At 36.8% G+C, this 60,948-nt stretch overlaps 3 protein-coding genes across 4 annotated transcripts; all 3 read right to left on the minus strand.

Annotated features, from left to right (window-relative positions):
* Positions 1-26,748: 26,748 nt before the first annotated feature.
* On the minus strand, positions 26,749-32,493 carry LOC132620462 (uncharacterized). Of its 2 annotated transcripts, XM_060335140.1 has the most exons (8): positions 32,224-32,493; positions 30,825-31,613; positions 30,378-30,567; positions 30,162-30,265; positions 29,954-30,056; positions 29,537-29,835; positions 27,654-27,959; positions 26,749-27,425 (listed from the first exon to the last, which is right to left on the minus strand). In XM_060335140.1, exons 2-8 carry the CDS (start codon positions 31,608-31,610, stop codon positions 27,081-27,083), a joined length of 2,133 nt encoding a protein of 710 aa, XP_060191123.1. In that variant the 5' UTR covers positions 31,611-31,613; positions 32,224-32,493; the 3' UTR covers positions 26,749-27,080. The 2 variants fall into 2 exon arrangements, with proteins under 2 accessions (XP_060191123.1, XP_060191124.1); XM_060335141.1 differs by lacking the exon at positions 32,224-32,493 and having other exon boundaries at positions 30,825-32,200.
* Positions 32,494-34,989: 2,496 nt separating this feature from the next.
* LOC132619484 (GTP-binding protein YPTM2-like) lies at positions 34,990-41,808 on the minus strand. The gene is made up of 2 exons (XM_060334379.1): positions 41,736-41,808; positions 34,990-35,279 (listed from the first exon to the last, which is right to left on the minus strand). The coding sequence occupies exons 1-2, from the start codon at positions 41,806-41,808 to the stop codon at positions 34,990-34,992; spliced, it is 363 nt and encodes a 120-aa protein (XP_060190362.1).
* An 8,424-nt stretch (positions 41,809-50,232) lies between these two features.
* Positions 50,233-51,801, minus strand: LOC132619485 (uncharacterized). The gene has a single exon (XM_060334380.1). The coding sequence runs from the start codon at positions 51,799-51,801 to the stop codon at positions 50,233-50,235; it is 1,569 nt and encodes a 522-aa protein (XP_060190363.1).
* Positions 51,802-60,948: the final 9,147 nt, after the last annotated feature.

Here is a 60,948-nt window from a genome sequence, read left to right on the forward strand (position 1 = left end):
TCATCTGAAACCACGTTGCATTCGGCTTCCTCCTCGGCAATGAATAAATTCTTAAAACTTTCCATGAGGCTGTCTTCAGGTTCTTCCTCTGATGCTTGGGCGACGGATGCTTTAAGAAATGACTGATTTAGGAGAGGAACAGGTTTTGGCAAGGGAATGTCACTTCTTCTTTGAGACTAGCCAGTGCAATCTCTTCAGGAGTGGGCTCGTATCCAAGACCGAAAGTATATTTCTGCCCGGGTAACTGAATCGGTTCTACAATTCCATCCAAGTTCAACCCGAGGCCTCGACCGGGTCGGAAGCCATTCTTCAACATCTCCCATGCCACCATCACAAGCACCTGTGGAAATTTTACATTTTCCGCTTGAGCAGCACACATATTTTCCTTGATATGGAAAACAGATCCATCTAGCCTTTCTACACTTTCAATAACAGGAACTGAGCTTTCAGGATAGATTGAATTGCTGCCTTCTCCATGGATCACCACTTCTTGATAATTCCAAACAAACTTCAGACTTTGATGCAAGGTAGATGGAACCGCACCAGCCATGTGGATCCATGGCCTTCCTATCAGCAGATTGTAACTAGAAGATATATCCATTACTTGGAATTCCACCATGAACTCCACAGGCCCAATTTCCAAGGCTAAATCAATTTCTCCTACAACACCTCTTTGGGCTCCGTCAAAACCTTTGACTCTCACCTGACTGTCGCGAAGTTTCCCGACATCAATCCCTAAGGCTCGTAGAGTAGTGACAGGACATATATTCACAACTGAACTTCCATCAATCAACACCTTGGAAATGAATTTGTCCCTGCATCTGATGGTGATGTTCAGTGCCTTGTTGTGCCCCAAACCTTCAGGTGGCAATTCATCATTATGAAAAGAAACTTTGTGGGCTTCAAGGATTTCTCCCACCATAGCTGAAAGTTTCTCGCTGGAAGTATCGGGGGAAACATAAGCTTCATTCAGTACTTTTGCCAAAGCGTTCCTATGAGCTTCAGAACTCGTCAACAATGCCAATAAAGAAATCTGGGCTGGTGTTTTCTTCAGTTGTTCCACAACAGAGTATTCTTTGGTTGGCATTTTCCTCCAGAATTCTTCGACTTCAGCCTCAGTAACAGTCTTCTTTTGGCCATTTTCTTTGCTTGGTGCCCCTCGTGCTACCTTTTCGGGAGCATAGCACCGCCCAGATCTAGTCATTCCGGCCGCAACAGTTTCCACCACCAATCTTCCTTTTGCTTTGTCCCTTTCATCGGACTGATAATTCCAGGGAACTGCTTTGGTGTTGCGAGGAGGTGCTGGAGCAACTAAGGTTGTGATCCTAGGCCTTGGAGTGAGCACTTCAAATGGGGCCCTTATTTGAACCGTGATTACTGGAGCAACAAAAGCTGATGATTCAACCTTCTCCTCTTTCCTAACCGGCACAATAGTCCCTTCCAAATCGCAATCTTCGTCAATGGTAATCATATGAACATTAGCATCCCCATGATTGGGCAGCGGATTGTTGTTTATATTTAGGGGAGCTTCTTTAAGCTGTATGACCCCTTCCTTGATCAATGCTTCGATTTTGTCCTTGAGAGCAAGTCAATTTTCGTATCATGTCCAGTGACTCCTGAGTGATACGCACAACGTTTAGTCCCATCATACCATCTAGGAAGGGGATTAGGAACTCTTCCCTGAATCGGTTGGAGTATCCCTGCAGTTCTCAGCCTTTCATACAGTTGGGCTAAGGGTTCGGCTAACGGTATGTAAGTCTTGGTTGGCTTTCTTTCGACATTTGGGCGCGGTCTGGGTGCGTTTTGTGGACGGTTTGGTGATTGGTATTAGGGTTGTGGTGAGTAGGTTGGCCGGTATTGTGATGGGCTTTGATGGACAGGTGCTCGAGGTGAGTGATACGCTGGTTGGGTATGGTAAATAGGAGGGGAAATGGGTGGAGATTGGTAATAAGGCTGAGGGGCTTGGGTGTATTGGTTGTAGTATGAAGGCTGGGATGAAGGGTATTGGTGAGTTAACATTTGGTTCGGTCTTCGTTCTTGGATGGCCATGACCGGGGACACTCCGTCCATCTTCTTCTTAGATGAATCTGCTTGAATTGCCTTACTTGTGGCCTACAAGGCCGCAAGATTTGTCACTCTTCCTGTTTTGATTCCTTCTTCAATGAAATCTCCCATTCTGATGACTTCGGAAAACTTTTGTCCGATAACGCTTAACATTCTCTCATAGTATGTGGGATCTTTTAAAAACTGTACAAAAAGCGTTGTCATCTCACTCTCTGCCATTGGGGGCTGGACTTTCGCGGCTTCTGCTCTCCAGCGCATAGCGTACTCTCGGAAAGTTTCTGTTGATTTTCTTTCCAGCTTCATCAAGTAAAATCTATCTGGGACAGTCTCAGTGTTAAACCTAAACCTGTCCATGAAATCCTGGGCCATTTCTCCCCAACTGTGCCATTTTTGCGGGTCTTGGCATGTATACCAATCCAGCGCTTCTCCCGTCATACTCCTTATGAATAGTTTCATCCGAATGGCCTGATCTTTTCCCACCCCGACAAGCTTATCGCAGTACGATCTCAAATGAGCCCGAGGATTTCCCTTCCCATCAAACATGTCAAACTTCGGTACTTTATATCCAGCAGGTAACTCGATGTCAGGATGAATGCATAGATCTTCATACTCAAGTCCTTCACATCCTTTGTTGGTTTGGATATTTTAACTGCTTCTCTCAGACTGCGAAGCTCTTTTGCTACATTCTCGTCCGCTCTTGCCCTGCCTTCCCTTTCTGTCTCTTCATAAGGGTCAACCTCCGGATGCTGCAAGGCCTGCAACTGGGTAGTGAAAGGTTGAGTCTCTGCGACATATACCGGTGGCACATACTGCGTGTTATGGCTAGTGTGCCAGTGGTATGTGTTGAGCTGCTTGGTAGTTTTGGGTATGTGGGTTAGTTTGGGTAACTGCAGGTTGAGGGATGTAGGGAGTAGTGAAAGGTTGCGAATTGGTTTGTTCGAAGTTAATTTGCTGGGGGTTGTCTTGTTGCGGGTCAGTTGGTTGCGGGGTGGTTTGTTGCTGGATGGTTTGTTGCGGGATGGTTTGTTGCGAGTGGATCGGGGGTGGAATGGTTTGTTGTGGATTCGATTGTTGTGAGATGGTTTGTTGCTGGCTAGTTTGTCGGGCATTGGTAGTATTTGGATGGGCTGTGTAAAGAGAAGGGTTTGAGGGAGAGGGCTGAGGAGCGGGCGAATCGACAGGCGAAAAGGATGGTGGGATTATCGTGTTTGTTCTTTGTTCAGGGTGAGGAGTGTTTAGGGTGATGGACAGGTTGGTGAGATTTCGCAGTCGCTCAATTTCACTTTGCATATTGGCCATTTGCTGCAACAATTGGGCGATGAGTTCATCATTTCCTCCTCCTGAAGCCTCAGGTTCATCTCTTGGAAGGGTGACGAGTCCTAAGCCAGTTTGCTCGGATGCCCCTGAATCATTCATGTCGTTGGGTGCTCGCGCCTTTGATCTTGTGAAGTATGGGTAACCTGCCAGCTTGCGGTCAACGCGAATCAACCGTTGGGGGAATAATAAAAGTAAAATAAAACCTTCTTAAATGAAGAAAACTGCGTTAGTATGGTGCGAATGATTGCTGCTTAAAATAATGTGAACATTAAGCAAACAACGTTGAAAGAAACACATATTTCATAGTGATCAAAACACAAATCACATAATAAAAGGAAATACAGCGCGACCTATTATGCAAAGGACCTCTTTTGTGCCAGAGGTAGGCCTAACGCGGATTTGAAGGATAAAATATGCAATTATATGTCATCCCAATGTACTACTAATTGAAGGCCCCAAAACATACAATGCTTAGAACTTAAAATCCCAATGTAAAAGAAATTATTACAATTACTACTTGACTTTCATAAGCTAATTAAAATGAGGAAGACCCTTCGTAGCTCTTGAGCCTCTTGGTTGCCTGGATTGATCGATCGATCTTTCGGTGATTCTGGGAAAGGTATGACATAGCTAGAACTCCTCCCGTTTTGATGCCTTCTTTGATGCAAGTGTCCCGTAGCTCAGCTAGAAGTGCATCCAATTCTTGCATGCTTTGCTCATAACTAAGTGCCTGCTGCTTCCAATTCTCTGCCTCCCTTTCCTTTTCTTCAAGCTGTGCACGGTGCTTGGTTTCAGAGACAAGGTTTTTATTACGCAGTTGCCGGAGTAAGATATGTGCTTCGGCTTCTCCATCCTTAATTCGTCCTCTCAGGCTAACACCAGGTTCGATTGACCCTTCCAAATTAGCGATCAGCCACTCCGGATAATTATCCTCACATCCAGCTTGGTATCTATTTGGCTCAATTGAATCTACTTTCATGGTTTCCCTCGATTTCCACATGCTTATCATTTCTTTTGCAAAAGGAATTTTTCCTTCCTCGTAGTCGGCTTGGTAACGATCCATGTCTGCCACTAGAGGTATGCTTTGCTTTCTTCCAGATTGCCTTAAAACTCTCAGTGGGGCGTACGGTTGTAAGCCCCGAAGCCCCATCAAGACTAAAAATGGCACGATCTTCGTACGGAACACCAAACCCTCGGATGGAAACCAACTGAACATCCATTAGATTGAATCATCGTTCAAACGGCTAAGAAGTTTTACCCACCCTTTTACGCAATTTGGCTTTTCGAATGTTCTATTAGTCAAAATTGCGCCTGGAACATGCCCCAGAATGTGATTTTCACCCGTTGGCTTTCGAAGCGCTAGACTTCTGTCAACCGTTTGAAGATGTTCCATCAACCAAATCTGTAAAAGCAAGTTGCATCCCTCAAAATGCTTGTAGCCGTGCTTGCAACGTCCTAATGCTCGATAGATATCTGCCACGACCATAGGGACCACTGTGTAGTATTTCCCGTCAATGCCACTAAATAGAGCTTCAGTTACAGTAATGAGTCGGGTGTGAATATCTCTTGTTGTTCCTTTAGGGAATACCATAGTGCCCAAAAAGCATACTGCGGAGGCAAAGCATCGTTTTTGTTCCCAAGAGTCATGCGAGAAGAATTCATCTTTATGATTGGTGAAACTTTGTTGATAGCCGAATCTATGATACAAGTAATCAAACGGTATTGTAGACCCTTGTAAGCATTCTACGCCTTTACTCTTCCTAAATCCGAAACCGTCGACAAATTCTTTCGGTGAAGGCTCTTTTGGAATAATCATGCCACAATTTTGCCATTTTTTCTTCTTATGTAACAAAGCAGCATTTTCTACATAGCCCCCTATTTCTTCTAACAATGGAGTGATTTCATTATTGCCAAACCTAAACACAACCCTTTTCTCGTCCCAAAATACAATTGCTGCCTCGATGATGTCTCTACACGGTTGGATATCCATCAAAGACGGTAAATGCCCCAACGTTCCACGTACTACCCGCTGTCCGTAGTCACCCAATTCGATCCACCATGCTTTTAGTTGAGGAGGAACGCTCAAAACCATGCTAAACCTTGGGTAAATGTTGTGTTGACTCGTGGCTATCTGCGTTCACAAATGGTTAGTTCTACCTAAATAACACACGGTCCACATAACACACATGTGTATCCTTCAAATCAATGCACATAACGTGATGATCGTCGCTTGGGGTCATAGACCCACTCGGACATTTGGACAAGGCTGACTAATGGACTTAATACACCTTGGGTATTAAGCCTCCTAGGTTCGTGCATGTCCTTAAAAAGGGTTTTGGTTTAGCTTTATCTTAGGCTGACTAGGAGTTGGCCTCCTATGACGCAAGGTTCCCCCAAGCGAACAACTTGGGAGTGGAAAGTCCGTGGCTGTCGACTGCACCGCCGATCGACTAAATCCACAAGATCGATCCGACTAAAAGGTGTTTTAGTAGTGCACGACCGCGAACCGCGAAACCGCTTTAAGTGTGTGAATATGTGTGAGTTTTCCAGGAGTGGAAGAAATATGAACGGAATGCCAATTTAATGAAAGCAAAAACATATATATTACATAGCAAGGCAAGTAAGGCATAAAACAATAATAAAGCCATTTAAAGCATATAAGGCAAAGAAAACAAACAAACAAAACACCCAACAAAATATTAATTAACCTAAGTCGTTATGGTTAAGAACCTATGATCCCCAGCAGAGTCGCCAAGCTGTTATACCTCATTTTAATCGGGTTAAATTAGGAGTACAACATATTGGAGATTCTTATATAGCTTTACATTAAGGAGTCGCCACCTAATTGATTTTACGGTGAATTAGGACACCTAATTATTAACTAAGGTAAAGCTAACTAAACCTCCGTTAATAGTCTGCTTAGTCAGTGTGATTCTAGGTAAGGGTTCTATATTATCCTAAAGGGAAGGGGTTAGGCATCCTTTACAATCCGTTAACTATGGTTATCCGGCCAAACTTAGGTTAATTAATTGGGGCTCAATATAGTGTTTAAATTTTAAAAATGACTTACAAGTATTGCTGAGGTTTTAAAGGAAAGTAATGTTAGTTAAGATTTACGGAAAATAAAATAATTTTCACAAAAGAGGACTTTAACCGCTACTTTAAAATAAGTCTTATAAATGTTGCTTAGACTTTAAATGAAAGCAATAATAATGCTATTTAAAATAATACTTGTAGAAAATATAATAGCTCGTATAAAAGAGGGTTTTAAATGCTATCCGAAATAAGCTTAAATGTTGCTAAAACTTTACATGAAAATATAGTAAATGCTATCCAAGATAAGACTTGTATGAAATATGATATTTTGCCCATAAATAATAGCTGTTGAGAAGAGATTTAGCAATTTTGAACTTCGAATAAATTATGTTATATGAATGTAGCAATGTAGAAAAATCTAGGCTTATGAACAGGATCCAAAAGGAAGTAAGTTTTCTTTCTCCTTTTTATTACTTCTTATGGATTATGCTTAGCTAAAAATATGCATGATCAATTCGAACTTGAAGAGTTATCTATAAAATATACTTGAGCTTATACTTGCTTATTAGTGACGTTTTGGAACCTTTAGGATAGAAAAATAAAACACAATTCATTCAATTCAAGATAGGTAATCATGCTATTTTTGAGAATCAATTATTTGGAAAGTAAATATTAATATGTTATAAGTAACTCTAAAAAAAAAAAACGAAACTTATGGAATTAATCGTTAATTTCCTTAAACTATCTACCCGTTACTAAGAACTATCCATACTAATTTCCAATAATTCACCTAAGCTAAGGAAAAACAAAATAAGAAAAAGTGTTAGTCAAATAATATACAAGTTAAAGGCACAAAACAAAGCAGAGGCATAAATAAAATTAAATGGGCTCAGCCCATTTCTAGGACTGCTGCTGTTGGGAATGGGCTCAGCCCATTTTTTAAGGCTGCTGCGAACTGTTCATGCTTATTGGGCTTTGGCCCAGAATTGCACGTTTTCTATTTTTGCTACGGACGGAGGGCTGGACAGAGAGAAGAGTCATGTTGGGCTTTTAGCCCCAACTCCGAATGCGGGAGAAGAACGAGTCCCTCGGACTCGTATGCGATGGCCATGCATAAAATGAAAGGAAGAAGGATTAGTATACAATTGGCGAATAAGGTTAAACATGTGAAAACGTGAACTCAAAACAGCTCGGTATATTATATACGTACTATATATATTTTAAATATACCTTACTGCAGTGACTTCACTTATAAGTATATGGGAAAATATTTCAACCATACAACAAGTAACTGAATATAGCAAAAGAAAAACAATTAAGAAAAAAAAAATTGTGCTGAGGCTAAGACTCTGTGTAACAGCAGCAGCAAACGAAGATTTCAGATTATGACCAAACTTATAAATCACCTAGTATCACACAGGAGACACAATTCCTACATATCATGATGGGGTCGGTATCATGTATACTAATACACTAAAGCAGAAGACAACAAAAGAGTCGTGATTAATGCATATGATTATAAATGGACTGCTACAGCTTAGAGTAACACTCAGAGCAGCTGTACAATGTACCTAGTGGGATACAGCATGGCGAGCATGAATTTACCTGTCAACAGTCAAGTAGGAAAAGAAGGGAAGGGGAGGAAAGGTACACAAGGTTTACCATTGCAAGAGAAGCAGGCTACCCTAAATCAAATAATGAACATGACTGACAGGCAAGCTAAGGCAAAGATGGGGCCTAAGGCCTTAACGCCAATGAAGGAAAACATCTTAAACACTCAAATGAACCTTGAAGACAGATAGCCAGGAATAAGTCAACTTGCAACATTTGAAACTCTCAAAAAACAAGATAAACATGGTGAAAGGGGACACATATTTTAAATAAAAAAATAACCATGCAGGCTTTTGACAAGAATGGATAAAACAAGTATAACAGTATGGCATTCTGATAAAAGCAGGCATAGCATGGTTAATTTTCCATTGAACAATGGTGTTTTAACTAGTGACATAGCAGGCCAAAGAAAAGTAGGATTTTGGGAGTTTCAAGCCACAGAATCATGTAGGCTAATTAAATGAAATGTAAGATTTACTATGCCCAGACAATGCTAACTCAAATACAGGTGCAATGGGAGAGAACAACAGGCTCGGTACCAGGTTCAGGTGATACATATGCCTGGGAACATAGAAGTAATCCAAGCGAAGACACAGAACAGAACTTATAGATTACAAGCTGAGCACCATCATCTGAGTATATGACATATAGAAGCAAATAGACTAATTCACATGATCATGGAGTAACACAGAAATTCATGCTTGTAGGATTAACATTAAATCAACCTCACTTTTCCTCACCAGAGGTCAATGTTCCCACAAAGAAACCCAAAACAAGTAACCATAAAACACCAGATAAGAATAACTTCAAACAAGCAACTGGAGACAAGAGGCTAATATGCGGATGCAAGGGTCAAGCTTAAATGGGATGTGTCACATGAATCTTAAAGCAGAAAATCAAATGAGACTGCCATCCCTTACAATTTTAAAAAGTTGCTTTCAAAATGAACCTCTCGCTAACAGTCGATAGGTAAAACTCATACCCCACACAAAGAACAGTTTAACATAAGATCCAAAGTAATCCCTTTTTTTAAGAACATACGACCATTTCAACAACCTATACTCCCAGAACATGTCATGAACAACACAATCAATACAGAATACGACATTAGAGATAAGACAAACTTGAATGATCAGCCCATTTCCTCTTTAACAGACCATCAAGCAAACCAAACAGTCCATTTCACCACTTATGTCACACTAACAGCCAAGATTATTACCAAACAATCATCACTAATCACTTTGTTCTAACATGATTCATTTCGGACTAAATTCAAAGAAAAACATATCAGGCAAGTACGACACAGAGCATCAACATTAGCAAAACAAATTAACTCTAATCAAAGTTAAAACAAAACAACATCATTTTACAATGTACATGAAATGTTATACTACTGGATCGATAATTAAAACAATTGGCTCATTAGATGGTCATGGAGGGTAATCAGTGGCAACACAGGGGGGTGGGGCAGGGTAGATTAGTTTAGTAGGCTAATGAAGTCAAGGCATTGCAGGGAAGGTACGAAATAGATAGGAAGACATCTAATACATATATGCAGTGAAGCAAAGAAAGGCATACATGTTAACCAGTTACACCCAGATCAGGATACAAATAAGGTTATACCATATGCAGATGAGTAGATGCTCATTAAGAGTGAGTTCAGATGAAGCAAGGTGCAGACAAAGATACAAACATGAAACATTGAAAACTCAGATCCTTTAAACCAGAGACACTATATTGTATAAACTAATTGAAGTGGAATTCAGATCCTTGTTGATCCTATTTGGACTTGATAATGTCATTTAAATCCTATATTTATCATGCTGAAGAATATATGAACCAAAATAGACTCAAACCAACACCAAAACCTAAGAGAATCAACTTATAGCCTAGCATAGAGACATTAATGATATCATATTAGTACAGTTCATACTGACACAAAACCAAACTGCTAAACTAGAAGTTAAACCAAACTAAATAGGAACATCCCAATATTTGCCTTCTGGACCGAGACTAACCTAACTGAACAGGGATATGCCTAGTGTTGTCTAGCTAAACTGAGCTGAATAAACCCAACTGAGACAGCAATCATGAACGAATACACAACACTTGTTGAGCTACCAGGTCGCGATTTATTAACTAAAGAAGTATTGTTCACATACTTAAACAGGCTAAACTACATTATCACGTAAAACATGCTTGGCCACGCAAACAGACCAATGCAAGAGACAAACTTATCCATTAAACTAAATCAAATTAATCATGTGACACAGCCATTAGCCAACACATAAAAATTAAATGATAATACATCAGATTAAACCAAAGCCCATTTCTATTGCGAAAACTAATAACAGGTTGAACCAATAATTAAATTACAAACTAATTTCACACAAATACATATAAATCCACAAAAACACCCTTAAAATCACTGAAAACTAACAATAAGTAGGAGGTTTTACCTTCTTCGGGTGCAGCGAAGTGAGGCGCGGGGTTTCCAATCTACCCTTGAATAACACTAAATCCGAACTTGCGCGCGCTCGGATTCAAACAAATAACAAGGGTAAAACAGAAAAGAATTTAGTGCTTGAGTCGATATTTAGAAAGTTAAAACTAATATTTGAAAGGGAAATTCGTGCGATTAGGGACTGGTATTTTCAGGAGTATTCAAAGCTGAAGAACTGCTTTTCGGGGAGGGTTTTTTCGGGGCTGAAAAAAAACTTGTCCCTTAAACGAAACTAGAAACGATTATTTATAGGGTGAACTAGGGTTTCGTTTGAGAGGAGCGGGGACAGAGGGAAGTGGGGGACAGCGGGGAACAGGGAGAGAACGGCGGTGGTGGGGATGAGATGACGATGAAAGAGGGAAAGAAAAGAGAGAAGGGAAAGAGAAGAGAGGGGAGGGGGCGGCGGCGTATAGAGGAAAATGAACAAGGAACCCTAATGGTTCCTTGTTAAACGAAAGAGCGGGTCGAAATTTGGACTGGGTATGGGCTGATTTGGGCTGGTAAATTAAAATGTGGACTGGTCCGAAAATTGGGTTGATGAATTAAAGTATGGACTGGTTATTAATGGACTGGTTCAAGAAGGCTTGTGGATTAATTGAAACGGATGAGCCCAAAATTTGACTGATGGATTTAAAATATGGGGCTTTATAAATTTGAATAAAAGACCATCCATTAATGATATAACAACGTGTGCTAAAATATTACTTAATTTAAAAATCATAATTATCGGTGCTCAGATTAAAAAAAAATTATACGATATCGTAATAGCCCAGCGATAATATTTTTTAAAAGTCAACAGTAAATAAACGTCATTTACATTAATTATGCGAAGATAAATGCAATGCGTGTGCGTAAGCTGGTAAAAATGCTGAAATGATAAAAAAATGTGAATTATAATAATACTGGTAGCATAATAATAATAATCATAATAATAATAATAATAATAATAATAATAATAATAATAATAATAATAATAATAATAATAATAATAGTAATGATAATGGTGGTGGTAATAACGGTAATAAAATAAAAGATAAGAACAGTAGTGACTACAACAGTATAATGAAACACCAGTGTTAATAATTATAGTAAAGAAATATAAATATAAATAATTACTTCTTAAGTTGCCAAAATATTAGGAGTGTAAATAAATATTTAGAGGAAGGCGGGACAAAATTGGGTGTCAACAGTGGTTAGACCGACCTTACTGTACGAGACGGAGTGTTGTCCAGTCAAGAAATTTCACGTTCAGAAGATGAAAGTCGCGGAAATGCGAATGCTGCGGTGGATGTGTGGGAATACTACGAGGGATAGAATTAGGAATGGAGATATCCGAGACAAGGTGGGAGTGGCATCGGCGGAGGACAAGATGCGGGAAGCGAGGCTGAGATGGTTTGGGCATGTGAAGAGGAGAGACACAGATGCCCCAGTGCGGAGGTGTGAAAGGTTGGCTATGGACGGTTTTAGGAGAGGCAAAAGGAGGCCGAAGAAGTATTGGGGAGAGGTGATTAGACAGGATATGGCACATTTTCAGCTCACCGAGGACATGAACTTAGATAGGAGGTTGTGGAGGACTCAGATTAAGATAGAAGGCTAGGTGGCTAATCCTTTCACCATAGTAGTTGTAGTTTTGCTCATTTGTTTATTGCCATTTGATTTCTGCATTGGATTGCTGCTTATATTTGTTGGGCTGTTGTACTTTGGTTATCTTAGTTATCTATAGTAGTTAATGCTCCTTTCTTTCCAAACTGTTCTACCATGACTTTCTTGCTTTTGTTATTCCTTTCTTTCTTATTGTTGTCAATATGCTTGGTCCTATCTAACCTTTTGTCTTGTTTTTCCTCTCTTGTTCTCCTCTCTTGAGCCTAGGGTCTTTCGAAAACAGCCGCCCTACCTTTCAAGGTGAGGGTTAGGTTTGCGTACACTCTACCCTCCCCAGACCCCATGGTGGGATTATACTGGGCTTCTTGTTGTTGTTGTATTTGTTATTGAACCAATCAGAATTTTAAAATAAATGAACAAACCATTAAACAAATACATATCAATTTTCAAAGAATCATATAATTTACATTAATACTGACTGTTCATGGATACCAAATACACATCTATATAATGTGTAGAAACACCTGATTAGTACAAGTACAAGTTTGTCAAATAAATTATAATAAGCATTAAACTGAAACATATCGTCATTCGTAGACATAGATACTCGTTGATTGATAGCATCTCCTGAAACTTTTTACCGAGTGTAGTGAACATGTATGTTCCATTTCTCCGGCTATTGTAATTCCATCTCCCAAACATCTTTCTAACTTTTTCGAGAAAGTGATATATAAGCAGTTCTCTAGCTGCTAGAAGATGTCGGTTAATGCACTCTGCTATGTTAGAAGTCATTGTCCACCCTCGGTTAACAGATGTAAACAATCTAGCCCACTTGTCTCTACCTGCCGATTCCAAATACTCTGCCACGCGCATATCTACCTTTTGAACCTTTCCCATCAACTTATCGAAATCATCCTGCGTGTATGCCTTTGCCATGGAATAAAAAATAAGACTCAGCACATCATGAATCTTCTTGTATTTTTTACATACATTACCCCACAGATGCCAAATACATGCATAATGTGCAACTTCTGGATAAATTCTACAAACAGCCTTGTTTATACTTTCATGCCTATCTGATACGATACACGTATTCTCTCTAATTCCATATGTTTCTCTGAAACGCTCAAAAAACCACGTCCATGATCTGTCATTCTCAAAATCAATCACACCATATGCTAAGGGAAGTATGTTGCCTGGAGATACAATTAAGAAGAAAAAAATACATTTTGTATTTGTCCAAAACAAATAAAATATATATTGAGGTAATAAATTAATATGTATTTTTTTGACATGCTTGCACCGTCTAATGTGCTTGTCGAGACAAATGTTCCATTGTATGGTGTTTTAAGTGGCTTTCATCAACTACCACAATTGCCGACAATAATCAAAGCCTTTGATAAATGCATATAGTGCTATAAAACATACAGAAATTCATTTTCGTGGGTTTTACGCATTCTGATATGTGACCCCGGGTAAGTCTTATCCAATATGTATGGATATCCAGGTAGTCTTTTATAAGATTCAGCCGGTTCACCCATTAAATCGTTCATCGCCTTTTCTTTGGCCCGCCAAGCAACCATCTACGAAACATTCATTCCAAAATCATTTTTGACATCCTCCGCAATGTCTTTAGGCGTATATTTCCTCTTATGATTTGATATTTTTAGTTTGACAATCCCACTTATCAACCGACTTGTAGCTTGGCATTGGGAATAAACTTTTTCCTTTAATGGACATGTATGTTTGTCTTGAAACTGTCACGCCCCAAAACCCACCCTAGACGTGACCGGCATCCGACGTCATGAACAACATCGGAAGAACCTAAACAACACAATAATAATACTTGAACCCGCCAGGTTCAACATTCACCTCCAACAATTTATAAATTAAATGTAACAAATCATGAATTAAATCAGCGGAAGTCTAATATAAGTAATAGTCATAAACGTGGCAAACGCCCATTAAGTCGTACGAGACTTTGACAATCTACCCACAATTCTGACAACTATCTATGGAGATTCTAAGAGACACAACCATCATCTAACTTCAGGGCGCAGCCCAGAAATCTAGAGTAATAAATGAAACAGGAAGTGCCCCACGAACAAGGATGTGGGCTCACCAAATCAACAGCAGCCAGCAAGTTTTCCTAAGCGTCGAGAGTATCTCGAACCTGCTCTTCTCCGTTACCTAACATACCATCAAAAACAACAATGGTATGCCTGAGTAATTTCGTACTCAGTGAGTGCCTCGGGGACAACAAGTATTATAAAAATAAAATATAATAATAGATAAAGAAATCAGTTCTGAAAAGATAGCATAAAAACAATCATTCCACTTTATGATTCTTAATATCATTTGTTAAACAGTTTACAAAGTCATTAATCAATATAAAAACAGGTATTCAGCATATGTACCACAATAAGAATTATTAACACCCATTTATAAATCCTCTTGTCAAGTTACAACTTCAAATATGCCTTTTTAATCAATTATGATTGTCAACAACAGTTTCATGAGAGAATAAGAATATCACACATGTCAATACAGGCCCAAGAATCAATCATATCGCGCATAGCGCACCACACCGGATTATATAATTCTCGGTGGCTATCCTTCCTCCCGAATAGCTAGGCATAAATCACACCGGACTATGTAGTACGCGATGGCTATCCTTCCTCCCAAATAGCTAGGCATACATCATGCCCCAAGTAGCGAACCCAGCGGTGGCTATCCTTCCCCCCGAATAGCTAGGCTTGAATCACACCCCAGGTCGCGAACCCGGTAGTGGACACTCCACCTCCCGAATGGCTAGGCAATGACACACTAGGATCCATAGTGGATACCCTTCCTCCCGAGTAGCTAGGCCAAACACAACAACAAAATTCATAGCATAGAAGCCGATTCACAATTTGTTTCAAAGTAGTCACACCATCAAATAGCATTAAAGTTCATTATGCCATTACGAAAATCCATAATTTCATAGATAATCTTGAAAACGTTTCCACTTCTTTAAACAAGATTCCTTTGTCATAGTTCCTTTGTAAAATCATCAATATCAAAAATTAACCATCATCACTGATCATCTCTTATAGAAGAAAATGATTCATAATATCACATACATATATAGGGTTTGTTACAATCTAGATTTAATGTGGGCTTGTCCCCTCACGCACATTAACCATTAATCAAAACATGTAATAAATTTCAAGAGTGTAAAACCAATTCATCATATCATTCAACACATGCTTTTATAAAGAATCAATCTTTCAAGAGAGTTTGCAAAAGAGACATATAAATTACCTTTATATTCAAAAAGGATTTTATTTTTAAAGAGACATACAAATCACAATAAGATTTTTAAAAGGGAGACATACCTTAATTTGTTAAACAAGGTTTAACAATTCACTTTTCTAATGAAGAACACCCAAACCCTAGCTTGAATCACTTTGGAAGGAATTATGTTGCCAACCCTAGTTTTTGGTCACAATAATCATGTCAGAAAGGGATTAGGAACTTGAATTCAACCTAGAATCATGGTAACACTTACCTTGTATGGTTATTGAGGCTTGGGACTTGTTCTTATTGACTTTAGGGTAATTTTTCGTGAATGGGGTGCTGGGGAAATAAACCCCAAACCATAAATATAACTTAAAACGCGTAAACCCGAATTTTTGACCCGAATCGCGATTGGTCCGCGATGCTGGACCATCGCGCAATATTCTGCAGCACAATACTCAGATTCGTGCGATCTGCCCGTGATGCGGGACCATCGCACGCGCCCCCACGCGCCTAAAAATGCGACGGGTGTCGGTTCTGTATAGTGTTCGGTAAAATGGGCATAACTTCTTGTACGTAGCTCTGTTTGGGCTGGGCGACCTACCTTTGGAAAGCTATTTCAAAGATATACAACTTGAATCAAGGAAGTTTTTCCAAATTCGCAACACATTTTCATGAAACTCGCCCAGAAGACAGAACTATCAAAACATAGGCGAATTTAAGAGGTCTTAAGAACTTCACTAATTGGTTTGGCTTCAAAACGACCATCTTCCACCCGAATTCATCAAGAATGGTTTCATATAGATAAAATATCATCTTGACACTAGATTTTTTTTTTTTACAAATTCACACCTAGTTCAAGTTTACGGGGTGTTACAGAAACTCCCTAACTCTAAACATTCCTGACTTACCTCTACTTGACGCCCTGAATTTCCAATCACACTCGCCTGATACGCACACAAGTGTGTAGCTACAACAAAAAAAAAAACACATTAATGTAAAATACATCAGTAATGTATTTATTCTTGTATTATTAATACAAAGGATAGATGAGTAATTTTACCATATGTAAATAAGTTAATCAAATGCAACCCGGGCCAAATACATTATTTATGAGTACAAATACATACAAATCAGTTTTGATTCTACTTTATAATAAACATACACATGCTGAGAAATACTTTCACTCGTACAAATTAACAAACATACACTGTCACGATTCAAATACATAACAACACAAAGTTGCAAATACATAAACAAATGCACTTTTAATACCTTATTGCATTGCTCCTTTCTGTCCGATAGTTGAACCTGTTTGTAATTGCATAATTCACCATCACAGCTTTTAATGTATCTTTATCCTTGTATACTTGATTGACGGCAACTACTTTTTGGTTCTTGTCATCAATAAACATACCCTTGTTATTTTCGTACAAATCAGCCATTCTGCAACTTGATGATGCCAAATCACGGGAACCAACTATTTGATTCGTGTATCCGATTTGCAAATAATCACCTTCAACACAACTCTCATCCGATATACATATCTCCATGCTTCTGTCAGTTGTAATGATACATAATAGGTACATTGGTAATGCTTTGTTCTCTTTCTTCAGTTCCACATACACCCTAACACCCATATCATTGTGAATTTCCATTGGAATATAATCACCTTCAACCATGTAGTTTATGCTTATGTTTTTCATTTTCTTGTCCAAATTCAATTGGGTTGCAACTGTTTGTAACAATTCCTCATACGTTGAATACTCCTTGAAAGTCACAGCATTGATTTTGTAATTGACGTATTTATTCTCGTCGTTCCAAATACCGGGGTGTCTAATCAACAATGAAATGTTGGCCATTTTATAAAAAATAAAAAAAAAATCCTTGAATCATTGTCTCAACATAAAACCTGTAACATGTATGCCCTACATAAGATTCACGTTCAAATTTGAACAATTTATACAAATTAGATTTACAGCTCACTAATAATTCAAATACAACATACACATGTTGAATTACACTTCAGAAATACATAGTTTAGCATAAATTGCAACTGATATGAAAAATAGTTCAGAAATACATAGTTTAGATAGTTCAGAAATAGATAGTTTACATAGTTCAGAAATACATAGTTTAGATAGTTCAGTTTACATAGTTCAGAAATACATAGTTTAGATTCAGAAAAATAAAAGATATGAACTGGATCTTTTCTTTGATTCCTAACCATTCATGTACATTAAAATACTTTCAACCGTAATTTTCAAGAGCATTATTCATTCATTGACACGTTTACAATGATATTACATCATTATTTTTGAATATCAGTTATAAAGATAGAAATAAAAAAAAATCAGAAGAATAAAACAATTTTGACATTATGCTCCAAGAAAAGAATTGAAATCACATAAATACAACTTGAATAGACGAAATTTGTGAAATCAAAACGGTGTTTTTGCATGAATTACCTGATGATTGATGTGTTTGTTTTGTTAATATTTTCAGATGTGTTGAAGATTTAATTTGAAATTTGAATTTCTACGTTTTGAATGTTGAAGAATGCATGGAAGAAGAGATATGTGTAAGGAAAGGGAATATTACAGCTGGTTTTGTGGAAAAGAAGGTAAAAAATATATTAATTTCTCATTTAATAACACCACCGTTACAGGCTAAAATGAAGGAACCTGTTCCCCCTTTTTACCGTATGCTCATGTATTTGCTGGCAACAAATACATCCGAAAACATACACAAATCAACTGATTTTTAGCTACGAATGGTAATATTAAAAATGGTAGCTACAAATGGTAGGAGCTACAGTAAGGTAGTCATTTGAGAAATTTTACCTCTTTTTTTTCCCCTTCTTTTGAGATCAAAAAAGGAATTTAGTGTCACTATAGATAATAGAAAATAAAAAAGTTCCTCATAGTGCTAATAGGCCATATGACTACCAAATGGAGTTCCTCTCCTGATTTTCCTATGAAAAGTCTTTTCAAAAAGGGTTATAATGCTTCACATAATACGTACGTAGCAGTAGAGATGTCACGTGATACTGTTTTGCCGAAAAGTATTATCGGAAATATAATAGGCAAACCCAATAATCATTTAGATAATATGAAATAACACTACTTGTAAAGAGTTATGCGTACACCATTATGTAGCCTGACATAATAATGTTAGTAACGTATATTAAGAGAGTTTAAGTTTTGTGCACTATCGGCACAAAAATATTTACGCTGTCAGGTAATTTTGAAAGTAAATACAGTAACTTTCTTAAGTAAGTATGTTTATCTTTTTTTCTTAATGAAATTGTAATTTACAGAAGTGTAATTAAAAATAAGGAAGTGAATCCTACTTGAACTCTGACAAATTATTTCCTTCTCAAAGTTTTCTTTACAATTTTGACCCTTTTTTAATCTCTCAAGGTCATTGTTGAAGTGAATTTTTACCACTTCAATCATTGTGAACTTGTAATAAGTAGTAGTATAATTATTTAAATACATCATATACTCTGAACTTTGAACTTATTCTTGTTTAAAACTAAGTCCTCATTAACAAATTTCGGGTTCGTCTACAAGAATCTAAAGGGCGTTATTGTATCTTTAGGTTTCTCGAATGGAACTTTAGAAATTGTAGTTTATTACTATTTAATATTTTAGTAGAAAGCTTTGAATATATATATATATATATATATATATATATATATATATACCAATTTTCAATAAGTGTAATTGTTAAGTTTGTCACTTTAAATATGATTTCAAATTTTAAAACAAACCAGAGGAGGGTTTGAAGGAGACAAAAAGCTTATGGCAATAGAAAGAGGCAAAGAGAGAGAAGCCCTATCAACTAACCCCCTGTTTGGATGGTGGTTTCCCGTGGTTCATTATTGTATGATTTTTTATGAAATCATGTTTGTTTCTATTGTTCTTAAAATTGTGTGCTATGGCGTTGTAAACCCGTGGTTCATTCCATGGTTATATAACCATGAAAAGTCCCAATTTTTATAACCGCGAATTTGGTGATTTTTCCGTGTTTACATATTTCATTTCTCTATTATACCCCACCCCACGCCGCCCCACCCTCCACCATCCATCCCACACCACCCCTACCCCACTCCACCCCCACCCCTCAACTACCCCATTCCTCTACCACCCATCCCAACCACCACCTACTACCCCTCACCACCGCCCAATCCCACCCCACAACTCACCCCCACCCTACAACCCCCTACCCCCACCCTTATCCTACAACCACCCATCTCACACCACCCACCCCACCCCAACCTCATCCCACAACCACCCACCTCACACCACGCACCCCTCCACTACCCTCGCCAACTACCTACTTATTTTTTAAAGGTTCTATTTTACTATTTACCTGAGTTTTATTAATATATATAATCTAATTTCTAATTAAGAGTTAAGGGTATTTTAGTAAACTTACAAGTTGTTATACAGTACCATACAGTCAAACCAAACAATACAAATGTTATTAAACCACAACAAACGACACAGTCTATCCAAACATGATGTTCATTAATACAGTACAATACAATACAATACAACACCATATTGTACCATATCATACTGTACATTAATGAACCACGGGAAACAACCATCCAAACAGAAGGTAATTGGTAGCGATGAGGACAGTGGATTTGAAGGGAAGGGGAGAGAGAATTAAAAAAATCAGTGTCTAAATTTTAGAAAAAAGTAACTAGGAGAAAGTTGATAACCTGCTATAGCAGGTTAATGTTACCAAAAGCACCAAACTTAAACTCATATTAAAATTATGATGAACTTAGATTGCTTGGTTGAGGACTCGAGGGTATACAAGGTCAAATATGAAGCAGTCTTGCCTATATTAGACCATTATTTCCATTTATATTTATTTATTATGTAATCTTTCTACTTTCCCTCTAATCTAGTAACTTAGCTATATGTAGGTCCTAGATGCAGTCAAATTATGATTCTCTTGATACTATTATAGATCCATTTTTCTGATTTATATCTGGAAAAAAAACTTTATAAGTGCTATTTTGAACATGAATCAAAAAATTGACCCCATATATATAGTGCAATTTTCCGACTAAGGGGTTCGATTAACACCTCTTACACCCCTATAATTCCGCCCTGCTAGCTAGAGACAGAATTACAAATTAAAGGGTTTTAGTTGATGCATGTTTGAGGAAGAAAACTTGCAATTGTTCATCTTCCAAATAACAAGAGTACCAAATTGGTTCGTGATCATCTATACCTGCCATAGGTATATAGTAGAGGGCTCTAATTTGTTTGTTTGTTAACTTTGGATGGTTTTAATTAACTATAAATTGTTTCATACAACATTCAGATTTTCACTTATATTAACAAAATAGGATGAAAACACATTTATCTTATTATCACATTAGCGCGAATTTTGAGCCTCACCAACTAAGATTAAAATTTACAAGAAATGAATCATAGTAGTGTGGCATATTACATGGAGGAGCGGATCCAAGTAACTATTTTAATTAATAGATGCAGATTATATATCACTGCATGGATGCAATATTCTTTTTTGACAATAAAATCGAATTTAGTTTCAACTACATATATAAAAAATTTAAAGATTTCCTCCATGACCACATGTATTTTACGTGTGCACAAGTCTTTGCTAAAATAGCACCATCATCGTCTAGTTTACTCTATGATATTTTCAATCACGTCACCTTTAAATATTATCATGTTCCCCATTCTTTTGGAACTCACTGTTAGAAAAATATTATTTTTTATTTAATATCTCAAAAATAAAAGGACTATTTCTATAACGTTTTTTATTGGCTTTAATATAAAGACTTGATTCTATTTTATTAGCCTTAATTGCAGAATTCATTTGACAGTTTCAAACGGTATTATTATATTCAATTTGTTAATTAATAGTCTTAATGACCAAATATTGTCTTTATGGTTATTTACTACTCTTAATATTTTTGGACGTTGGTATATGATTAATACATTGGATATTGGCATTTGTCCGTTGTATCATTTAGTGGATTCAACCTCTCATTTTATAGTTTTCTGATATATAAAATCCTATGGTGCTTTTCACTATGTGAGAGAGAATATAATTTCTTTGGCTTAACTGTTGAAGGGTGTAGAAAATAAATACATCAAGAAAAGTTCTTCCTCCCATATTTTTGTGTACTGGGTTTTCTTTTGAGATAAATCTTTGTTAGATTCTGACTCCTAGTTTTATACTAGAAAAGCTTGTTGAATCCTGGGGGATACACTCATGCCGGGTGAAATATCCTTAAGGACAGTGTCATTGGCATGCCTCAAGCTACGAAGAATTCTCTACAATTGTTCGTGATCAAGCATTTTCCTCAAGTGTAAAAGAAGTTCCTACAAGTGTTCGTGATGAAGAAAAGTCCCTACATGTGTTCGCGATGAAGTATTTTCCGTAAGATTTCCAACAATATTAAGGATATTTCTCGCTCTATTCTTACGGAAAATCAATAGATAATAACTTAGTACAATCTATCTAAGTTCCAGGTATGTTTCTTCTTATATTTGAATGCTAATCATACATAGGTCTGGGTGGTTGTTAAAGTCTAAGGGGAAGAAGAATATATTTAGTTACGGGTTCACTTTATTCTAAAGGCTTATAGACCTATTCTTTCATGATTTATAATTAATAAAGGGGCTCCATGGTTCACAGTTATTTTCTTCTTCTACTACTAACTATGTTTTCCAAAACGTGAAGTGGTTAGATGGAACTTTATAATTTTCTCATATAGTCAAAACGGTTTTCAAGAAAATTACTGCACTTGTATAATTAAATGGTTTCTCAAGGTATCAAGGAGAATTCTTGAACTTTGTCCTCTATATTAAGCATATGTGCTAACGCAGGTTTTTTACCAATTAAAGAAGGAGTTGATATTCACATAAGAATAGTTGTTTTGGGGATTTAGTATGAACGTATATATATATTTTCAGTGCACTTGTTAATATGTATATACAAATGTTCCTTATAGATTTAGCTTTTAAATTGTTCTATGACTTACCTGAATTTGGTTTCACGTGGAACTCATGAATTGGATCGGTCCAGTGAGTTTTTAAGGTTGTAAGTGAAAATGTTAGAATTAATGTGGATGACTAAGTCTTTATGACCTCGAAAATTTAATCTTTAATGAAAATATGTATTATTTTGTGTGTGGCAAAATAAGCCATCTATGCCCCTAAATGGATGAAGATTCAGAGAAATGATAATCCCGCTAAGCGAAAAGTAAATTTGAGTAAGCGGATGATATAATTATTGTGGTCATTTCTCTAGCGAATCTTGTGGCTAATGTGTGAGATTGGGTGTTAGGCTTTGGTGTTGTTAAGCATATTTGTGCTAACATAATTTTGTGTTCTACACCCAAGTGAAAGAAGAAGAATGATTTATTTATATTGGTGATTCTAGAACTGCTTAAGTTCTTGAAATGAAAAAGTTTCATTTGAATCTAATAAATCTTGTGCTAACCAAAAACAATGTTTTTATAAGCAATGAGTATTGTAACCATGATGTATTTGCCTCTAAAATTTTTCAAGATGAAATTTTAATATTTTGTGTACTTGACTGATCATATGATTTATTTAGATTTGAGCATGTCAGTTGAAAATGCGAGTTTTAAGTTTTTTTTATGTGAAAAAAAAAATCTCCAAAGTTATTATTTTAAATATTATATTAATGGATCTTTGCTATATTAATCATATGTTTGAATATGTTTCTTATATAACCGATCATTTGAATCTTTTTGAAATTCGATTTATTTTCTAACCATAATGATGTATCTTTGAATTCAAAGAGGTGAAAAATATGTACCTGATACTATTACTGACAAGGTCTTTGAAGGCTTTTGTGTTGATATGATTTTTTTAATAGCCTTAATGACTTTCATATAACAGTTACAAAATGTTAATCATTTGACCCATTAAAATCATTAAAGTCAATGGCTATATTGCCGTTACTGGCAATCAGAGGCAGTGTTATAAGCTATAAAATTAGTCTGCAATTATTTGTGTTCTTCATCTATATATACTATATTTAGATTGAAATATTTGAAAGTGTGGGGGTGTCTTGCTAAGATTATGCTAAACGATGCTAAGAAAAGAAAAATAGGTTTTAAGGTTTTTTAATTGCATGTTGATACAGTGTTGCATCACAGATTTTGGAAATGATGATTTCAAAGAAATCTTTGGATGATGATTTTTACTCCTCTATTTTTGACAATATTGGAATTAGTTATTGTGAATTGTTGTTGTACTAGAGAGATAATATGATGCTAAGTGGATCTCAAAATTTACATGTGGTTATGTGTTTATTTTTGGTGGGATGCCATAACATGAAAACCAATTAAATGGAATTTACTATTTTGGAGTTGATTGGTGATGAGGCTAAGTGGTGAAGAGACCTCTTTGTAAGTATTCCTACCGGAATAAAACCAATGTGTTTAAAAATTGGGATTGCCAAGCAGCATTAGCTGTAATGGAAAATAAAATTTTCAATGGCAATAAAATACATTCGTTTGAGACATAGTGTGATAAAGCAGCTGTTGTGAGATGAAATTATTTTCATTAATTATGTGAAGTCAGAAGGTGAACTTGATCAATTCACAGACTATGAGAAACATCGAGGGGAATGAGATTTTTAAGTCAATTTGAGAAGATAACAATCTACGGAGCTAGTGACCAAAGCGGAGTCAATTCATATTAAAAGCAGAAGAGGGAATTCAATGTCATGGTAACCCAACCTATGTGATTGGAGATCCCATGAATTAGGTTCATATGGGTAATAACAAGTCATTACTTGATCAAGTGTGCACTATAAAAGTATATCTCTTCCTATGGTGTGTGAATATAGTGCAATTCTGCAAGGTAAAGTGAGGCTGAGTTATAAACTCTTAATCCATTACCATATCCTTTATAGGTGGTGTATTGTTCTGCAGAGTACACTTGATGGGTGGACCTATATGAGTGTGGAGTGGTATCGCTTCTATGAAATTGTGACGGATTTCTAGAGCACTCATGAATACCAGGACACGCGCATGGCCTCTTAGCGCAAAACCGCGATAACGACAAAGATTGTGCGAGTATAATGTGATAGAATAAGACCCTGACTTACAAAAGAATTCTTGGTTCATAGAAGTTCTAAACTTCACCAATTATTCTGTAAGTTTATACTTATTTTATCTAGGTCTGGTTCATAGTCTACGCGACACCAGATTCGACGCATTATGCTCTTTTGTGAGAACCCAACAAAACTTCTCATTTTATTCTATTTCAAAACTTCTTATTTTTATTTATTTTATTATTTTTGAGATATATGGGGGATTGTTAGAAAAATATTATTTTCTATTTAATATCTCAAAAATAAAAGGACTATTTCTATAACGTTTTTATTGGCTTTAATACAAAGACTTGATTCTGTTTTATTAGCCTTAATTGCATAATTCATTTGACAGTTTCAAACGGTATTATTATATTCAATTTGTTAATTAATAGTCTTAATGGCCAAATATTGTCTTTATGGTTATTTACTACTCTTAATATTTTTGGACGTTGGTATATGATTAATACATTGGATATTGGCATTTGTCCGTTGTATCATTTAGTGGATTCAACCTCTCATTTTATAGTTTTCTGATATATAAAATCCTATGGTGCTTTTCACTATGTGAGAGAGAATATAATTTCTTTGGCTTAACTGTTGAAGGGTGTAGAAAATAGATACATCAAGAAAAGTTCTTCCTCCCATATTTTGTGTGCTGGGTTTTCTTTTGAGATAAATCTTTGTTAGATTCTGGCTCCTAGTTTTATACTAGAAGAGTTTGTTGAATCCTGGGGGATACACCCATGTCGGGTGAAATATCCTTAAGGACAGTGCCATTGGCATGCCTCAAGCTACGAAGAATTCTCTACAATTGTTCGTGATCAAGCATTTTCCTCAAGTGTAAAAGAAGTTCCTACAAGTGTTCGTGATGAAGAAAAGTCCCTACATGTGTTCGCGATGAAGTATTTTCCCTAAGATTTCCAATACTCACTAGCAATATTATTCATAAACATATAATACTTTAAATTATATTTCGTCAGCCATTTCGGCGTTTTCTACGATAATTAGAATCCTGGTAGGCATGCAGACTATTCTCAGGAAAAATACAGAAGAATTTTGCTAACATTGGTCAAAGATTCAGTTGCTAGATTCCACATTTATTGGTAATCCTTTAGAACCACCTAATTATGGAGGCCACTACCTAATCGATCTTAGCTTCTTCATGCAAATATTATATCAATACCACTAGCATCGTTTGTTTTCTTTCTGTGATATGTTTTTGTTTTTACATTAATTTGTTTTTCTAGAATTCATAAGATCACAAATTTCTTGAAACTGATCAATTTCTTCCAAAAGGTAAATGTTAAAAACATAATTAGTTAGATATAAGAAGTTCTACTATTTGAGGATTACTCTATTTAAGTGAGAACCAGCCAGTTTTTCGACTAAAATGATACTGAAATCACAAATTTAGCGATAGACGATTGAAAACGATACATATATAGGCGCAGTGTCGAATTTAAGATTTAATGTTTATGAGTTCCTGCACCAAATTTAAGTTAATGTACAATAATAACATAGTTCAAAAGGGCATTTTTGCTTTGATGTGTTATATTGGCCATACTTTAAAAAAGAGTTTTATTAGGCACTTAATTAATTATAAGAGAACAAACAAAGAAATTAAAATTTAATAAGAATTGGTGGGGGGATTGGGTTGTGACCTCCTTTTTAGCCCAAGTGACATTTGGGATCAGGAATTATGTCGGCGTTTGGACATGAATTAGTTGGTAATAGTAAGAGCATAGTATTCGAAAGTAAGAAAGATTTTTGGAAATTAAAAGTTGCATTTAGATAAAAACATAATTGAAGTTTTGTTGACTTCTAAAAACTATTATTAAAACTTAAAATTTCATATTTCAAGTTGAAATAATGAATTAATTTAATAAACAAACACTAATTTGAATATTTTCCAAACATTTTTTTCAAACATCTATGGACAAATCGGTCCTCACTCCTTTCCCTTGGCCCCTGTAATCGTTAAAAGGATTATTTATTGGGTCGCCCCAATGAAGATGCAAAATAAAAGGGATGTAAACGTAACACTGTGAACGACGAGGGAACGTTAATTTATGAAGCAAAACCGGGAGAGAGATCTAGGAAATTATTAAGGACTTAGCTGCATACAAGTATCATATTGAAATAATCCGGTTGATAATGTAGAAATTCTAATACATGGGTAAATGCATGTCTTATAAACTCCGATCGACGAAAATCTCTCATTTATTCCTCTCTAATCTCTACTGTCTGTTTCCAACAGAAAAGTATCAGGCATCATCAGTAGACATTTTTAAGGTTCCCAATACAGTGATAAACAAAGAAGTTCAGGCCTGTACTCGCAGACCAATACGAAAAAAAAAAAGGAAAGAAAATTGCACAAGGTTCAACTAGTCAAAACTGAAATTGCACAAATTATAGTGGATTAAACATACAAAGCAAACAAAAATCTAGTTACTGAGGATAACAACTCCTACAAACTAGTTCTCAATCTCAATCACAATAGATATCTGTATTCAGATTGCTGAGCAGTCTAAAGTCTCTATCTCCTCCTCCTCCTCTGCTTCCTTCGACTATCATCACTTTCCTTACAACTGGATGATGTGGATTCTGACTCGGATCCGGAAGATTCAGAATCAGATGAACTACCAGACTCATCTGATTCAGAAACAGGCTTCTGTTGTTGCATGATAAGCCTTGGCATGTTCTTGAGGTACTCTCGCAAATTCTCGGTAATTCCACCCAGACCGATAGAGGTGAAGAAGTTGATGGCAAACCTTGTATTCTTGGGATTATCTTTCGGGAAAATAGACTCCAAAGAATCTTGCATAGTGGGGTCGTTGAGACGCTCGTTCAACAAACGGATACCTAGGTGCTCCGACAATTCCTGTGTAAATGAAACATCTAGAATGAATTCAAAGCTAACAGAAGCATAAGACCCCAGAAAAGAACAGGAGAAAAAGAAAATAGATACTCGGAAACAACAAATTCTTTTAATATAGTAGAGAGGGTAAAAAATTAGGCCACAAAGATTAAGCCAGGTTTAACTTATTTGGGGGAAAAAAGAACAAAAAGATAAAGCAAGCTGTACAAATAGAGAACCAATTATATGTACCTGGAATAGGATCTTGATAAAGATACGAGAGGAGGATGTGGTGTCCTCCTCTGTCAGCCGTATATAAGCCAAACAATGCCAAGGCAGAGCATCCGTCCCGAGCAAATGAGCAAAAAACTTGGCCACGTTACGCAGTTTATTAGTTTCAAGCCTGTGGATCATGGAGTACTGCTGCACAAAACATTTTTCAAAGTTTTCCTGATGAATTCTGTTGATCATGCAAAAACGCTGTCCCAGTAGTCCATAGTAGCGAAGATAAGTCCTCTCCTGACTGCAGCACTCCAATAACATTATGCACAACTCCATCTGCAAGGATCCAACCAATATATATCAGTTTTCTTTTCTTTCTTTTCGTAATAGTTTTTTAGCAGAACCGAGCAAAGAGCTATTCATCAATACAAGCATAGACAACATGCCTCGGGACAAACGTAATTACAACACCACAACGATTTTTCACTTTAACCAGAAACTAACTCAGAATACCAGGCTACCAGAATATGTTACTTATTGACAACAAAGAGGTAAAAAATTCAACATTAATATATCAAAACATAATAATTATCCTAGTGTTGACTCTATCAGAAGTCCTAAAATATTACCACTAGTTGTCACAAGGTGGGAAAGCACAGATTTAAAGGAAGAGCAAAGAAATGGAGTCAATCAGGATAATAACTGAAATTTATCGTCGAGAATTTGGTACTAACAACTAGCCTCAAAGCACATAATAATATATTAACCTAACTAATGTGTAGATGTCCAATGGTCTTTTTTTATACACTACTTCAGAAATTAAGACTAAGCAGAAACCACGGAAGTGCTAAAGAACGAGAGAGAATCTGACTGAAACTCATAGCACCCTCCAGTACATGAAGACAACCATCAATATACTGTGAATACTCCCCTTGGATAAAAAGTTGGTGAAAAAGGGTACTCCTGATCTTATGAATGGAATTGTCAACTCCTTCAAATGCTCTTTTTCTTTCGTATAACAGTCCGAGATCAGACACAAAGGTGCAATTTTTCTATTGTGAGATGTTCCACATCAGATCTAATATTAGCTGGAACTACTGCTTGTACACAGGAGTTATTTTCCATCATTAATAGCATTGTGTACCTTATAAAAAAACTAATATTAGCTGGAACATCTGTACGGACAAGTCCCCGAAGCAACCTTGCATTGAAGTAGTAGGCGACTTGTGTTAGAAAGGATAGGCTATTTAATGCTAAATTGTCTCATGCTCTCTAATTAATTACTAAATTATCAATGTTAGAAAGCATTGGCTACATGAATCTCCACCTCCATTGACCACAAGGCAAGCCAATTACATGGTTCCTTACCTCCATTGCCACCTCTATTCCTCAACCATCAGTTTAACAGAACCCCAGAAAAATTGCTTTATTGAGGCATGATTTAATGGCAATGCCCCTAATGCTATCAATGCCACATATGAGGTGAATCAAACTCAACTAAAGCTCAAATTTTGGGTATTTGTTCTCTTTATTTCTATCCAGAAACTACTTTTTTTTCCTAGCCTTTTTTTAAAGTTCAATTAACTTTTTCTGTTTTAACTTGTCCCCATTTTTCTCTTGAGCCAAGGGTCTTTTGGAAACCACCTGCCTACCTCCCAAGGTAGGGGTAATGTCTGCGTACACTCTACCCTCCCCAGACCCCACTTGTGGGATTACACTGGGTATGTTGTCACTTAACCCATTTCACATAATAACAACCAAATCAAAAGCGACATTATAATCTTTCCAAACTCAAAGCACATGAAAATTTATGTACAGATCAATCCATGTGAGCATGCACACAGTTTTGCAAATGACATGTCTCAACAGGAGTATAATAACACAAAAAGAAAGAAAAAGTTTATGATACCAACCTCCTGACCAGGCTCTAGCTTGATTTTCAACAGCTTATGTCCCGCTTCCTCAAAGTCAACACTAGACATAATCGTCAGGTAGATCGTTCTCCGAAGGTTGATTAAGTTTGTCTCTGTCTCGTCCTTTATTTTCATTTGCTCCTCGTCCTCTTCTTCACTATCTTCATCTTCATCATCGTCATCCTCTGATTCTGCATCGGAGTCCCCTTCTTCCTCAGATTCGTCACCAAGTATTGCCTTCCTTAGTTCTTCATACTTCCTTTCGTTTTCTAAGAAATTAAGATCCGGCTTGAAAATATCTGAGCACATAGGGCAAACATAAAAATCAAAATTCCATATAATTACTCCACAAACAAAATAGCCACCAAAAGAAATCCATTACAGAACTACTAATAAAAAATCCATGACAAGCCATACCTAAAGAAATTTCTGGATCTATTGTTTCCGAAAGAGAGACTTCATGGGTTAATTGATCTTCCTGCTCAACAAGGTCGAGCTCTGGACGCACCGCTGGGTAACCCTGTGGAGGGTGCATGTAAGAGATCTAACATTTCTTCTTGCTTTTATAAATAAGGGATCAAAAATTTTCTTCTTACTCGGAAAAACAATTAAAAACCAAACTCACCTGAAACTTTGCTTTTCGCAATGCAAAGAGGCTTTCAATTAAGAATTGAACCCGCTTATCTATTTCTCCTTCATGAAGTATACCCCGGAACCGCTCAAAGATTCCTATTTAAATGCAAAAAGGGTATTAGCATTACAAACACAGCAAAACCTTTTTATGAATTAACTAAAAGATAAGTCGTGAATATTATACAACAATCTTTCAAGGCGTACTCACCATGCAATCCTCTTGGACAGAGGTCTTGAAGCATTGAACCACACTCTGTAACAAAACCAACTGCAACCTCAACACTATCATCAGTAGGTTTCTCCAACAAAACTGTAAGTAGTTCGAGAGCAATAAGCTCGTGAACAATTTGCTGGTTTACAAGGTGAGCAATAAATTTGACAGCTGCTAACAGTTGAGGCTGCAAGAGCGAAATACTAAGGGTAAGACAAATTATGAAAAGATTCTCATTATGAACATGTATTGAAATAATGAGACTAACTGGCATAGTAAACCCCCCTCATACTTTCAAAGGAAGATTTTCAAGTATCTCTCTGACATCCAAACAGACTCTCTGTTCTTGGTCTTCCAAACAGCAATAATTTACAACAACGATACAATATGTTGCACGAATAAAAAGACAGAATAACTGCAATCATGAAAGCTAGAGATACGAACCTTATCATTACGTTTATAAGCTCTTTGCAGCTGCAGTATGATCCTTCTTAGCAACAGATCACCCACTTCTGGAAACTTGGTGTTAACAACAGCTACCAAAGCAGCAAACACATCAGTAAAACCTGGAGAAGCCATTTGGGACTTCATACAGGATCTACAGAACAGACCCCTCCCGCGAATCAAATTCTCCGCAAACAACTCTGGAATAATGTTTTTGAGGTTGGCAGCATTAACTTTATTCACCAGCCCATTAATACTTTTCCTCAGAGCATCCCAAGTCATCCTCTGGTACTCAACACTGCTCTTGTCCTCAACATCCTTCATCATCCTAGCCAATTTGAACGGTGGAATGTAGACACCCCCACTCCTGCCCATCTTAGCTACTAAGTCTGTACTCAAATTACCATCTTGCTTTTGCACCTTGGAATCCTCATTGGCTTTAAAAGCCCCATCCTCTTTTGCATTATCTTTCCTATTTTTCTCCTTTCCGTGCTTATCATCTTCAACTGTTTCTCTCTTTTCTCTTTCTACATCTCTCCTTCTCTCTTTCCTATCCCCTTCTCTACCATCATTATACCGATCAACCCTATCCCTGTATCCATGTTCATCCTTCCTTCTTTTATGCACCTTTTCATCATCATCATCTTCCCGTCGCCTCCTGTCATCGGTCTCACCTTCATTCCTTCGACTCCTGTCTTTTAATTCACCCTCGTATCTTCTCTTCCTCTTTCTCCTATCATCATCAGATTCTTCATCCCCGTACCTTTTCCTCTCTACTTTCTCCATCAGCTTAAAGGAATTATAGATTCAATAAGCACATACAATGTCTAAATAAAGTATCAAAACAAACTACTCGTGAAAAAAAGGAGAGAAGTAGCAGTGATTTGCCGGAGAAAACAAGGACAATAAATTCCCTTGCCTCGAACAAGATCTTCAAAAATCAAACGCGCATAAGGAATTTACTACTTCGACGCGGGGAAGGGAGGTTCTCTTTTGGGGCTAGGGTTCTGAATGATTGAGCGATTTTGGGTATTGAAGTGGTTTGGTCAGCCGGATCGCGTTGGTTTAAGGATTGGGCTGGTGATGTTTTTGTCCGAAAATAAGTTAAGAGAGGGCTAGAAAAGCCTCGCTATTTTGTATTTAAAATGTAACACTTTGGATTTAGTTATGACCAAATATTTATAATATAACCTGATTAAAATCAATCGCAATTGAAACCACTCTTTTGCAAATCAGACTAAATTGAGATGAACTAACTCATCAATTAATTAATTAGGTTTCTTGACTCAACAAAATAAAATAAGTATTTTCAATAGTGGACTAATTATGCTAATATAGCTATAAATGATCTTGATTTTATATTTTTATCAACAATTGAAAGAAAGAAAAACGCTGAAACCTGTTAAGGAGATCTGAGATTTAATTGAAGATTTGATGAAAGCAGCTCTAAGATATTTAACCCTCAGCTCCAGCTCCTTCGAAAAACCAAGTGCATTTGGGAAAAGGACCCCTCTTTGCTATCTCTATCTGATTGTTCGCAGTCCCCAAAATCCCTGTTGTTTTGATCCCATCCCTATTTATTTCTCAAATTCGAGATTCGGCATGAAAAAAATGATCCGACCCGTTTCCAGTCCATGAGCCCTTTTGGTATCCGCTGACCACTTTTGATCCTGTTTTTAAATTTCGTGGCTCTAATTTGAAACTTACTGATAAATGACTATTTTTAAAATATATACTCCCTCTAATCCGAAAAGATTATCTTACTTTTTTTATTTATTTGTTTCGAAAAGATTGACACATTTCTATATTTAGCAATAATTTAGTTTTATGAGATTATTTATAACCACACAAATATCTAAAACTTGTTTTGGATCACGCATTTCAAAAGTCTTCCTTTATTTCTTAAACTCCGTGCCAACTATGTTGTATGGGGCTTAATGTTGACCAGTCAAAGAATATTTCTTTGGCAATAATTTTTTCAAACATCTTCTAAATACTTTTAAATAATTAACTATTGTGCCTTATGATACTTTCTATTTAGTTTCTAAATATGTAAATTTTATTTCTAAAAAATTTATGTCTGAATTCACACCCGAAGATTAATTAGTTTTTCCAAGGGTCGGACTTTTGAGCGTTACTTCCATTATGTTAAAGATATCTTGTAGTACCAACAACTTACAAAGGAAACAGAGGGAGTATTAAATGTGTGAGTTATGAAATAACAAATAAAAGAAAAACCATCAGGTTAAGAATTATAAAATTTGTATGAAAAAATAAAGTTTACGCGGGTGTTTTTATAATTTTTTGTTTGAGATAATATATATATATATATATATATATATATATATATATATATATATATATATATATATATATGCACCGACCATCCAATGGACCATGGACTAAACGGCCACTGCCTGAAAGGACTATGTCCAGGGGACCGCCCCCCCCCCCCCCCCCCCCCCAAGGTACATCTCGCGCCTATGGGCCGTTATAACTATCCTAGAAGACACTCGAAACTGGAAGGATAAACAAACCCACCTGGTGGACTGCCAAGCTACAAGTCCTACGACACAGAAGCGGGATTCTGTAAAAAGCCAAGGTCGTGAGTGGCCAAGAGGGCCCACTTGGAGACTTGGGATCTCCGCAGGATATATATATATATATATATATATATATATATATATATATATATATATATAATTAGACACACAATCAATTAGTGTTATTAGATTGGTCTAGTACTTGAATTTAAATTGATCAAACATATATATGAACCTGAAAAAAATATTAATTTAGTTGTAATGTTATACAATCCCTTGTGCATATGGTAAGTTTGGTCTTCTTATGAAGCCGTTTTCCATTTATTTTAGTTTTTCTTCTTCTAATCCTTTTTTTCTTCATGGAAATTATTCATGTATCTCTTTTGAACTCAAAAACAAGTTGAAGGTTAAACTCCATAATTGTGTTTCGGCGTTCGAATAATCTTGCTATAAAAATTGCAGCAAAGACTCTTATTTTAAAAATTGGGTTGAAAATCTGCATAGTATGTTAGAATTTCATCCTTAAAGTTTCCAATTTCAAGACATTGTGGTGGATTTTTACCTATGAGGAAAATTCAAACTCCAACATAATGTGATAGAGTTTCATTTGTAAAAGTTTCAAATTCCAGTACACTACACTAGAATTTTTCGTATTTCAGGTAAGAGTATCTTTTGTCCAGATATTTTTTTTTTCAAGTTAAAAAGTAGCTAAGCGTTAAATAGTTGTGAGATAAATGGCTAAAATTTGATTAGCAGTTCAAAAAAAGTGCTTATTTGGTAATTTCATCAAGAGATTAAGGATTAGTCCTCATTCCCATTTGGGCCCTGTATTTGTTCATGGGAACATATATTGGGCTCCCTGATTTTAAGCAAGTCCATGAAGTTCATTTGCGAAAGGAGGAGATTTGAATGGGCTTGGCATCGTCGTGAAACTTGGGCCTAAGCCCTTCATTGGATAATTCTTTTTTTTTTTTTTTCCTTCCTTCTTTTCAGATGGAAAAAGGAATTTAGTGTCACTATAGAGTAGGGGTGTTCAAACGAGACCGAAAAACCGATCCGAACCGATAAACCAAGTCAAACCGATTTAATAAACCGAAAACCGGCTCGGTTTGGTTTGGTTTGGTTTTAGATTTTTAAAAACCGATAACATTTGGTTTGGTTTGGTGTTACTCATAAAAAAACCGAACTAAACCGAACCGATAAATATGTACATATTTAAAATATTATATATATTTATATATGTTAATTAACCTTTATCTATTTTTTAACTTCTTCATAATTTAGGACCATTCCAAGAGAAAAGTCTAGCCCATGTTCCCCAAGCCCATTTACGGTTAAAGTAAAATAAAAATCTCTTACTGAATAGTTAACATAAATAAACTCTCCATGATTACATTTGTCTGTTAAGAGGTTTCTCTGCTGAATTTTCTTATTCTACTTTTTGGTAATCTTTTTTTTTTTTTTTTAATACAAACACATGCTAAATATTCTAAAAAGAAGTTATGTTTTGTGAGTGCACCATGCACTATCTGTTGTTCCTTTTTTCTCTTTTTCACGATGTCCATTCTTGTCTGTTGTGGCTAGACTTGTTAAGTGGTACTTTGTGTTGTTGCGTGCCAGCTTCACCACAGCTCCACATCAGAATCATCATCAAGGCAACAGAGCTTCGTCCTTTCAAGATGAACAGCAACCGCTCTTGCCGGTTGGCTTGCCATTCTGTTCTTGATTGAAGCAGCCATAGCCATGAAAGCCTGTTCTACATTAGTGGCACTTTTTGCACTTGTTTCCATGAAAGGTATGCCAATTTCATCAGCAAAAGCCTGAGCTGTCTCTGTGGAAACTACCTTTTGTGCTGTGAGATCACACTTATTTCCAACAAGAAGTTTGTTCACATTATCACTTGCATATCGGTCTATTTCACTCAACCATTGCTTGACATTGTTGAAGCTCTCTTGGTCGGTTACATCATAAACCACAATTATTCCGTGTGCACCGCGATAGTACAAGAAGCTTTAATCCGTGTAAGTCTGTAACTTTTTCTTCCCTTTTATTTTTTGGTTACTTTTTGTATGTTCCCTACTCTTTGTTTGTGTAATTATTTTTGTGTCTTTGAAGTTTTACTTGAATGAATTGCTTCTCTAGTCTTTCATCTTGTATGTGTTTTTTATTTTATTTCTCTGTTATTTTAGATTTTCTCCACTGATTTAGATTTTTTCTGTTGATTTAGTTTTTATCTAATGATTTTGAATTTCTCTATTTATTTAGATTTTTGGATACTTTTTTTCAGATGGAAACTACAACTACTCAAAAGTGCAAGTTTGTAAATAAGTTTGTCAATTTTTTTGCATTATAAAATATATTATTACAACCCGGAAAAACCAAACCAAACCGATAAAACCGACAAAACCGATAAAACCGAAACCGATAGAATTTATACTATAATGGTTTGGTTTGGTCTGAATATTAAAAAAAAACCGCCTTGATTGGTTTGGTTTGGTTTGGTTTTAGCCAAAAACCGAGTCAAACCGGACCATGAACACCTCTACTATAGAGAATAGAAAATAAAAAAGTTCCTTATAGTGCTAATAGGCCATATGACTAGTGGCGGAACCAGGATTTCCGCCGAGGGAGTTCAAAATATAAAAAAGTAAACATACGAAAAAGCCTAAGGGGTTCAACATCTACTATATATACATAAAAATAATTTTTGCACAAAATTAGATATATCTACTCTGTAAAAGTTATTAAATTTCGAAGAATATTAATTATTAAACTCATAATTTCAAAAGTATAAATTACTATATGCATGAACTCAATGTCAAGACCCTTAAACGGGTTGAACTCAAATCAGTTTAAATTTTGAACCTGCCTTTCATCGTTGAGTAAAATAAACATATGTTAGAAGGAATTTCAAGAATTTGTGAAAAGGACATTCGTTAAACATAATGTTTTCCAAGTTCTGCAGCACTAAGCTTAAATGATTAGCCACAAGGAAGGCATCATCGATGTCTTCTCCACTTAAAAAGTGATCATGAAAGTTAATTACCCATTATTATTTATTGATTCTTCCCTCAAGGTCAATTTTATCTGTTTTGGCTCTAACAGAACTAATTAAGCCATATAATACAAGGAAGAAAACAACAATCAAACAATATTGACCCCTTTCAATATAGCTTTTAATATTCAAATTTGCAACTATTATGGTTTTCTTTCAAGTTGTGGATAGTGGATACTAGCATCAACAACTTTTAAGATGGATAATGGCATTTTGACAAGAAAAAAGGATTTATATGAAAACAAATTAATACCTATTTGTTTATGCTAAGGGATCTTCGGTTTAATTTGGAACAGAAGTATCATTAAATTGTCTCATATTGGTTGAGGGTTGTGTTGTTTTCTTTTTATATGGGTTTGGATGATTCTCAACCTTATGAACTTGGTGTTTGTGATTGACTTAGACCATAGATTAATTATCTTATCTTTGTATTTGTGTGAAGCAACGTCAAATTAAATTAAAATACCTAACAAACATTAGCTCGCTCAATATGACTACATTGTACGCCTTTACTCTAGATTCCACACTATGTTGTGAGTTGGGGAGAGAATTGCTCCACTAGGCTGAGTGTTCAATGTTCTTATGACGGAACCATACTAAATGGAGTGGATAAGGAATAAACATCAATCAAAGGCGTCTTGGAATTGACAATAGCTAAAGATTGTGCCATCTCAAATAAGTTATGTATGGTTGTAGTACAACCTACAACTTTTTTAGCCAAAATAAAAAGAACAAAAAGAATGTATTGCTTTTGACATTTTTTTATGCGAATTTGACACAATCGATGTAGGAGAAACCTCCCTTTAATATTAATCATTATATTATCGTTATAGACAATTCCAACCATATTATCTATTTAAGATGTACTATGTTGTGAGTTGGGCAGAGAGTTGCTCTGCCAGGTTGAGCGTTCAATGTTCTTATGGCGGAACCATACTAAATAGAGTGGATAAGGGATAAACATCAATCAAAGGCGTCTTGGGGATTGACAATAGCTAAACATTGTGGCATCACAAATAAGCGATGTATGGCTATTGTACAACCTATGACTTTTTTTAGCCAAAATAAAAAGAACAAAAAGAATGAATGCTTTTGACACTTTTTCTGATCGAATTTGACACGATATAGAAGAAGCCTCCCTTTAACATTAACCATTATATTATTATATTATCGTTATAGACAATTCCAATCATATTTTCTATTTAAGATAGCTATTTCTCGAGCACAGATTTAAGCTCGGCCAACCAACAAAAGGCATTAACACTGCAAAAATTGATGCCCCAATTATTGTACAAGACGATTATAACATCTAAGATTAAGTTCGAAAAATTCTAAATAGATATCATTATATTCAAACCGAATTCTTTCTGGTGAAATAATCTCTTTCTAATTAATTATCTGTCAAATTCTTGATTTACCTAATACTGAGTGCCCCTATTAAGTAATTCACGTTCCAATTAACCAGATATGAGCATGCAGTGGTGTTAGATTAATTGAGTTGATTTTTTCAGACATTTACTCAAATAATAGTTATTAATCAGAAAGTCACATTTCATCTTGATTCCAGTTTTTTCAACAAAAAGATGACTTTCTGAAATAATAAACTATTAATTAAGTGACCATATGAGAAATCAACCCTAGACTAATGTGTCACTTTGATTGATTGAACGAGATGTTTCTCCTTATTTTCTTATCCATCATTAAAGGGACACAAATTAAAGGTAACTAACCACTTAAAGAGGTAATTATAGACTCACTACCACTTAAAGAGGTAATTATAGACTCACTACTGGAAGATTCGCATTCTTTACCCTATAATATATAGTTAATTAAACTGAATGTGTATGTAAAATAGGATCTTAATTAAACCACATCATTTATCATGTCAAATTTCAATGTCTTATAGGTAAGTGGAAAACGACGGACTATATAGAAAAAGATTTGTTGGGATAACGGCTGAGAGCATTGGGAGCTGGAGGAGTAGTAGGGATGTGAGTAGTATGTGGACTACGACGGCTGCTAACATCAGGGAAGCGGCAAGAGAGGTGCTAAGGGTATCAAATGGTTACTATGGCAGACACAAAGAGGACTGGTGGTGGAACAAAGAGGTCTAAGGTAAAGTGGAAGCTAAGAAAATAGCGTATTTAAAGGTAGTAGAGAGCACAAACGAGGAGGAGAAGAAGATTAACAAGTAGCAGTATAAGAAGGCGAGGAAGGAGGCGAAGTTAGCGGTAAATTCAACTAAGACTGCTGCGTTTGGATGCTTGTATGAAGATTTAGAGAAAAAAGGCGGGGACAAGAAGTTGTACAGGCTAGCCAAAGCGAAGGAGAGGAAGACTCGAGACCTAGATAAAGTGAATCGTATCAAAGACGAGAGAGGCAAAGTTTTGGTGGAAGATGCCTATATTAGACGAAGAAGGCAGACTTACTTTCATAAAATCTTGAACGAAGAGGGAGACCGGAACATCGTATTAGGCGAATTGGAGCTCTCAGAGAGCTGCCACGATTTTGGGTACTGCTAGCACTCAAGGTTAAGGAGGTCGAGGGGGTTATAGGGAAGATGACCGAGGAGAGAGCGACCGGGCCAGATAAAATTCTGGTAGAATTTTGGAAGAATGCAGGCAAGGGAGGCCTGGAGTGGCTTACGCGGATGTGCCTGAAGAGTGGAGATGGAGCACCATGATCCCGTTGTACAAGAACAAGGGGATATCTATAACTGCAACAACTATAGGTATATCAAGCTGTTGAGCCATACGATAAAAGTTTGGGAAAGAGTAGTGGAAGCGAGGATGAGGAAGATAGTGTCTATTTAGGAGGACAGTTCGGATTTATGTCGGGGTGTTCGACTACATAAGTCATTCACTTCATGAGGAGGTTGGTGGAGCAATATAGGGATAAGAAGAAAGACTTGTACATGGTGTTTGTTGACCTAGAAAAGACTTACGACAAAGTCCCAATGGGAGGTGCTGTGGAGATGTCTAGAAGCAAGAGGTGTTCATGTAGCTTACATTAGAGTGATTAAGGACGTATATGATGGAGCCAAGAGCTAGGTGAGGACAGTTGGAGATGACTCAGAACACTTCCCAATCACGATGGGCCTGCATCAGGGGTTCTCTCTTAGCCTCTTTTTTTTTTGCTTTAGCGAAGGACGCACTGATGCGCCACATTCAAGGAAAGCTGTCATGGTGCACATTGTTTGCAGATGACATTGTGCTAATTGACGAGTCGCGGATGGTGTTAACGCGACACTGGAGGTTAGAGACAGACCCTAGAGTTGAAAGGTTTCAAGTTGAGCAGGACTAAGACAGAGTACTTAGAGTGCAAGTTCAATGATGTGATTCAGGTAGAGGACGAGGACGTGCAGCTAGATACTAAGGTCATCCCGAAGAAAGAAAGTTTCAAGTACCTGGGGTCGATCATCTAAGGGAATGGTGATATTGATGACGATGTCACACATTGTATTGGAGCGGGATGGATGAAATGGAAGCTCGCATCGGGGGTGTTTTGCGATAAAAAGATGCTGCCTATACTAAAGGAAAAGTTCTACAAAGCAGTGGTTAGACCGACTATGTTATATGAGACGGAATAGTGGCCAGTTAAGAAAGTTATGTCCAGAAAATGAAGATAGTAGAGATAAAGATGCTGAGATGGATGTGCGGGCATACCAGGAGAGATAGGATTCAGAATGAAGTGATTCGAGACAAGGTGGGTGTGGCCCCAATAGTGGATAAGATGCGGGGAGGGAGGTTAAGATAGCTCGGCCATTTGCAGGGGAGATGCGTTGATGCGTCAGTGAGGAGGTGTGAGAGGCTGGCAGTAGTGTTCTTAAGAGAGGGAGGGGTAGGCCAAAGAAGGCCCGGGGAGAGGTAATTCGGCAGGATATGGCACTACTTCAGCTTACCGAGGATATAATCGGTGATAGGAGGGTGTGGAGGTTGAGTTTCAGGGTAGAGGGCTAGTGAGGGGACGCAAGGATTTATTTTCCGTGTTAGGAGTATTATTATCTTTGTTCACTCACTTATTTTTTCTAGATCTCTCACATGGCTTGCTTGTTTCTTTCTTTCTTTCTTTAGCGTCATTTATATGTTGCTATTACTGCCTATTATTATTGTTGTCTTGGCACCTTTTCTTGAGCCGAGGGTCTATCCGAAATAGCCTCCCTACCTCCTAAGGTAGGGATAAGGTCTGCGTATACTCTACCCTCCCTAGATCTCACCATGTGGGAATATGCTGGGTATGTTATTGTTGTTGTTATACTCTTTGTATAAATTAAAAAGTAGAAAAGAAAGAACTTAGATTTCATGTTGATCACCATCCCAACCTTCAGAAATATGTTGCGCACACATTTCAAAAATGCAGCTTCAAAGGAGATCTCGAAGGTTACCGATTCCGCTTTATTGATATTCGTGATAAAATAAGATTTTGTTTTTACTTGTTAGATCTTGTGACTGTTTGTAGTGACTGTTTGGAACCTAAGACCAATTATTAATTTTTTTGTCCATTAACCTCCAACGAAAATGGGCATAGAATAAAATTATGACCATACCTTAATCTTCTTCTATTTTAGTCCATAGCCCCGCCCTTCTCTAGTCTTAGAAATCATGATAATATGTTGGTCTGATCATGTTTTGGTAAAGGATTTGTTATTACCCTTTGCTCTAGAGAAAAGGATGACAAGGAGGTATTATAATTAAGAGAAATTAAATTGAGCAGTTTCAAATTTTCAATGCAAATGACATTTATTTTTGGGATTTGGGAAGGCTAAATTAACTGCAATTAGACATGACCTGGGAAGGCTAAAGTAAATGCAATTAGACGTGACTTTCATAGGGCCAGAACTGTCAATCCTTTAATAATTGAATAATAATTGCATTGAAATGTCTCAAGAAATGTAATAAATGCCAATAATGAGAAGAGATATATTAATTATTTTGGAGGTTTTTAGGACCAAAAAATGAGGAAAAATTCAAAATTATAAGAAAAAAGATAAATCGTGCCAATGAGATATGTCACATCACCGTGTTCATTCCCAGCTTTATTATTATTAAAATTTACTTGTTATAGCTAATTTTACTACCTATTTAATGTTAATAACTACCTTTTATTAAAATTAATAATAATAGCTAATTAATTTTCTAAATTACCCATTCTACATACAACAGTAACTTGCACTTATCAGTTCTCAAATACACCGTAAATAACGGTAAACACTATCCCAACTTCCCATTTGAAACTCACGTAATATATATTACGTTTCTCTCTCCGTTTCCATTAATTTTAGCCCTTTTTTTCTCCTCGGAATCTATCCATTACCATCAAGCACAATTTCACTACAATTTATTGTGTCGATATTTGTGGGTGGTGGTGTATTTGTGTAAGTTTTCATTATTTTGTGTATTTTGGTCAATTTAATTCAATATTTTTGACTTTTTTTCAAGATTTTTAACTTTCAATGCTTAGAGCTTCCCAATTTGAGTAGTGAAAAACATCAATTAATGGCGGATGAAAGCATATCTAGTAGGGTTACAAGAGGTATCCCACATACTCATCAAAAATTAAATTCCCCTTCTTTTGATATGGGTATTTCTCAGCAACAACATGATGTTGATGTAGCTTCTGCTGAAAAATTGGTTGCTGAAAGGAGATCTAAGAAAATCCATGATCCTGCCAGAATCAGAAATCCTTCAACTGTTAATTTGAAAAAAAAAAGATTTTTATACTGCCACATAGAGGAGAAAAACATCCGATGCTGCTTCTAATAGCCAAGGGAAGAATGTTGTAGAGACAAATACCAGAGAACAACAATTAACTATGAACAAGCAGGTATTTTTTGATATATATATATATATATATATATATATATATTTGAGAATAAAATTGTATTTTACATATTGCCCAAATTCGGTTAATGATTCATGTATTTTTTACCGCATCCGTAAGTATAGTTGCATGTATTTATTGATCTGAACAATTCATTAATAGAGGGGATAGCATTTGTATGTATTTGTATTGTTTGAATTAGTTTTGTATTTGAAACATACATACAACTGTATCATGTATTTCTCTAACCATTTTTGTTATCAATTATCAAACTATGTATCATGAATTTGTAATTCCTCACATTTGGGTATTTTTTAAAATTAATAACAGGTTTATGTATGTTTTAAAAAGAAAGTATGGGTATGTGTCAGATAAAAGGTGTATTTGTTCAACTTTTGTCAGCTAAACATCTTAATAACTGTTTTTTGTTTGCATGTATTTATTGATCTGAACAATTCATTAATAGATGGGATAACATTCGTATTTATTTTTGTATTGTTTGAATTAGTTTTGTATATGAAACATACATATAATTGTGTCATGTATTTCACTAACCATTTTTGTTATCAAATCATCAACTATGTATCATGTATTTGTAATTCCTCACATTTGTGTATTTTTTTTTAATTAATAACAGGTTTATGTATGATTATATATTTTTGATTCTCATGTGTTGCCGTTATATTCAAACTTTCAGGCCTCCAAATTCCTGTTTAAACGTCCCCCCACTCAACCGATACGTTATGCTTCATATATGAACCATAACATTAAAGATGAGTTGAAGGACAAACTGACCGATAGACAATTCAAGCTATTTTCCAAAACTATTTTTGGACAATATATGCAGATGCAAGTTGACACTGAGGTGCAGGATCAGTTATTTAGGTGTTTTATGGTTAGGGAGTTGAAGCGTAGTAATAGTGATGCGTTTGTTATCGATATTAATGGGACGGAATTGACATTCGGTCTTTTTGAGTTTGCTTTAATTACTAGATTGAAGTGTTATGGGGATGAAGTTGTTTTTGATGAGGGTCCTAACAGATTATTAGATGAATATTTCGGTGGTTTTGGTAATAGTGTTTTAAAGATGACTTTAAATAAGTGTTTTGAAGACAAGGATTGGGGTGTTGGTGATAACGCAAATGAAGATGCTGTAAAGATTGCGATCCTGTATTTCATTCATAATTACATACTTTCAATTGAAAAGAGGAACGTCACAGTCCCAAGACATTATTTTGACTTGGTGAGAGTGAACATTACAATGAATATACATGGGGTAAGAAAGCATTTGATGATTTGATTAAGAGTATTCACCACAAGATGGACAAACCGAAGCAGTTTTATTGTCTATGGGGTTTTCCTTTTTCTATGCAAGTGTGGATATATGAGTGCTGCTCTAATGTTGGCCCTAATTTAATGGTTAAAACCAGAAGCCGAATCCCAAGAATGTTTAATTGAAGAACAGTGAACCAAAAGCCATCAGTTAACTACTTGATGTTGGGCATGTTTAAGGACGGTGAGGTAAAATACTTACATTAAATACATGCCTATCAACTAGTATTTACACGTGCATTTTTTGTATTTTAGTTGCTGTGTATTTGTAAAATACAGAGAGGTTCTAAACTGACAGTTCACAATATATTATGTGCAGGACATTCTTAAATTCAACAACATTGTTCCGACCATGTTAGAGGTTAAGAAGCTTGGTCTGCATCCATACCTGGTCAACAGACTTGCACCACCACCCCAAATACACGAAGAGGAAAATGAATATGCAGATTTTACCACAACACCTCCCCGTGTTGCTGCTGTTATACCCCATTTTAACCGGGTCGAAGCGGAGTACAACATATTGGTGATTCCTATATTGCTTTGTTTTAAGGAGTCGCCACCTAATTGATTTAAGGTGAATTAGGGCACCTAATTATTAACTAAGGTAAAGCTGGCTAAACCTCCGTTAATAGTCTGCTTAATCAGTGTGATTCTAAGTAAGGGTTCTATATTATCCTAAAGGGAAGGGGTTAGGCATCCTCTAGGATCCGTTAACTACGGTTGTCCGGCCAAACTTAGGCTAAATAATCAATGCTAAATAAGGTGCTTAAATTTTAAGAAAAGGGTTTATAATGTCACTAAGGTTTTAAAGGGAAATATAACAACGCTGTTTAAAATAAAACTTATAAATATTGCTAAAGCTTGGAATAAAAAATGTTACTTAAGATAAGATTTGCAAAATATAATAATCACGGGTTTTTCCTTAAATTAACTACCCATTACCCGAAACTAACTCTACTAGTTCTTCTATGGTTTCATCTAAGCTAAGTGACAAAATAAAGTGTTAGTCATATAGGTAAATCAAAATATACAATGAAAAGTAAGATAGAGGGGAAAAAAGAGCGAACGGATCAGCCCATTCTTAGGACTACTGCGGTGATTTTGTTTTTGCTATTGGGGCTTTGGTCCAGAATCTTTCTACACAGCTGAAGGGGCTGACTCGAGAAGAGTGTTTCAGCCCAACGCCGAATGCGGAAGAAGACGAGTTCCTCGAACTCACAAGCGGTGGTCATGCACAAAAACGAGAGGAAAAAGATTAGTATGTGATCGATAAATATGGTCGAACATATAAGATACGGACTCAAACAGATCGGTAAGTTAAATATATATATTGTGTATATTTAAGTATATATGCCCGATTCGGCCAACACAAACATGACAGAGTCAACATAAGACAATATCAAATCAACATACGTCTCGATCCATGAAGCAGGGGCTAATAAGAGGAATTTTCTGGTCAAATTGGATTCAATGCCTATGTATCAAGGCTGCCAGGTGCTCAAGTATGTTTCAAAAGACATCTTTAGATTGTTTAACTCTAAAACGACATCGAATCTCCTTAAGATAATATAAAACACCCCAAGAACTGAAACTGATGTATGTTAATAGCTCCAAATAGCATATCCATTTTTATCTTATGCTAATTTTAAACCAGATTTGTTTATCCTATCCACAAGCCATCATTCTTATCATAGTACAATCTGGATACGCTTTCTCTATGTTACAATTCTAGCCCTTCACATTACTATGTCATTACTAAATTGCATTAAACAATCTTGTGTTATAATCATGAGCAAACAGAAACCAATCACAGATTTAACTACTAATCATGCCTGACCTAACAACGAACACTTAAACAAGCTCAAACATCCTACTAACTAATTGTCCAGATTTATACGACGATGTGCAACTTAAACCAACTAGCATGATTAACTCATACATCTGAATCGACTGAAGTCAATCTATCACACATAATATAGGTAATTATGTAAGCAGAGCCCAATTCGATACTTAAATCATCACACAAGACTGATTAGATCCGAATTAATATCAACACACAAAACAGGCTTACCAAGCTAATCTAACTAGTCAGCATATTTTAAAAAACCTAACAACGATTAAGAAAGCATAGATTAGGCAGGAAATGAAAGGGAAAAGGGGAAATTACCTTCTTCGGGTGCAGCGAAGTGAGGCTTCGAGTCTCCGATCTACCTCGAAGCACCACGAAAATCGAACTTGCGTACGTTCGAATTCAGACCAATACCCGAAGCAAGAAAAGAACAGAGTGCGTATTTGTGACGATATCAATGAAATTAAAGAAAAACTGGTATTTTCCAAAGGAGGACTTGAGCGATTAAACACTCGTATTTGCGGGGTGTTCACAGTGCTCTAACTCTTTGCTTTTAGGGAATTTTCGTGACCAAGAAAAAAAATACCCCTCCAAATGATTTAAACGCCCCTATTTATAGGATTTTGCTTTGTATTGTGTTGAATAAAAAAGGAAATACGCGTGGGGAACTTGGAGGAATGGGGATGGCAGTGAGCGTGGGGGGACAAAGGAAGTGGGGTGGCAGTGGCAACGTGGGGGACAAAGATAAATGGGGTGTCAGTCGCGATGGTGGTGACAGAGGTAACGTGGAGATGAGAGCGAGGGGATGACGGTGAAAGAAAGGAGTGGGGAACAGGAAAGTGTGGGGTGTCAGTCGCGATGGTGGTGACAGAGGGAGGTGGTGGCGACAGAGGGAAAGGGGGAGGCACGGTGAAGTGGGAGGTGAACGAGAAAGTGAAGGAGAAAGGGAAGGGGGGTGCGGCGGGTAGGTGATAACGAAGGTGAAGAGGAAAATGAGGGGAACCCTGAGGGTTTCCCTTATTCTCAATGAAATGGGTCAGACCCGGGTATTAAAGAATGAGCTAATAAATTAAAACATGGACTGGTCTAGAAATTTGGATCAAAAATATAGGCTGGTCAAAAAATATTTATGAGTTGATTGGACTTTGATTTGGAATCCGATAAATCAAAAATACGGACTGAGTGCAAGAAATAGTTTGGCTTCTGAATTTGAATAAAAGACCAATTTTAATTAATGATATACCGAGGGTGACAAAATATTGCTTAATACAAAATGTGTGATTATTAGGACTCGGGTAATAAAATCATACGGTGTTATAATAGTCGTGCAATAATATTTTTTGAAAATCCACAGTAAAATAAATACTATTATTTAATTATGCAAAGATAAATGCGATGCGTGTGCGTAAGCTTGGTAAAATGCCGAAATGATAAAATTGTGAATTATAATAATAGTAACAAATAATAATAATAATAAGTATAATAATAATAAATGCGGTAATAGCAATAATAATAATTGATAGAATAATGCAATGACGGTATGGATAAGAGGCTAATAATTATAGTAAACATAATATATATTTATTTTATTTTTTTCCAAAATATTAGAAGCGCAAATAGGTATTTTGGAGGAGAGGCGGGACAAAATTGGGTGTCAACAACTTGTCCCTCTTTGCCTGGTAATGATGAAAGAATTTTCGGGCAAAGACGTTGACTTAGTAGCCTATTTTGTCCCGGCTAGAGGATTATGAAGGACTAAGGGTAAAGAAAATTACGGCCGAACTCCGGTCTCTGAATCGCCTACATATCTCGGGCTGCACGAGAATCAGGCCGTGTGTAGTTCTGGGAAGACTACGACACCTATGACTGGCAACTCACGATTTGATGCGAATCTTCGCAAAAAATATTGTCCCAGTGTCGAGTTATGATGACACTGAGTATTGTGATAGAACTCCGAAAATTGAGTGTGCTGGAATGCGAACAGAAAATTTGAAATTGAAGCCGAGTGTTCGAGGTAGATCATTGACCCTTGTCGGAAGTTTGCTTATCCTTCCCGACGTATTGCCCCAGTTCGCTGCCGAAGAAATAGTTCCACGTTGCGCTAAAGCTCCTGCGAAACTTTAAACTAGATAAAATAGTCAGTAAAAATAAATATTGAAGTAAAGCGATGCAAGTGCGGTGCAATGCGGCTGCGAGCGCACGCAGGAGCATTTGAAAATAATAATAAAACAAGGCAGGTGCGACGCGATGTCTTATGCAGAAATTTTAAAGGGCGGTGCGCAGCCTTATGCAAAAACTACAAAGGGCGGTGCGCAGCCCATGCGAACATGGAAGGCGGTGCACAGCCTTATGCAGAGAATTTAAATGGGGTGGTGCATGGCCCAAGCAGTATATGAATATGGAAATGATGCAAAGGGCGGTGCGCAGCCTTATGCAAAAATTTTAAAAGGGGCGGTGCATGGCCCAGGCAATATATGGAAACGATGCAAAGGGCGGTGCGCAACCCCTGCATCATATGAAAGGTGGTTGAGCCCGAAATGTCCTATTTTAGGGCGGAAGAACCCGGGTATCCTGTTTTAGGGTGGAAGAACCCAATATCCTATTTTAGGGTGGAAGAACCCGATATCCTATTTTAGGGTGGAAGAACCCGATATCCTATTTTAGGGTGGAAGAACCCAAGCATCCTATTTTAGGGTGGAAGAACCCGATATCCTATTTTAGGGTGGAAGAACCCGATATCCTATTTTAGGGTGGAAGAACCCGATATCCTATTTTAGGGTGGAAGAACCCAATATCCTATTTTAGGGTGGAAGAACCCAAGCATCCTATTTTAGGGTGGAAGAACCCGATATCCTATTTTAGGGTGGAAGAACCCGATATCCTATTTTAGGGTGGAAGAACCCGATATCCTATTTTAGGGTGGAAGAACCCAAGCATCCTATTTTAGGGTGGAAGAACCCGATATCCTATTTTAGGGTGGAAGAACCCGATATCCTATTTTAGGGTGGAAGAACCCGATATCCTATTTTAGGGTGGAAGAACCCGATATCCTATTTTAGGGTGGAAGAACCCAAGTATCCTATTTTAGGGTGGAAGAACCCAATATCCTATTTTAGGGTGGAAGAACCCAAGCATCCTATTTTAGGGTGGAAGAACCCGATATCCTATTTTAGGGTGGAAGAACCCGATATCCTATTTTAGGGTGGAAGAACCCGATATCCTATTTTAGGGTGGAAGAACTCAAGCATCCTATTTTAGGGTGGAAGAACCCGATATCCTATTTTAGGGTGGAAGAACCCGATATCCTATTTTAGGGTGGAAGAACCCGATATCCTATTTTAGGGTGGAAGAACCCAAGCATCCTATTTTAGGGTGGAAGAACCCGATATCCTATTTTAGGGTGGAAGAACCCGATATCCTATTTTAGGGTGGAAGAACCCGATATCCTATTTTAGGGTGGAAGAACCCGATATCCTATTTTAGGGTGGAAGAACCCAAGCATCCTATTTTAGGGTGGAAGAACCCAAGCATCCTATTTTAGGGTGGAAGAACCCGAGCATCCTATTTTAGGGTGGAAGAACCCGATATCCTATTTTAGGGTGGAAGAACCCAATATCCTATTTTAGGGTGGAAGAACCCGATATCCTATTTTAGGGTGGAAGAACCCAATATCCTATTTTAGGGTGGAAGAACCCGATATCCTATTTTAGGGTGGAAGAACCCGATATCCTATTTTAGGGTGGACGAACCCAAGCATCCTATTTTAGGGTGGACGAACCCAAATGCTGTGCGTTTGCGAACAATGATGCTGTGCCTTTGCGGGGCATGTGAAAGTAATAATGCAATGAAGGTGCGGTGCTTTTGCAGTGCGAGACATTTGAAAGCAGTAGTGCGTATGCAGTGCGGGAAATTCAAAGCAATAGTGCATATGCAGTGCGTGGTATTTAAAATAGCAGTGCATGCAGTGCGGAGAATTTAAAGCAATAGTGCATATGCGGTGCGTGGTATTAAAAATAATAGTGTATGCAGTGCGGGGGATTTAAAGCAGTAGTGCGGGGCATTTAAAATAGTAGTGCATGCAGCGCGGGAAATTTAAAGCTATAGTGCATATGCGGTGCATGGTATTAAAAATAATAGTGCATGCGCAGAGCATTTGAAAGCAATAATATTTGTGCGTGTTGTAGGAAGATTCAAACCGCTCGGTGCGCAGTCCCTGCAAAGCTGTAAGCATACTTCGGCTTCCACAACTGGAAGCCTTGGCGATATTTCACCTTGCTAAAGTGTTTCCATGAGTAAAATTCCTGCGCTCAAAGAAAATTATGAGTTTCGAAATTTGTGTTGATTTTGAATCATCCTTGAATCACCCTTTGCTTCATGACTTTCGTGAGGTTTTCTTGATGCTAAGATTCGTATGCCGTGCATTATCGTTGAGGAGCAGCTAAAATCGGTTCTGCATTACTCAAAGAAAATTTGTTAGTATAAAAGAAAGTGGTTGCCTTGCGTTGAACATTGAAGCTTTGGCTTTGAATCTGTGTTTCTCGTTGCTATGCCATTGCGGAAATCTGATTATGTGAACATGGCTTGGGATAAGCCGTCTGCAAAATTTCTCCAGTTCGACTTGGGGGGAAATTGGAATTTTTTATTTATTGAGACCGGACCCAACATGGGCGCCTACGTATCCTGCTACTAATAGGAATCAGGTCGACCGTAGTTCATTTAAAAAGTCTAGAAAAGATTACAAGATAGCGGCTATTCCTAAAGATGGGCATGTGGAGGATGATATTCTCGAGTGTCGAGATGATGTCCCTATCAGTCGGCTTGACTTGTTGCACGCTTTCTTTTCAAATGCCTTGGTGCCAGTTTCGATGGATCACCCTTAACAACAGTTGTCTTTGTGTTTGCAATATTATCGGCTGAAGGCTCTAGCTGCAGCTTTATCTTGCCACTTTCAATCATGCTTTGAATCTTAAATCTTAGTGCTGGACATTCTTCAATGTCATGTCCTTGGATGTTTGAGTGATAAGCACAACTCTTAGATAAATCAAAGTTTGGCGGTGGATGCTTAGGTATAAATCCCTTCTTTGGTTGTAGAATACCCTTAGAACTCAACCTCTTAAATATGTTTGCCAATGGTTCATTTAGAGTAGTGAAGCAAAAAGATTTCCTCTTCTTTTTATGTTGAGAGCTTGATTGTGCTTGGTGAAACCGTCGTTGGTAGCCTTGCTGGGAGTTTTGCTGACGAGGACATTGCATGGTGGCATAAGATTGAAAAATTTGGTGACTTTTATGGCATTGCGCTTGATGCATAGTCGTGGAAGCAAATTGGTTTTCCTTCATTTCACTTTGCAGATTTCCTAGTACCTCCGCTTGGAAGGTTTGGTGAACGGCTTGTGTTGCTGAGCTATCTGTAATTCTCCCTTCTTGAATGGCATTTTCTAGTTCTCTACCAATCCTAATCAAATCAGAGAAGTTGTGTGCACAAGCTCCGAGCAACTTATCATAATATAAGTCTTCCTGAATCTGGATGAAGGTTGAGATCAATTCCCTCTCGGATAATGGAGGATGTATTTTTGAAGCTTCTAACCTCCATCGTATGGCATATTCTTGGAAAGACTCATGTGGCGTTTTCTTTATTCTAAGCAGATCAGCTATGTGCGGATCGCCTCCAGTGTTAAACTCGAATTGCTTTATAAATCCGCGGGCCATATCTTCCCACGTAAGCCATTTGCTAAAATCTTGTTTAGTGTACCAATAGAGTGCTGATCCTGATAAACTTTGAATGAACAATCTCATTCGTGTGGCTTCAATATGTCCAATACCAATTAATCTGCTGCAATAGTCCTTTAAATGAGCAACGGGATCTCCCTTCCCATTGAAAGTGTTAAACTTAGGTATTTTGTACCCTGACGGAAGCTCAGCGTTTGGATGCACACATAAATCTTCATACTTCAAAATCTGGAAATTTCTCGAACATAACTCTTCATTAATGACTTTCCTCAAATTGTGGAGTTCTTTTCCCAAATCTTCGTGGCAAAGCGACTTGATTTCCTTTCCAGGCCTCCTGTATGGGGATATCGCCAGTTCGTTTTCCTTACTTTTCTCGAATTGAGTGGTGGCTATGGAAAATTGAGGATTAGGAATTATCGCTACTTGATCGGGAGTGTAGGTCGAAGGCATTTGTGGAATGGTATAGGTAGGATTTAAGTGAGGCGAAATGGCTAAGGAAACGTTGCTGGAAGTTGAGGTTGTGTTAGGAAGAAGGCTTAAGGTATTTCCCAGATTGGCTACAATATTTTTTCGAACCACCTTTCCCTTGCTATCGTTTTGTTCTTGCACCAAACGCATACCAGTGTTGAAAGCTTCAAATCTCTCTGCCATTGTAGTCTCGTCCTTAATGCAGATTCGCAGCCAAAACAATGTTCAATGCCAGACAACCTTCTAAAGAGAAAAGTAAAACTTCATAAACAAAATAAAATGTTAGTGCATGAAGTAAAAGCTTCATAAACAATATATATATATATATATATATATATATATATATATATATATATATATATATATATATATATATATATATATATATATATATATATATATATATCTTTTTTTTTTAGTGATCTAATTAAACAGGCTCTAGATTAGAGACGACTTGAGTCATATAAAGGAAACGAATGGACGACAATGAATCATCAGCTATTTTAGCTCTGACGGTTGAGAATGAATCGGAAGAAAGAAAACTGCATTGGAGTAGCCATTTGAAAAAAGGTTGACTCATATCGAAACGCCAAAGCCTGGTTCCGAGTTAATTCTTACCAATTTCGGCATACATTTTAAAATTTTTCCCAGTTTTAGGACGCTTTGAAAAGATGACTTGGGTTGCATTCCAAAATTGTCCCAGTTTCATGCTCCTTCGTTTGGGGAATATTAAAATTTGCAGTAAATAAGATCGGGCCTTATATAGGCTGCCTACGTATCCTGTATCCGACAGGAAATCAGGTCAAACATAGTTCGGATTTTTTTTTTTTTTTTTTAATAATGCAAGAGATTAGCTTAGAGAAGATCATGATTGATCGGGCGCAAGACAGTTGAATTTAATATACCCGAGAGTTACGAAGCACTGGCGGGTTGCAAAATGTCAAGGACAGGAGACCTATGAGATTGTCTTTCGACTTGTATGCCAAAATTGAAATTAATGGGCGCGCGAAGATAAATTTCAGCGACCTAGAATGGCGCGATTGACTGAGCGAAGACTCCGCAGAAACAAGGTACTTGAACAGTCATTCTTGAACAACTTGATGGCAAAAATCGAACAAATATCGAGAAGTGCCATTTGATAGATTGGACTAATAAATTTGGACATCTACCAATTTAAGAAACGATAAATGCTGAAAATGATAGAATTTGAAAGTAAAAGTTCCATGACGTAAACCGAGTGCAAGATGGATTCTACGAGGCATGGAGCTAACGGGCCAAATGTTTCGTCGTTCGAGACAGAAGATCATACCCGTAAAAGAAGGACACAAAAAAACTCTGGAATTTGTAGTTTGATGCGAGACAAATTGTTCGACACTTTAAGATTGGAGTAACGAAGCAAATAACAATAAGAGAATGCCTTTTAAAACAAAGTTGGAATGATAAGAGTTAACTTTAAGGATTTTCAAGGTTGGTATGCGAAAATTAAGAGATTTCCTCCGACGATTAGAAATTTATCGGGAGTCATGCTAAGAATGCGAACGATCTTAAAGGTGCTCTAGACTGGCTAAAGTGCGCTAACCGCGGAATAAATAGTTTTTTTTTTAAGTGAAGATGATGCAAAATAATTAATGAACGATATGCAATTGTGTGGCAAAGCAAAATATGAATTTTCTTTTATTATGAAACAAAAATGATGTTAGTAATATCAAGTAATAACTTTTCACAAATAAATTCAAATAAGAGCCTGCAAATAAGTTTAAGTAATGAGCTTGGCATCAGGTGATAATCGCAAATAAATTGAAAAGCAAGCATATTGCAAATAAATTCAAGTAAACCACTTAGCAAGCAAGCAAACACCTTACAAGGTTTATAACACAAACATTGATAAGACGTCCTAATATGCAGGGACCTCTTTATGCCAGAGGTAGGTCTAACGCCACATATTCGAGATTATGATAGAGGGATCCAAGCCATTTAATCGAGACACTTGAGTTTGGGATTAAAAGAGGCCAAATTCTATTGAATAAAAGCGAGTACATCAAATAAACCAGAATACATCACGGATAGCATAATATAAAAACAATCAAGAACTTGGCCTAAAATTTGCATTTGATCACGTTGACGGTTGAACCGAAGATGATGCTCCATTATCTTGGCCCTGCTCCCGTACTTCCCAAATATTGCATTATGTTCGTCATTTGATCCCACATCTCGGAGCGAGAAGGTCTTATCCAAATTATTTTCCCATGACAACGCCCAAATGCAATAAACACTCTCAACCCAGGCGAAACTTAATTAAATTAGAATCCTAATAGAAAATTTCCATATGTAACCAAATAAGGAAAGATTGTGAGATCAACTCTTATACAAATTTGTCCCTCTCTGCTACTACACATACAAATATCAAAGAAAACTAGATGGTTCAAGGCGTTATTTAATTCCCAGTTAACACCAAAACGACTTTAGCTTTAAGGAAACCAGTTGGTATCATTTTCCTCGTTAGTTCTACCAAATACATCCTTTAGCAGTCACAACTTAAATAAAACCTTGCTGAAAGAACAAGCCAAGGAATGTTTCCAGGAAAAGATAAGTGCTTGAAGGTTTTATTTCGGAAATTTTTAAACTATTGTGACTTAAAACAAGGTTTTCAGCAGTGCAAAAGTAGCAAAATCAGGTTTAGCTCAACAAACATTATCTCAAATTAATGGGATTTTCACCAAGCGTAGCATTCTGTTCTTTAAAAGAAAAGCAACAGCAGTTATTTTCATTTGATGAAGAATCTGCTCATTTCTAAGCATGTTCATTCCCATGAAAGTGGAATATTTCAGCAGACAATAGAAACTCAAGGCAAAATTTAACACAACAGCTCAAGCGTAGTGCAACTTCTACTTTAGAGAGGACATAGCAGCAGTTTTCTATAGTAACCAGTCGTAACAGTATCTGAAGATTATAATCATCTTTAGCAGCTGCTCTTTTCAGTGCAACAAGTTATATATATATATATATATTTTTTTTTTTAAGAATGTAACAACATAGCTCCCCACAAACATGGACAAAGTAACACGATGAGGCAACACAAAGAGAGTTCTCTATTGCAGTATCCTTATGCCTGAAAATACAGCAGCCATTTAGCCCCAAATAGTGGTTGCTTGCCTCCAGCCGCAACATGTTCAAGAGTAAACACCACGGTATAGCAGCAGTTTTCCCCCAAAGGCAGTGAAAATGTTGTTCATAAACGAAAAAATTATCGGCTCTTAAATACAGAAGTTGACTTCCTCCAAGTGTAGCATCTGTTTGCCTGGAGGTGCCACAACACTTTGGCCCAGAATGCAGTGTTTTCCTTACCCTAAAAAGGCAACTCAAGAGACAGCTGTAAAAAGGGTCAGCCAGCCTAAACAACAAGAACATTTGAGTGATCGGTGTGGCAAACAAGCAGCCAACAGCTAGTTTCATTCAAGGTGGCATTAGTGTAGTATCGGTTCATTTTTTTTTTTTTTACAGAACACAAGCAGAAACAGAAGACCTAAAATGTAGTCGTTTCAGCTCAAAAACATGGTAGCAGGCATCAAATGCAGCAAACCATCAAGTAACAGCCCTGGTCATGCAATGAAGAGAAAGAGTGAAGAATGGAATTAGTGCTCTTAATCTATCTAAATGTGATTTAAGTGTCACTGCCTAATACAATAGTTTAATTATAACAACCAACTTGCTTAGCATAGCAAGGCATAGCAGCAGTTACTCCTTTCTTCGGTGCAACAACAACATTTTGCAGAGGTATGTCAATAAACAGATGCCCGAGGGTATGTCTACAAACAGATGTCCAGGGTATGACAACAAATAGATATTCGGGGTAATAGATTACTGATGACATTTCTTAATCTTAGAAGTGTAGCAAGTTGAAGGGAGTAGTTGTATAGTATAGCAAGTTGAAGGCAGTAGCTGCATATTCTTGTCAACAATAGACAGTAGTCTCTAAATCAAATATGCAGCCATCATGGTCACCCAATGCCATCCCAAACTTCAATCCAAATCACAACAAACCTACCAGCAACTAAAAATAACAGGCACATCCTTGCAGATGACCACATTTCACAGATTTTCTCAAAACAATAGCAATACATGAGCCACAACTAACTGATGTCTGACAAAGCAGTTGCAATTATCCTAACTGAAGCAATATTTAAATGCTAGGTTTGTAAGTGTAATATGCAGCTATGAGTATTCAGAAAACAATCACAAGAGGCTAATTATACGAGATTTTCACAACTACAGAATTCTTAGAGGATGTATTCAGCATATTTTGGATTAATTCTTTGATCAACATATACCTACTCTTCAAGCTGCCCTTTTTATTTTAAGCTAATCCTGAGGTTTGTCTCTACTTTCTCCCCCCTCTTTATAATGTGTAGGTAGTTAGGCAGAGGAAAACAAAATAAGGAATCATGAGATAAAGTGTAACTCTTGTTTATTTATACCAGTAGGACATTAATCTCAGACTCAAAATGATCCCATAAATGTCGCAGAATGCTAGAAACTATTAAGGGATAGGGGTAGAAGGTATTGAATTCAAAATGGTCCCATAAATGTCACAGAATGCTAGCAACTAAACTGGGGTCATTTTTAGTCAAGAAGTCAGTCCAAACAGAACATCACTATTCTTTAGGAAACACACTAAAGGGAAAAAAAGGCACAGAGGCTTAGATTAAGTGAACATTGGGCATATTTCCAGGTTTTGAACTAACATGTAGTGATTTTATGGCCTATGGATCTATGCTTACCCTCAAAACCATTTGAGATCAATACTTCAACTATTTTGGAAACAAACTTAACAGATGAAGAAATCAGGACAACTTGCTAACAGAAGGACAAACTGCAGTGCAACCAAGCTTTCTTATGCCCAACTATGAAAGGAGAGAGAAATATATTCAGAGAGAATCAAAGCAGGCAACTTATCACTGATTTAAATCATATATGGGCAGTTAGAAATCTCAATTCTTAGGGTGATAGTTTATGAAAACATTAGTTAATTTTAACCTACCAAGCTAGCTTCACCAGGATTACCTTTAGAACATACATCAACATTTAAAAGTTCTCAATAACTAACTGGGAACCTGAACCATATATTGATCTCAGTAGTCATGCAAAATAATTCAACTTAACAGTTATACTTCTCATGGGATAGCTAATTTACTTAGACCAAAATTGAAGTTTGACGTTAGCTAAAGTACTTTACTACTTAGAAGCTTGCTTAGGAAACAAAGAAATAAATAAAAACATGATATCCCATTTTTTAAATTCCCCACAGGAACATAGTCATTACTGGTTGAAGAATATAAAATTTGAAATTCTCTGCATTTTGTTTTACACAAACATGACTTAAACCAATAGGCAGAAGAATGAGGAACCAAAGTCATTTCAGAGTCTTAGTGTAGCATGCCAAAAACATACAAGTAAAAACTAGATCTACATCAATCATTGAAGCAAACTCACTTATGGTTTGAAATTAACTTCCAAAAGATTTCAGCCAACTGAATTAGTTAAAAATGAGAAGTTACTGATTTATAACTGTTTAAAAAATGAGAAGTTACTGATTTATAACTGTTCTTACTCAAGCATACGACAAAGAGTTAACTGTAACTAGACTTAGCCTAAGACTTAAAACTTTTAGCTATGAAGGTCCAATTTCAATAAAAGTTAACGATCAATTTCTCTAAAACTGGTTTTGAGGGGAGAAAGCTAATGCTAAAGTAGAACCAAAGAGCATCCTTGTGTTGAAAATCAGTTCATGTTGAAAGCAAAACAAAGGGTAGAACAACTTAGAGTAACTATTTAAATGACTTAATCTCATGTCTTGCCCCGAAGGAAAATGGTCGAGTTCTAGCCTTTTATTGACACCTAGATGAAAGTTAACGGCTCAATCTCAGTATCACAATCTCAATACACACAAACTAGTTAGCTTCGGCATTAGCCTTCTCAAAACTTCGCTATTTATAAGTACTCCTTTATCATGAAGTGCAACAAATATCTCAAAGTACTGTGAGTTGCTAAAGAAGTCACTACAGGCTTACCTTAGGAAGATATACTACATTTTAAGGCACAGCTCGTGGTGGTCAGACCAAATTGAAGATCTTTATATTTGAGAAGATGTGTATTTCATAAACAAGGTTAAAATATGTTTTTTAAAGAGGGATAAAGTAAACAGATTAGCCTACATGGTTTAATTTAGATGCATATGGAGTTTATATCGCAAGGATAAGGAGCCTTTATTTTACCAAGAAAGAAAAGTTCAGGAATTTAACCACTAAGACAGAATGTTAGACACAAGTTCTCTCAAATCTTAACATGTTTTCAGGTTTGACACCCAATTTTGAAATGGTCTAAGAGGACTACAGTATTAGTTTCCAGACGTGAAGAGGAGATGAACATATCCACATATTCTCATTATGGCCAAAGTAATTTAACAAGGAAGAAAAGAACACTGAAAACAAGAAACCAGTAAATGGCAAACCAGTTCTTCCCAAGTTCTCACTCATTCAAGAGATCCAAACTAAAACTATCATCATGACTAGGCTTGGATCGTTCTATCATTATCACGTTACACATAATATGCTTACGGTCGTTGGGTTATGAAACCCGTCGACAATTTAGTAGGTTTCCTAATTGTGGAGTCGATACCAAGGACCGACCCACCTAAGGTTTATGCATGCATGACTTAATAAAATTGGTGGCAAAGCTCTATCTTAAGATTTTCCGAGATTTGGCTTACTAGACACAGGGTTCCCGAGCGGACTACTCGAGTGAGAAGGCTACGCGGTCCCCGTTACTCGGGCCCCCCGCGCATACGCCAACTCTCCTAAAATTTGGATTTTACGAAGAAAAATTTGCGGGTGCGCAAAACACACCTCGCGTGTACGTGTGATAGTGTGAGTTTTCCAGAAGTGGAGGAAATATGACCGGAATGCCAATTTAAGGAAAGCAGTAACATATTATTACATAGAAAATTTCACATAATAAAGCAATCACTTAAAAGAACATAAAAGAAACAAACAAGGCAACAATAAAAGCAAACATAAAGAAAACAACCAAACATGCAACAAATTAATTATTAACCTAAGTTTGTTATGGTTAGAACCTAGAGTCCCCAGCAAGAGTCGCCAAGCTGTTATACCCCATTTTAACCGGGTCGAAGCGGAGTACAACATATTGGTGATTCCTATATTGCTTTGTTTTAAGGAGTCGCCACCTAATTGATTTAAGGTGAATTAGGGCACCTAATTATTAACTAAGGTAAAGTTGGCTAAACCTCCGTTAATAGTCTGCTTAATCAGTGTGATTCTAAGTAAGGGTTCTATATTATCCTAAAGGGAAGGGGTTAGGCATCCTCTAGGATCCGTTAACTACGGTTGTCCGGCCAAACTTAGGCTAAATAATCAATGCTAAATAAGGTGCTTAAATTTTAAGAAAAGGGTTTATAATGTCACTAAGGTTTTAAAGGGAAATATAACAACGCTGTTTAAAATAAAACTTATAAATATTGCTAAAGCTTGGAATAAAAAATGTTACTTAAGATAAGATTTGCAAAATATAATAATCACGGGTTTTTCCTTAAATTAACTACCCATTACCCGAAACTAACTCTACTAGTTCTTCTATGGTTTCATCTAAGCTAAGTGACAAAATAAAGTGTTAGTCATATAGGTAAATCAAAATATACAATGAAAAGTAAGATAGAGGGGAAAAAAGAGCGAACGGATCAGCCCATTCTTAGGACTACTGCGGTGATTTTGTTTTTGCTATTGGGGCTTTGGCCCAGAATCTTTCTACACAGCTGAAGGGGCTGACTCGAGAAGAGTGTTTCAGCCCAACGCCGAATGCGGAAGAAGACGAGTTCCTCGAACTCACAAGCGGTGGTCATGCACAAAAACGAGAGGAAAAAGATTAGTATGTGATCGATAAATATGGTCGAACATATAAGATACGGACTCAAACAGATCGGTAAGTTAAATATATATATTGTGTATATTTAAGTATATATGCCCGATTCGGCCAACACAAACATGACAGAGTCAACATAAGACAATATCAAATCAACATACGTCTCGATCCATGAAGCAGGGGCTAATAAGAGGAATTTTCTGGTCAAATTGGATTCAATGCCTATGTATCAAGGCTGCCAGGTGCTCAAGTATGTTTCAAAAGACATCTTTAGATTGTTTAACTCTAAAACGACATCGAATCTCCTTAAGATAATATAAAACACCCCAAGAACTGAAACTGATGTATGTTAATAGCTCCAAATAGCATATCCATTTTTATCTTATGCTAATTTTAAACCAGATTTGTTTATCCTATCCACAAGCCATCATTCTTATCATAGTACAATCTGGATACGCTTTCTCTATGTTACAATTCTAGCCCTTCACATTACTATGTCATTACTAAATTGCATTAAACAATCTTGTGTTATAATCATGAGCAAACAGAAACCAATCACAGATTTAACTACTAATCATGCCTGACCTAACAACGAACACTTAAACAAGCTCAAACATCCTACTAACTAATTGTCCAGATTTATACGACGATGTGCAACTTAAACCAACTAGCATGATTAACTCATACATCTGAATCGACTGAAGTCAATCTATCACACATAATATAGGTAATTATGTAAGCAGAGCCCAATTCGATACTTAAATCATCACACAAGACTGATTAGATCCGAATTAATATCAACACACAAAACAGGCTTACCAAGCTAATCTAACTAATCAGCATATTTTAAAAAACCTAACAACGATTAAGAAAGCATAGATTAGGCAGGAAATGAAAGGGAAAAGGGGAAATTACCTTCTTCGGGTGCAGCGAAGTGAGGCTTCGAGTCTCCGATCTACCTCGAAGCACCACGAAAATCGAACTTGCGTACGTTCGAATTCAGACCAATACCCGAAGCAAGAAAAGAACAGAGTGCGTATTTGTGACGATATCAATGAAATTAAAGAAAAACTGGTATTTTCCAAAGGAGGACTTGAGCGATTAAACACTCGTATTTGCGGGGTGTTCACAGTGCTCTAACTCTTTGCTTTTAGGGAATTTTCGTGACCAAGAAAAAAAAGACCCCTCCAAATGATTTAAACGCCCCTATTTATAGGATTTTGCTTTGCATTGTGTTGAATAAAAAAGGAAATACGCGTGGGGAACTTGGAGGAATGGGGATGGCAGTGAGCGTGGGGGGACAAAGGAAGTGGGGTGGCAGTGGCAACGTGGGGGACAAAGATAAATGGGGTGTCAGTCGCGATGGTGGTGACAGAGGTAACGTGGAGATGAGAG

The sequence above is a fragment of the Lycium barbarum genome, chromosome 11 (genome assembly GCF_019175385.1).
Source record: "Lycium barbarum isolate Lr01 chromosome 11, ASM1917538v2, whole genome shotgun sequence".
Taxonomy (NCBI): Eukaryota; Viridiplantae; Streptophyta; class Magnoliopsida; order Solanales; family Solanaceae; genus Lycium; species Lycium barbarum.

What these genes read in the sequence shown, in the direction of transcription:
- LOC132620462 (XM_060335140.1), bottom strand. Translation starts at nt 31,610, where the DNA reads ATGGAGAAAGTAGAGAGGAAAAGGTACGGGGATGAAGAATCTGATGAT. An exon ending in CTGTCCAAGAGGATTGCATG is followed by an intron (nt 30,266 to 30,377) that starts GTGAGTACGCCT and finishes GCATTTAAATAG; the next exon opens with GAATCTTTGAGCGGTTCCGG. An exon ending in AGATCCAGAAATTTCTTTAG is followed by an intron (nt 29,836 to 29,953) that starts GTATGGCTTGTC and finishes CTATGTGCTCAG; the next exon opens with ATATTTTCAAGCCGGATCTT.
- LOC132619484 (XM_060334379.1), bottom strand. Translation starts at nt 41,808, where the DNA reads ATGAAAACTTACACAAATACACCACCACCCACAAATATCGACACAATA. An exon ending in TAGTGAAATTGTGCTTGATG is followed by an intron (nt 35,280 to 41,735) that starts GTAATGGATAGA and finishes TGAGTGAAATAG; the next exon opens with ACCGATATGCAAGTGATAAT.
- LOC132619485 (XM_060334380.1), bottom strand. Translation starts at nt 51,801, where the DNA reads ATGGCAGAGAGATTTGAAGCTTTCAACACTGGTATGCGTTTGGTGCAA.